Raw genomic sequence first — 72,089 nt, forward strand, 5'->3', positions numbered from 1 at the left:
CATGTATAGCGCTATAGGAGTAACGCACCACCCGTGAACGAGAGGTCATGTTGAATTATATCATTTTGCGTAAACAGAGGGTTGACTTGAAATATTGCATGCCTTGTTTGATGATCTTGTATAAACTAAGTGATGACTGTCGTAAGGGTCATGCAAAAACCTAATTAAACTAAGTAGATAGCTTAAGTAGGGTATCGTATCCACGGGGAATATGTGGTTACTGTTTAGCCAAATTATTTAATAACTACTACTAATCTAGAATTGGGGGTTTTGATTAATATAAAGAAAACTTTAAATTAATTACGAGAAAAGATATCAGATTTATAAAGCGTAACTTCCTCCAAACTTCAGGTTCTAGGTTTCACAAAACTCAGTTTACTCAGTTAAATGGCCACCATATAGACATGATGCTGGGAAGTTGGTTAATTTAATATGGTAATCAAAAATAGGTCTTTGTCATCAGATCTTTTATAATTTGATTAACCCTATTTACTAGTGTGAGTCAACCTACTCTATGTCACCCAACAAGTTACTAGGTTTTGTCCTCAACCGAACAAGTTGTAAAGAAAGGACTCAAAACACAGGCAAATAATTCAAAGAAACCAACACATCAATGTATTCATACAACGTTGTCAAAGTCAAAAATACATCCAAACCTGAGTATAAACTAAATAAAGGAAAAACCTAGCTGAACCGTCCGCCTGGAGGAAGCCACGAAGAGCCTAGCCGCTCATGATTGTCGTAATCGCTTCGGTTGTCATCCCGAGTTGGTTGGACTCCATTGAAGAGCTTCAATGATGATGAATAATGCTAGAACTCGTTCGATATGTTGTTGTGCGACGGCTGATTTTAAGCAAGATTAGCCGACTTCCTTTTTTTTATTTAACTTGCCGTCCAATATATTTCCCACATGGTGTGATAGGTCGGTTCTTTTCAAGTTTGACCCATGACACACTCTTCAGCCCATTTAATTCTTCTAGGGGTGTTTAAAAAACTCGTGGCTCGCAGCTCATTCGAAACTCGCTCGAAGAAAGTTCGAAAAAAGATCGGCTCGAAATTGGCTCGGTTGTAAACGAGCCAGCTCGGCTCGGCTCGGTTTGTAAACGAGCCGAGCTCGAGCTTGGCCTGGCTCGGCTCGTGAGCTCGTGAGCCGGCTCGATAAGGTTTACATCTTTCATTTTTTGTCCCACATCGCTAAGAAGACAAAAATCAAGGGAGTATCTTCCCTATAAAAGAAGGTAAAGACAATGTACAAAGTGAACTAACTATTTATGCTTACATATTTAGCCATTTGGTTAAATTAAATTGCAATTATGACCCTAAGTCTATGAAGAGATTCATTTTTGGGGCTTTTTAAGTAGTAAATTTTGCGGTTTTTGTTAGTTCGAGCTAAATCGATCTGAGCCGAGTCAGCTCGAATTTTAATCAAGTCGAGCTCGAGCCTCAAATGTCAGCTCGATTTGAAATTCGAGCTCGAGCCGAGCTAGCTCGAATGGAGTTCGAGCCGAGCTCGAGCTGGATCAAGCTCGACTCGTTTACAGCCCTACTTCTACCCTCTTGTGTGTGCCTTGGATTATTTACGTGGTGTGATGTCCAATTAATGCACTTGTTTTGTAACCTGCCATATAATTCCACCATCAATTAAACTTGACTATTAAATTCAAAGTAATCAAAATCTCTAGATTCATTTATATTTCTCATGTGATGTTACGTAATTCTTTCCAACTCAAATCAATTAATTCATACATTTTATATGATAACTCTAAATATTATATTGTTAAGTCATTAGAGATTTTATGTATTTCATTGTTTTAGCATGTTTTATTTTGAGACCTACAAAATTTAAAAACTTATTAAACTAATATATTTTGTTACTAATATCGGTGCATTTTTATTGTGAATATTATACTATAACTTGTACCTAAAATGTACCGATCACTAAGTTGCCATGTGAATTCGTTTTAAACTTTTAATCTTATACTTATACTTATTCTTAAACTTGTATACTCGCCTTTGTTTTTGCATTGAACTTTATTTTAAACATGTTACAGGTTGAGGATTGATGATGCTATGAAACGGATTAGCATTAATGCCTAGATACTCACTTAGACGTTTAAGTTAAAGTGTTTGATCAATTTTGTTATTGTTATGTTATGAATATGTTGTTATTTGAATTTTCCTTGTAATGTTTGACAATTTGATTATGAAATGAAAATGGTTGATTTAAATTAGGGGTGTGCATGGGTCGGTTTGGTTCGGTTTTTACTATTAACCATAACCATAACCGCGAGTTCGGTTATGGAGTTTTGGTAACCATAACCATAACCAAACTTCGGTTACGGTTAATCGGTTATGAAGTCGGTTATGGTTCGGTTTTGGTTAATTTCGGTTAAGTAACCAAGCAAGGTTTGAATTAAATAGGGTTGTGCACGATTTGAACTTAGCTTGAGCCTATTTTATAAGATAACGGAGACTAAATTTTTGGTTAAACTACAGATTTAGGGTTTTTTTTAATAAGGTAATTCTCAAACAAAAATAATTATGGCCATAACATCTTAGTTCTTTATCAGAATAAATGACATCTACATCAAGATCATTTTGTTACTAACATACTTTTATCTTAGTAAAAACCCTCTATATGGTTTTGTAAAAGACAAATCAATTATGTAAAGTTAACATCACAAGTTCGGTTCGGTTTCGGTTATATCGGTTAACCAAAGCTTCATAACCATAACCATAACCGATTGAGCGGTTATATAAAGTTTGATAACCATAACCATTGGTTATATTGGTTATCGGTTATTAGTGGTTCGGTTATGTCGGTTATGATTCGGTTATCGGTTATGGTGGTTAATGTGCTCACCCCTAATTTAAATATTGTCACAAATAGCTAGCATTATGAAGTCTCTTGCAATCTCGAACTCGTCCCACTCCGATGATTCCGCCATGCGTTAGGTCTGGTGCCTCATATTTGGCGATACTTCTGGATTATATGGTCTCCTTTACTATACAACCTTATCTCCCATACCATTCTTGACGAAAGATATCCCTGTTGGACGCCCGTTTATATGTTCACCGGACGACATTTTGGTCACATGAACTTCAATTGGATGACCTATTGCATCAAACGTCCTTGACGCCGGACCTTACTAATTTATTTTGTCGAACAAAGTCTCCATAACCAAACCATGCCAACTTGGCTGGATGACTCATACGTCCAGAGCATCACCTTCCGGACAACCTGTCACACCAGGTGATTCTTGCCATGGTTATTTTTCAATGGTTGGGTGGACGGACAACTTGCCAAATGAATTTAATACCGAGCAGCAGTGTTTACCGGATGATGAGTATAAGATGACGTGTCGCTGCAAAGTTTTCAGTCTAATGATGTTGCTCAGTACAAACCGTTTGCCAGACATTTTTTCTGACTGCATCTCTTCTGAAGGACTACACCTGCCGGACCAATGTGTTCAGAATCCGAAACAAATTACAACCAGCCGGCAGATGTCAGACGAATACACGCTCCGATTACCTTCACCACCAGATTGCTCAGAAGAGTCTTGATTGATTCAGTCAGAAGGCCCATCTTCCAAATTTCCCCTGAGGTGCATGCTTACAAATACATAATTGAAAAGCGTTCAAAAGACATTCGACACATAGTGCAGCTACCACAGGCTTGCATCTTTGGCAAAACAACAAGCTACTCTAAGTCTTAAATGCGGAGTTTGGTCCCAAGATTTAGCAAATTTCATCCACACCAGCAGCAGATCGAAGAAGCCTGAAGATCGAGGCAAAACAAAGTGTTAATGCTTACTCCACAGAAATAGATCGTACCATCTCCAAACTTCCGTGCCAACGACAGTTTATTCAACTCCAGATGCATTACAATACCGTACCAAAAGATACCCCGGTAATCATCAACCACTTACCTTAAAAATCATAAAATATGAGACTATAGTAGTTGCGAAAATCATGCTTTTCTCAACTTGTTACGAAATTTGGCCATAGTATTAGTTCGTTTTCAACAATTAACTGTTTAACATTTTTGGAAACTTTCCAATACGGTTAGTTTCAGTTATGACGCGTTTTCAACAGTTAACTATTTCACATCTTTGGAATGTTCCAGTTCGGTTTATATAGCTTCAGTTCAACATAGTATATTTTAATAACATTTTACACCTTTGGATCGTTCAGCTATATATATATATATATATATATATATATATATATATATATATATATATATATATATATATATATATATATATATATATATATATATGGCTTTGGCGCCAATTTCGACAGAGCTTTAACACCAAACCATTTTTGCTTCTTTTCAAATGAAAGTTTCAAAAACAATCTACTTCTTATCTTAACCGAAAGGTTGAGCTAATTTATCTGTACCTGAATCACAAGATAAAAATGTTTTGCTTCATATACGAACCAAAATACAAAAAATGTTTCTTCTCATGTCTTGAGCCGAACTACAGTTACAAATTACTACATTTATAAATTCATGCGGCTCCAAAAGCAGGCTGATCCAGCCCAACTATGCAATTCTTACTCCATATGTGTACGCTTAAAGGTTCTGTCTCGAAAACCACTTCAGCATCATTTACGGCAATGTCATGCATTCACTCTTACTACTTCATCTTCTTTTAGATCACTGTTCTTATTCTCACGCCGGAGGGTGGTCACGGAGAGAACCCCCATTCTCCCCGTGGCGAGGCTAACGGCGTTTCTGTTTTGCAGTGATTTCCGGCGAAGTTATCGGCGAGAGGATTAACTTTTTTATGCAGAAACCCTACCCTCGATTTCGGTCATTTAGATATGGTGTTTCTTCAGGGTGCTATACATAAATTCAAAATTTCAAAAATAGTTCTATACATAAATGATACAAATTCAATCCGTAAAAAATTAGATAAGTTTTGGTTATCTACTATAATTATCTTTTTTTCATTGTTTAAAAATTTAAAGTAGATGCAATAAAAAATTACAAATTAAAATGTTTAATTGTATGTGTTTAAAAACTTCAAGGGGGGAGTGCAATTAGTAAAATTTGAAGAAAGGGGAGTACATTACGTTTAAGCAAATTGAAGATATAATCCTTAAACTTTAGATTATATGCATTTGATCTCAATTGCATTGTTAGCTTTCATTCATTGAAACAGAAGATATAATCCTTAAACTTTAGATACTATGCATTTGATCTCTATTGCATTGTTAGCTTTCTTTCATGGTCCAATAACTCGATGAGAGCTAGTCTTGGGCGTTAATTGACTCACGTAACTACACACTAGGGGTAGTTAGGCCAAGTTAGTTTTTCCCTCTCATTTATATTTCGATTAAACCAAAACCCTCTTTTGCATATCGTCCCAAACCCCTTAACCTCCTAACAAAATCTCTCAACCGAAAAATAAAAAACAATGGGGTTTGAAACAACTTTGATGATTTTAACCCTGTCTTAGATTATGATATGTAATTATTTAGATTATTGTTATGGTTCTTAAATCGTGATAACTTTGATCCTTTGTAGGAAAGCACCCTACCCTCTTCTCCTTACAAATAAATCATGGTGGAATGTTTACAAAGTATCCTAGTAAGAGATATGTTAATGAAAAGATTAGTTATGTTGATATGGTAATTTGATTTTCTATTTACGAGTGAAATGACTTGACCAGGGATTTAGGCTATGTGAAGTCATGAATCATTTACTCTCATTTTGAGATTCCTGATAATGACCTTGATTTTGGACTTTACGCACTTGAAAATACTAACTATTTATATTAAATTGTATTGCAATGCATTGTATTGTATTTCTGAATGGTAAATGAGCAAATCATCATCACCGTGTAAATCCATGCCTAACAAAGGAGAGGAATGGGTCAACTATAAATGCTGGGAGGAAAGAACTTAACTGACCTAATTACTCGTGGTGTAAGGTTCACGTGAGTTAGCTAGCGCCCATGGATTAAAAGTAAACAATGCAATTGGGGATCAAATCCATAAAATTTAAAGTTTAGGAACTAATTCTTAATTTGACCCAAATTATAAGGACCGTGAGTGTACTTTACTCTACTTTTTATAAAGCTTTATGTGAGAAGCTTTTCGAAAGGTTTAAATCAAAATCTAACTTATAATAAAGAATAAATTACAAAAATCATCCTTTATGTTGATACTAGAACTAGATTGGAAAGTGTGTCATTAAGTACAAAAAACGTCACCACCACAGCCACAACCACCTCCGTCTCCAACCACCACCTCCGCACAGCCACCATCCCCACCACTCAAAACAATAACCAAAAAAGCAGCTCAACTCTTCAACACAAATTTCAACCACCAAATTCATCTTCAATTCAAATGTGAATTGCATCAAATTCCAAATGTCTTCATGTTCAGTTGAGAATCAAAACCCTAACAATCCCTCCTCACACTTAAACTGGTCAAACCTCTGGCTCAAAAACAAAAAGGCCCTAGATCATGTCGTCAATTCCCCTATTCGCCGCCGTTCCTTCTACCGACCACCACCACCTCCGTCACCACGACAGCCGGAGAATGCCTCTCCCTTTGAAAACATCCTACCAGATGATCATAAATGTTTAATCATACATACATACATACATTGCAAGTTCATCCCTGTTTTCAACTATCAGCTTATCTTTCTACATTAATTAATGTCTGCTTTCTTCTACAACATCATGAAATAAGAAATGCAACTAATAAAGGCTGCCTGTGATTCGGTCAGTAGCGTGGATTTAGGAATTTTTTTCTATGGGTTCACTGTTTTTAGATATTCCAATTTCATAGGACAGGACATTTTCATATTCAGGTCGATTTGACGGTTCGTTTGTTCGGACATTCGGTCCACAACGACATAACTTATCAAACGGGTCGATAATCTGAATTGTATTCATATACTTACAACCACCAAAATAACTTAACAAACAAAAGCTTATAACTTCTATAATGTAACATGTGTATCATATAATAAACAAAAGCTTATAATTTCTATAATGTAACATGTGTATCATATACTTCAAAAACTAGATAAAAGGTGTGTCATTCGGCCCAACCTAAACCGACCCGTTTGACCAAAGGTCCCTACTTGTTTTCTTAGAGTTTCTTAAGAGGCACACATGGTGTTCACCTCGGGGCCTTCAGGCGGCGCCTCATACACATCTTGGTCAAACTAAAGGTACGTAGGAGGGTGATATGGAAAAGTAACCAAAGGGATGAGGAGATTATGAATGGTTTACTTGTTTAAAAAACTATATTTTAAAACAAATGAGACAGATGCATCTTTTGTGTACATAATGTCACGCTTTGAGTACATGAAGCTCTTACCTCGCACCTTGACTTTTTAGGACCTAAAGGTCTAGGAGCGCCTCATGCTTTTTAAACCTAAATCGCCACACATAAGTACCGAGTTCAAACAAGCAAACAATAAAGTCCGATCAGGCTAAAGTTCAAGAACCTATTTTCCAAGTATGATATTCCAAACCCAACTTGAGAAATCAAAAACGGTAATCATTGGAAAACAAGGTAAGTTCATACAACATTCTTATGAAGAATCTATCATGTTTATGGTGCCTAAAACAAAGATATGAGGTTAGTGAGTTCGTCAAGTACAAATTTAGTACAATATGTGGCAGATTGACAGCAAAAATCAAGACCAAAAAACTTATAATCATCAACACAAGATTGCAGATAGCTTAATACACAAATAGTTTGGCTCAAATTAAAACTAAAAACTGAAAAAGAGTACCTCAAATTTGATCAACCAAAATCACAACGATATCAAGATGATTATACGATCATCTTGATTTGATACTGTCCACAAATCCACTGCTAAGAAGCCTCTCAACATACTTTCCCAATATATCCACTTCCAAATTCACCTTCTGCCCAACTTTCTTCAACGGAATCACAACTTTCTGTTGTGTATACTCAACCAACATGAAATTAAAACAATCCTCTTCATCAAACACTTTAACCACAGTCAAACTAGTCCCATCCACCGCAATAAAACCTTTCGGCACTATAAACTTCAAAATCTCCGGCGACGTTTTCACCTTAATCCATAACGAATCCCCTTCCGGTTCCATCGAAACAATCTCCCCTGTTCCATCCACATGCCCCTGCACAAAATGCCCGCCCATTCGAGTCGACGGTTTCACCGCCCTCTCTAAATTAACAACCGAACCCTTTTCCAATTCGATCAACGACGTTTTTCTTAAAGTCTCCGGGGCTAACCCGACTTTGAACTCCAATCGTTGGATGTCGAACTCTGTGACGGTTAAGCAAGTCCCGTTTACGGCTATGCTGTCGCCGAGATTGACGTCTTGCAGGACGGTTGGGGAATGGATTACCATGTCAAATGACTGGCCGGATTCGTCGTAACCCAGTTGCTTGACTTCTCCCATTTCTTCAACGATTCCTGTGAAGAGGGATTTTATCTGGTTCCGTTGGTAGCTGTTGCAGGTCAGTGATTTTGGTGTGTATGCTTTGAAGATGAAAGCCAGAGGGGGTTTCAGTTTGAGAACCGTTGATCTAAGATGGTTGTGGGTTATGTTGAGGTGATTGTACATTGTTAATCTTGGAACGGAGGTTGATGTTTTCATTAGGGTTTTGGATACCGAGACAGCAGCCAACGAAGAAATGGCCATTGGTGCAGGTGTCAAGTAATTTGAAAATTTTAGCTGAAATGAAAATAAAAGTTAACAGGAAGCAAGTCATTTTATACTAAGAGTAAATGATCACTTTCATTCGTATCAACCTTTAAAATTTCGTTTTGATATTATACTTAAAGGTATTAGATTTATTTTGAACTCGGTTTTATTTCTGATATCGGTCAACACAGCAAATTTCCAAATGTGAAGCTAAACTTGATGAAATCCAAAACTTGTTAGTTAAATAACTTAAAAATGGAACGGTTTTGACCTAAAGTGCGTCTTAGCGTAAACGAACTTCTTAATCTATTTTCAGTTATAAATAACTAATATCATCAATGAAATGTGTCTGAATCAAAAATCTTAATGGCAATACTATACAAGAACACTATAACTTAGTCTTGTCTATTTTTTTGTAAAGTCAAATTTGTGAATTGTTAGTCAAATTGACCAACTAGTTTCCAAATGGGTGTTGAAATGTTTTCAACTAAAGAACAACCTTACATCTGTAAATTTAAATAAATGTCAACTATTTAGGATTAGAATAAATGAATAATTATATCTTAAACTTGATCAATTTGCCCTAAATTTATGTATTGTGACAAAATAACTAATAAGTAAACAGTTTCACAAATTCATACAATCTGGCAATCGAGCATAGTTAACTGAAACAGATTATTAAGTTAACAGAAAATCGAATAACCACTGCACATACCTTGAACGAGTGTTGTCTTCCGATTAAACACTGAACCGAACCGAGTCTTCCGATCAAATCACGAGCCACGGTCTGAAATCGTTGATTGAACAAATGAAAATCAAATTGTGAGGAAGATTGTCGAGCATCGGATTTAAGAGGTTGAACAAATGAAAATCAAATTGTGAGGAAGATTGTCGAGCATCGGATTGAACAAATGATCTGATCCATGATCCAGCATAATGGATCGTGATCCGATCTATATCCAAATAATTTTAAATGGATGGATCACTATCCGGATCGATCCATAATTTAAAAAAAAAAATCAAAAAATCAAAACAAACCATAAAAATTCAAAAAAAATCTAAAAAAATCTAAAATTTTGAAAAATAAAAACCTACATCATTATAAGATCACAATGGTAAGTGACCAATAAAAATCAAGTAGACGGTTCAAACCTAAACAAAAATTAATTAAGATCACAAAGGTTTGTTATAGAAAAAAAGACAAGTATGACGATTTGACAAACAGTAACTCATGTAATCACACATCATTAAATAGTTAAACAAATATTATAGCGACAAAAAGTTTAAATTTCCGTTGCGAAGTCTATATCTATATCAATCACAAAAAAAAAGTTTCAGATATTATAATCTTCATGTCGTTCTCCTAAATATCTTATCATTTCTTCAGCTTTATATACTTTTTTTGTAACACAAAGTAATATTATAAAAATAGTTTCTCCTGGTTACCAAACCAATTTACTACTTAAAATAGTTCAATTTAGGCACTCAATAATAATACCGAGCCTAGTCGAGTTCACTCGTCACATAATCCACAATCTTAAACTTTTATTCGACTATGCCAAGCCGACAAGCAAGCTAACTAGTACCTACAGCTTGTACTCTTCTTAGGTATGTATACAAATCAAATAGCTCGAACAGGATTTAATAAAGTTTTTAATGAGCTGCTGTGAGCAATTTACGAGTCACGAATTAGTTTTTACTCCTGATAACGCTTTGAACTTGAAAGTATTCTTATTAATAAAGTGATTTTTTTATAATACGTGAATAGTTTAAGTGGTTAAAAAATGAGAAACAGAATCAAACATAATCAGTGTTTTTGCAGATCGATTTCAAAATCAAATGTAGAGGTTTTCACATACAGCTTTACAAAGCGTAGAGGATTTCATAAACTATTGAAGCCGATCAAGCCGTCGACCATTTTAAGATCCATAACGGTTTGGTTCATGGTTCAGTTTTGGCGAATTTAAGATCCGTATGATAGTCTTTACAGATAAAAAAAAAAAAAAAAAAAAAAAAAAAAAAAAAAAAAAAAAACTACCTAAAGTTGTTGACGACGAGTGATTTCAAAGAATGAATCAAAACAGAGGAACATGTCCACAATAGGGTATTACATTCAACAATTTTATGTAATGATGAAAATCGTATAAAGTATAAACCTTACCTTAAGTCCTTAATCGCTGACTGGTGTCTGTGTCTGATGGAGGAGAGGACGGCCGGCAATCGGCAATCGGCGGCAGGGGCGATTCGGCGGAGGTGGAGGCTCCTTTCACTTCAATACAGGGGCTGCGATGTTCAAAACTGATTCTCTAGTTCTCACTGCTGTCTGTGTGTCTGTGGAGGCGATGTTTTGTTAAAACCCTAAATGGGTTATACATTAAATTAAAAAAAATAAAAAGAGAAATTAAAAAAAAGGGAACAAAAATTGCCTAATACGAGAGTCGAACCTGGGTATCTTCGGGAGATTAACACGGGTCTAACCAGTGGAAAACCAAAGACTTTTTCTTTATAGGTTATTTTTATATTTTAGTTATGGGTTACTTTTCAGATTGTTATATATATTTACATTAAAAATTAAAAACCGAATGGGTTCCTGAGAACCCGTTCTTTATTAATAGGTCTGCCCTTGATTGACAGGCCTAGAGAAGACCATGACACATGAAAGAGGTAGAGACGAACTAGGGAGAGACAGAGGGACCGTCATGGTAAATACCTTAATTTCCTATCGCTTACTAGTCTAAAAGGTCTTGGGCTAGAACTCATTAAATAAATGAGCTTTATGCGAGGCTCAAGTTGATGATCATTGAAGTTAGGCTTGTTTAGAGCATTTAGTCATTTAGCAAACCAATTATGAGTATCTCGAATCACAACTTGAATCATTTACACCCTTAACTTTTCAAGAAGAATGATAACCGAACGTGTTAATTGGCTAACCCAATCCAACTTGTGCTTACACGCCAAGCCATGACTTAAAAGGTCGCTAACATTCACCCCCTCCCTCATGATTTATGAGTCGTATAAGGGATGTTATTCACATCGAGTAAATCTCGCATCTTTTTAAAATTGATCTTCTTGAGTGCTTTCGTTAATATGTCAGCCCATTGCTCTTTGCTACTTATATGTCCAATCTCTAATTCATCACCTTCTGTGCATTCTCATATGTAATGAAATTTGGATTTGATATGCTTGCTTCGGTTGTGAAAGAACGGATCCTATATCAAAGCGATAGCATATGTATTATCTCCTTTCAATGTTACCTTTTGAGGTTTTCTTCCGATTTTCACTTATCAACTCTCTAAGCCATATCACTTGGCATGTTGATGACCTAGTTGCCATGTATTCTGTTTCAATCAATGATCATTTGGTATGTTGTATTACGACCCCCTAATTGGAAGACTCTTGTCCCATCACTACCTAAATGTAGTAGGTTACAAAAAAAAAAAAAAAAAAAAAAAAAAAAATCTTCGTTGTACGGTAAAAATAAAAATTGGGATACCCCTGAATTTTTCTTCTAGTTTCCGCCGTTGTGTGTGTGTGTCCTATATGTTTTTAGCATCATCTACCCAATATTTAGAGACAGTGAGCCTTAAATATTTTTTAATATGGAAATTACGTAGTACAACAACTTGTTGCACAAAATATGGGAAACACATGAGGCGCGCCCCTCATGGTCTTTTTTTTTTTTTTTGCCAAAAGGTAGCGCGTTTGGTGCTTTTTTGAAAAAAAAGGATGCCTTATGCTACTAAAAGTGTGTGGGCTTGAGCCTTGTTGTGCCTTGCGCCGCGCCTAAGCACGCGTAAGCCACACTTTTTTTAAACAAAGCCCGTAGTACTTCTCCTATCGCCTTGATCACTATTGTGACTACTAACATATGATATAACTCGCTTGCTGCTTTTCACGAGTACCGTATTCTATAGCTTATGGTCCCCTTTACATATCGAATTATTTGTTTAATTGTCGTCGCATGGGACTGCTTTGGGTTTTCATGTCACGGCTCACTGTTCTGACTGAACTGGCAAGATCGGAACGAGTCTGAAGAAAGTATCGAAGACATCTAACCAGTTTTCAGTAGTTGGTAGCTTCAACCTCCATCTCATTTTTTGGTCTTAGAAAGTTTCAGATTCGGATCCATTGGAACTAGAGACGAATTGCAATCATTCACTCCTGATTCCTTTAAGATTTTTAATGCGTATGCTTCGTGTTTTATTTTTATTCAATTCATACTTTGCGAGACCGCCTCTATAACCAAGGTATTATTATATCAAAAAAAAATCTAACTCCACAACTTGATTACAATGATAACACTAACACGTTTATACATGCTAGCTTAAACACCTTAGATTATAACTCGAATAGCTAAACAATAGGATAATTCAAAATCTAAAAAGCCTGAGAACCTAAACTGACTTGTTTAGAAAGTAATCCACTATCCTTATCTGGCTATCCTGATCGGCATCGCCAAGTCAGCACTTAGATTAATATAATCCATTTTGATCATTTTTCAAAAATAAAATAAAATCTTTTTATACAGTTTCAAATATGTAAAATCACAGATTGAAAAACTTTTAATTAGTAACAAAAATTAACTAAAAAATAAATAATAAATTAGTATATTGCCTATCTTTAAATAATCATATGTTCTCTGCCTTGTCTTGTCCATCATTTTGACCAGTATTCACCACGAACGGTTGAGATGTCAACTTAGAGAGTTAATGGGAGCCTTGGAAGATAACGATTTTAGGCCTTGTGTATTCATAAATTCCTTTGTAGGGTGTTATGTGATACGTGATGAAACGCGTAAGGGAGGGGTTTTATGAGGCTTTATTGTTAGGACCAGAACACGATTCCACAAACACTAGAACTATCTGCAGCAAGCACACACACTCACACACTCTAAATCACAAGAACAAGAACACAAGATTTATAGTGGTTCGGTCTAATCTGGCCTACATCCACTCCCACAACTAGTTCTCTTCTTTATTAGGTGCTCAAAAAATTTACAGACATGAATGAGAAAGTATATAGGGGAACAATTAGGGTTGTTGACTTTAAACTATACTAACAGAGAACACTCCTGCTAGCTACATAAGGAGTGTAACACATAACACCCCTGCTAGATGCAGAAGGAGTGTAACAAAGAACACCCCTACTAGTCAAATCCTCCACAACCCAACAATCTCCAACTTGGAGGCTTTGACAACTTCAAACTGCACTCCATGCAACTTCATATTCATAAGTACCTCTGTAAACATTTCATCTTCACTAGTTGTGGGCGGCCTTCTCATCAGTCACTGCTCATGACTCGTTCTCTGTCCCTATCGGCTCCCACTTACATGAACTGCCCGATCCTGGAACATCCTGAGAACAAACACTCTCCGAATAAAGCAGATTATCAACTGGAGAGACTTTGAGAGCTGGAATATTGGTTCTCTTAACCCACTGTCGTCAGGTAACTCTGACCGAAGCACGACCCGTGCTCCCACTGCCACGAATGCCCCTGACTGGTTTTACTGAACCTTTTCTAGCACGTTCAACCTGAATCTGACCTGTGACTCTGGGTTTGCCATCTGCAAAGCAAACCTTCTTCTGCCCACGAGATTCTGTGAACCGGATCTTGGTCTTCTTCTAAACTGGGAGAACCTCTACCTCAGGCGGTACACTGACCATGTACAATGAGCCTCTCTTCTTGCCACGTGCAACTACTAAATTTCCCTTAATTACCTTCCACTACCGAACTTAACCTCGTGACCCTGATCATCCAGCTGCCCGACTGAAATAAGCATTTTCTTCAAGCCTGGAATAACTCTCACGTCTCTTAAAGTCCACGTAGATCCGACTAGAGTAACTAAGTCAATATCACCCATGCCTGTGACATCTAAGACTTCATCATTTGCAAGTCGTACCTTACCAAAATCCCCAATTTTAAGATTCTGTAGTGCTTCACTGCTGTGGGTAGCGTGAAATAAAGCACCCGAGTCCATAACCCAGGAATCCGCACTGCTCTCCGCATTACAGATCAAAACTTCATCATCTGAATCATCTGAATGGTCTACTGCAGCGTTAACTTCTTTCTTGTCGTTTGGACAATGATTCCTGAAATGTCCAACCTCTTTACAGTTCCAACAGGTCACATCATTTCGAGCCCTAGACTGACTCCTCTTTCTGTTCTTGCTGCCACTACATCTGTTATTCTTCCTTACTCTGCCAACATGCATTAAATCACCCGATGATCCACCTGAATTTCTTCTTCTGACATCTTCGCCCAGAATAAGATCTCGCATCTTCACAAACGTAAACTTGCTCGTATCTGAAGAGCTCGTAACAGCAGTTACGGTTCCGGACCAACTATCGGGTAATGAGGACAATAACAATAGGGCTTGAACCTCATCATCAAACTTGATGTTCACAGACACCAACCGAGACAATATCGAGTTTAAGTTATTGATGTGCGCTGTAACTAAATCACTTTCCCTCATCCTAGTATTCACAAGCTCTCGAATAAGATAAACCTTGTTCGCTGCAGAAGGCTTCTCATACATATTCGATAATGCTGCCATCATTCCTCTAGCTGAGGTCTCCTTCTGGATGTTGAATGCAACATTCTCCGATAGAGAAAACGTTATCACTGCTCTGGCTTTCTTATCCATCCTATCCCAATCTGCCTGTGGCATTTTTTCTGGCCTATCATCCTCGAGCACTACATCTAAGTCCTTCTGACAAAGTAATGCTTCAATCTGCATCTTCCACCAACCAAACTTTTTCCCGTCAAACTTTTCGATTTGCACCTTCCCGTCTTCTGACATGATAACACAAGCACGACTAAAACGAAATTGAAATCGAAACAAATAGAAAACCAAAACTGAAACAACTGAAACAAATGACACCTGATCACTGGCGTACGATTCTGTTTCTCTAAGTTCTTGGGTTGATAAGATCATTGCCAAAGGTTGAGGGGTCTTTCTGCAAATAAGGGAAACTTGATTTTCCCTTAAAGAAACAAAAAAAAGAACATGCCTATTTCTTTCTTCTTCCAGCGCTCTGCTCTCTGCACTACACAAAATCAGTCACCAAAGTGCAAAATCAAAAGCCTTAATCTTTGATTTTGGAACCCTAGATGCGATATCTAGCAACAATGGTCTTCAATTTTGTAACCCTAGGCGGCGGCTACTGGTTATCGAAACCCTAGTCGCAATCTGCAGGAGAGTCTTCAATCGGAGCCCTAATCGGAGTTAGGAACTGACGGCGGTGGTGGCGGCTGTGCTAGTGGCAGCTGGTTCAAAAACCCTAGACGCTATGTCTGCGACTGTGACTGAAACCCGAGACTACGGCTTGTTCTTCGACAGGTAAGTGTTCTTCTTCTTCACCTCTTACCTAGTTTGTATGAATCGATCAAGAGCCTGAGCTCTGATACCAGTTGTTAGGACCAGAACACGATTCCACAAACACTAGAACTATCCGCAACAAGCACACACACACACTCTAAATCACAAGAATAAGAACACAAGATTTATAGTGGTTCGGTCTAATCTGACCTACATCCACTCCCACAACTAGTTCTCTTCTTTATTAGGTGCTCAAAAAAATTACAGACATGAATGAGAAGTATATATAGGGGAACAATTAGGGTTGTTGACTTTAAACTATACTAACAGAGAACACTCCTGCTAGCTGCAGAAGAAGTGTAACACATAACACCCCTGCTAGATGCAGAAGGAGTGTAACAAAGAACACCCCTATTAGTCAAATCCTTCACAACTCAACATTTATATAACTTGAGTGTGTAGTGAGGATATATATGTATGTGGCTTTATGTATATGTATGTATGTATAGGTGTGTGAGTGAGGAAGAATGGGCAACGCCGTGAAAATTTTTGCGAGTAGGGATTTTCAGCATATGGCGTCTCCCATAATGATGTGCAAGGACGCCATAGGACGCTATGAGAGGGGTAGGCGTGGTATAAAGTCCCATTACGGATGTTTTAGAGCAGTGGCGGATACAAAATTTTTTTCCTATCTTCACTTTTTTCGGTAGTCAAATTTTCACAACATTCGTTATAATTTTCGGGTCGGACCGGGTCACGGAACAAAATAAAGATATAAATTCCATATCAAATTTCTATTAGCATTATTCCAAAATTTAGGTTTCATAAAAACTTAAATTGCTAAAGAGCCTAAATATTATGCTTGGGCCGGGATTCGAACTCACAAACATTGGCATGGAAAACAAGTTACAAACCAGTGGACTACTTGACATTTTTTGTTATGGTTCACTACATAATTTATTTATGGGTTCACTTTTTATTTTTTATATAGTTTTCTACTAATAATTCGAAACCGAATGGATTCCTGGAAACCCGTAATTTCTATATATGTCCGCCCCTGTTTTAGAGTCCTAAAAAGGATATAAATTATAAACTACAAACGGAGAGTGGGTCACTGGTTGCACCTTCGGCCCATTTCAAACTTGTGAAACTGTAAAATGAAACGTGGACTCATCTTGTCCATCCACGTGTACCACCATTATCTTTGTCCAACTTGCTAACCCAAAGCATTCGGGCCACATTTTAAACGTCTGGTTCTCATACTTTCCAGATTAAATGCTCCATTGTCCCACTCCCAATCAAATTAAAATATCTACGAGGGTTACTTATAACACAAAACAACTACAATTAATTACACGTCGAATATTTCTTAAGTAAATATCATTATTAAACTTATCATATAACATAACATATACATGAAATATCTCTAGACCACTTTCCTTTTAAATACTCATTGATGTGTTTATCAAACAAAGTCATTTGACTTATATATTATGTAACAGAGCTGACCCTGAGAATTCGTGTACCTTGTTCGAACTTGAAAAAATGTGCCCTTAGGCCTTAACGAATTTGGGTATTGGGCTTACTAAAGGTCTAAACCTAATGTACATGGGCTAATAATCAATCTAAACCATAAAAATAGTTTTGTAAATTGGCATATGTTGGTGTTTGTACGGATATACCCTATTAATTTATTTTTTTACATATACATGTCGGATTTTTTTAAATAACTTGTCTTTCGAAATATCGGGTTCTGGCCAGTGGTCCTCTCCACCCACCCTTAAGGTCGGCCATGTTATGTAATATAATGGCATACGACTAAAAAGGTCTTAGACCATACATTGTGGACGTTAACAATTAACCCATCGCTACCTCACTCTTTTTGGGCTCCAAACACCAACACATAGGGTCTCATGCGTTAACATGAGGCACCATGGGCACCTTCGCTAAGCTCATGACAGGAGTGAGAGAGAAAAGAGATGAGACCAATTAAAAATCAATTGTTACGCTTTTTTGTTAATCATATGCGTATAGCCGTATGAAATCAAATTACTATTATACAATTTTATTAAATTATAAACATGTGACGATTAACCTTTTAAAAATACTAAAATTAGTCAACACATATTTTAAAATTTTATTATAATTAAACTAACATATAATTTGCATATAATATTATGATCTTTATGAATTTGTGGGGTTTGAGAATTAATTTCGTCTTGTAAAAGTCACCTCTCATCATACAACTTGTATTCATAAACATAGGTCCCACAAATGACGGACTTTTATTTGCCGCGTATATAAAAGGTTTGTCGTGATAAAAACCAAAGGGAAACAGAGATAAACTGAATTCTATTCTTCACAATATTCAACATTACAATATATAGGGATAAGCATAACTATAAACCCTAAAGCCCATAAATAATGGGTTGGGCCTAAAATGTCTGGTTTATAACACTCCCCCTCAGACATTTAAAATTATACACAGTTTAACAACGTACTTCAGGACCTGAATAAATAAACTGATACTACTGGATCAGCTATGCTGCCTCATTAAAAACCTTACTAAGAAAACCCAGTGGGACAAAACTTAGTTAAGGGAAAAAGAGTACAACGTGTATAATTCTCCCCCTGAGTTCAACAAACATCTTTTAATCTACGAAGACCGATCTTGTGTAATAGCTGCTCGAAACTGCTTCTAGGTAAAGATTTTGTAAACAGGTCTGCTAGAGTTTCACTTGACTTGATCTGACGAACATCGATTTCCCCTTCTTTCTGCGAGTCATATGTTGAGAAGAACTTTGGTGAGATGTGCTTTGTTCGATCACCCTTGATATAACCTTCTCTGATCTGAGCTATGCAAGCAACATTGTCTTCATAAATAATTGTCGGTTCCTTCTTGATCTGTTCTAATCCGCATGCTTCTTGTATGTGATTAATCATTGATCTCAACCACACGCATTCTCGACCAACATCATATCGTGCTATTAATTCGGCATGATTTGATGATGTTGCTGTAAGTGTTTGCTTAGTTGACTTCCAAGAAATTGCTGTGCCGCCGTATGTGAATACCTGTATGAGATTTTGCTTTGTGAGGATCTGATAGATATCCGGCATCAGCATACCCAACAAGCTGGGACTTTTGATCTTTCTGATAGAAAAGACCTAAGTCTTGTGTCCCACAAATATACCGGAATATATGTTTTACGCCATTCCAGTGTCTACGTTTCTAAATATTTAATTATGGACAGGGAGTTAAAACCAATATAGATACCCAGTCTTCTTTGGGGTCCCATTGTAGTACGTTGAGGTGGCGGTATTGGTACATATACCGCACAACCAAAAAATCGAAGGTGGGACAAATTTGGTTCTCGTCCGGAGACCAGTTGCAATGGGGAGTATTCATGATCAGCAGTTGGTCTCAATCTAACCAGTGCAGCGGCATGCAAAATAGCATGACCCCATTAAGAGTGGTCTAGCGATTATTTGTAATCGTTTAATCAGAGATTCAGCTAAACCGTTTTGTGTGTGAACATGAGGTACTGAATGTTCAACATTGATCCCAATTGACATACAATAGTCATTAAAAGCTTGAGATGTGAACTCTCTCGCATTATCCATTCGGATGTTTTTAATTTGATTATCCGGGAAATTTGCTCTCAATTGTATGATTTGAGCTAAAAGTCGGGCAAATGCTACATTTCGAGTAGCTAAAAGGCTCACGTGTGACCACCTTGAGGATGCGTCAATTAAGACCAAGATATAGCGGAATGGTCCACACGGAGGATGAATGGGCCCACAAATATCCCCTTGGATTCTTTCTAAAAATGATGGGGTTTCATGTATTAATTTAATTTGTGAGGGCCGAGTTATAAGTTTGCCCAGAGTGCATGCTGCACATGATAAGTCTTGTGGTAGCAAAACTTTTAAGTTTTTGAGAGGGTGCCCGGTTGCACTTTTGATTATTCGTCTCATCATTATGCTACCAGGGTGACCTAGACGGTCATGCCATATATTGAATGTGTCTTTATCTAATAGCTTTTGGTTACTCACCATGTATGATTCGATAGGATTGATATTAGTACAATATAATCCAGAGGATAAGGCTTCTAATTGTTCAACAATTGTTTCTTGGCCATTTTTGTTTGAAGTAATTTGAAGATATTCAATATTATTTTCAGATATTGTTTTTAGGTAGTAACCATTTTTTCGAATATCTTTAAAGCTAAGTAAATTTCTTCTAGATTTACTTGAATATAATGCATTATCAATAGTTAGTTGGGTACCCGAAGATAATATTATGTGTGCTCTGTCGGAGCCTTCGATAAGGTTACTGAGACCAGATATAGTACTAATCGGTGTCTCTGCCGGAGACAACTCAGTGAAAAATTTCATATCATTGTGAATAGTGTTAGTACTAGCGCTATCTACCAGACATTCATCACCAATAATAGCTCTACTTGAGCTAGTATACATATTTCTTCAGAAAATAAAAATAAATAAAAGTTAATACAAAGAAGTAAAATGAAACATTGCAAGAGTTTCAAAATACAAAGGTCACAGTATGAAAAGTAAAGCATAAAAGGTACATTATCCTCAATCAGAATAGTTTCAATATTCTTTCCATTTTTTTCATTTATGCCTTGAGATGCCTCAATGAGGTGTTTAGGGTTGCGACATGTGCGGGACCAATGATTTGACATCCCACATTTATAACAAATGTTGCTTTGGTTCCCCCCCCCATTTTTCCCTTTTGAAGGTCGCCCCGTATTATGTCGACTCGATTCACCACCGCTATTTTTAGTGTTCTGGGACTCTCGATGCCATGTATATCCTCGACCATAACCACGACCTCTGTTGGAGCCGCGGCCTCTACCTCTACCTCGTCTGCTTTGATAATTGGCCACATTCGCTTCAGGGAATGGGCTTGCACCGGCAGGTCGCGATTGATGATTTTGTAGTAGGAGCTTGTTGTTTTGCTCCGCGACAAGAAGACATGATATCAATTCAGAATACTTAGTAAATTGGCGTTCCCTGTATTGCTGTGACAGTAGCATATTTGAGGCATGGAACGTTGAGAAAGTTTTTTCAAGCATGTCTTCATCGGTAATTTTCTCACCACATAATTTTAAGTTCAGAGGTAATGTGGAACAGAGCAGAATTATACTCACTGACGGTCTTAAAATTATGTAGTCGTAAATGAAGCCATTCATAGCGGGCTTTGGGGAGTAAGACCAACTTCTGGTGGTCAAAATGTTCTTTGATGTTTGTCCATAATTCAATAGGGTCCTCAACAGTTAGATATTCCCGCTTTAGATCTTCGTGAAGATGATGGCGAAGGAATATCATAGCTTTCGCTTTATTTTGAGGTGAGGTCTGATTATCAACATTAATTGTCTCCCCCAAATTATTTGCCGCTAAATGGATTTTAGCATCAAGAGTCCACGGGAGGTAGTTATTGTCCGAGATGTCAAGTACGGTGAATTCAAGCTTTGATAAGTTCGACATATTTTCTACAAATGAAAGAATAAGGCATTTAAAAACAAGTCTTCAAATGGAATGTATATTGTATGAGAACTTCGGGTTCTCTTTTGCTAGAACTGCAGGTTCTAAATTTTACGTCGTTTTAATAATAGAGTAGGAAATTAGAAACTCTTGTATGATTTCTTATTGTAAATATAAATTGTGTTTTGATAATTTAAATAAATATTTGAATAGAATAAAATATATGAAACATTGAATATTGATATATTAAACTCTAATATCTATTAAACAAGATTTGTATAGTTTTGTGGGCAATTATTTTGGTTTAAATATGTCACAGAGAATAATAGTACTAGTCTATTACATTTGCAATAGGCTGTTGTCATAGGAGGCCCAGATCTAAATTCAAAAGTGATGTCCGATCCTACTCACGGACTTGTTCTGGTCCTAAATTCAAAAATGAAACTAATTTTGGCATAATTAATGGTCCCATCCAGGCCCATTCCTTAATATCTTAAAAATTGTTAGTATTTAATTATCGATGGAATACAACTGTCAAGCAAGGAACTTTTAATAATAATAAAAAAATTCTAGGGAATGGGGCTTTGAAACCCATTATCAGAGATGTGGGTTACACTGTATTCTGTCAATAAACTTATTAATAAAAAGTTCAAAAACCCCTTTCATTCTATCTTCTTTGCTTCTATTTAAAACTGCTTTATCTTATATTGTTGATAATATATGGAGGTCGACGGTGGTAATTTGTCGGCGGATGATGGTTGCCAGACACCGAAAACGTAGTGGGTATTTTCAGTCACCAGTTACAAGCTCTACGGGTTTCATCTCCGGATCTGTAAAAATCGGTGCGTCAATGTTCCTGTCCTTCGTGGTTGTCGCCGACAACTACTCTCCGGTTCATCGCTGCTGTGAGTTGAATCGCCGGAGGAAGATGTTCGGATAAGATATTTTATGTATTATGGGTTGTTGATGTGTTTTGTTTCGGTTGCTATTTGCGGCAGTGACCACCGTTGTGCCGGTTGGCGATTGAGGACAGTCGCCGGAGTGTACTAAAGTTGACATAAAGAAAAATCCTATTTCTATTGATCCAAAGAATGAGATTTATAAATTGATTTGATTTAAAAAAAATAGGATAAAAATTTGCATGTTTTCTTTGATAGCAGATGAAAAAAAAACGTTTTCTAAGTTGCAATTTGTAAATTTGAAACTTTTGATTCATTCTTTGGAAATACATATACTATATTGCAATGAAGAAAAGAAAAAAAAACAGTTGGAGATTTGGATGATGTGTACCCGATTGGTGATGATCGATAGTTATCAAAATTGCAAAAAAGTTTCCAAAGCTCTGGTCAGGGATATGGAACAACTGCTTGAGATGATTTGTTGCAGATGCCCGGGGTGTGCGGCTGATTGTAATTTACGGTTTTACACGGAGTACGTCATGCTGATAACGTGATAAAAGCAAAGGAAAATAGAGATAAACTGAATTCTATTCTTCACAATATTCAACATTACAATATATAGGGATAAACATAACTATAAACCCTAAAGCCCATAAGTAATGGGTTGGGCCTAAAATGTCTGGTTTATAATAGCTCGGAGAGTTTTTTTTTTTTTTTTTTTTTTTTTGAATTGAAAACTTCATTAACCAAAAGAACCAACTCGAAACCGAGCGGCCAACCCCTAAAAACAAACCAGACTACATAATTACAAATTTACACCAGTCTACCCATGATATACCTCTATCCTTTGATCTATTTTTGTTCAAAACAAACCCCAATGACCTAATATCACTGAAAACTTCATTAATTTTAAAAGGCTTCCCCGAAAAAACCAGATTATTCCTCGCTTTCCAAATAGCCCAACAAGTTAGAATGGCTATCCCGTGAAACACAACCTTCTTTTGACCGTCAAAGCCGACCCACTTATGCACCTCTAAAATGTCCCGGAACGAAAAGATGAACAAATTGGAAGAATTGCACCAAGCCTGTATCTTCTGCCACATAACCCTCTTAACCCCACACGAAGTAAATAGGTGATCAACCGATTCGACTCCCATATTACAAAGCGGGCATCTAACATCATCAATAAATATACCTCTCCTTTGCAAAGCCTCCCTAGTCGGAATCTGATCTTGTTCGGCACGCCACGCAAAAATATTACACTTCTTCGGCAACCATTTACTCCAATCCCAAACAAATCGAGAGCTGCAATCCGAATTCAAATTGAACAACCCCTTGACCGCTCCAACCGAGAAGCCACTAGCACCGGCCCTTGCCACGACCACCTGTCTAAACTATCCGAAAGACTAACCGAGTTCAGCAAAAAACACAACCGACTCCATTCAGCTAGCTCTACATAGAGTTAAAAACTGCCAAAGCAAACGATCTTAAGCAAAAATCAAGGGGCAAGTGGGCAATAGGTGGTGATGAAAACTCATCATTTTTCCATGGGATTATTAATTATAATAATCTGGATAGAAGATTGGGTGACGGATCCTAATAAAATAAAATTTGAGGCCCGTAAGTTCTTCGCTTTCAAATTTAGAGAAGCTATGCCACATAGACCGTCGTTCTCATGTCCGAACTTGAAGCAATTAAAGGGTGACGAAGCATATGGCTTGGTAGTTCCATTTTCTTTAATTGAAATAAAAGATGCGATTTGGGAGTGTGATAGCGATCGACTGTTTCAATTTTGGCTTCTTGGAGTTGGTGAAAGTAGACTTATGTAATATAATGGAAAACTAGCGATTTTCCCCGCGTTTTGCGGTGGGAATTCAGTTGGTATATGTTCGGTTCGTTACGCTACCGACACTCGCTATAGTAATTGAAAGAGAAAACCTTACATCGATCGAAAACAATAATAAAGAATATCAATATCAATACCGGTACCGATGTTGTTCTGTCGATATCGCTTCGGTTGGTTTGCATTATGTTTATTTGTTTAGACATTTCCATATAAACTTTATTGAAAACAACTATTGTGTCGCTATCGTACGAATCCGAACCAAAATTAACTGAACAACATTTGTATCGGTAGCGATATTTATTTTTATTGTTTTTCTTTTCGATAAAATAAGATACTATCTCTACCATACCTTACCAAACTGAATATCGATAGCGGTATGTATTAATTTTTTTAGTTTTGTTGACAATTTGAACCAGTCGATACCGTTCGAGCAACATCCGTGTTGATATCTAAACCGAGTGCATGAATTCTACCGGTACTATAACGAACCGAATCGATACCGATACAATGCCCACGGTAACGTATCGTCACAATGCACGAACAAATAACTTGGAATGTTAAAAAAATATAGACACAAATTTAGAATTTTTTTAAAGTTAATGAACGTAAGTTTATATAAAAAATCAAAATAAATGCTAAATAAAATACTACAAATAAAAATACGAAACAAATACCTAAGAATGATCAATTACCATTTATTACTAAAAGATTAACTTAATAATAGATAAAATATTACAAAAAAGTTAATTATTAAAAAAAGTAATCACTATTCATTGGCAATTTCTATTCATATGTATAATGTATAATGTATAATATTCATATACACATTTATTGTCAATCTTTACAACATTACAAAAATTGTAAATGTTAAACAACATAGTAAATATGAACACAACTTTTGTTTTTAATTAAAAAATATCATTGTAAATTTATTATACAAAAACTTCATAAAAAATTGTTTTGATAAGGTTTAAATAAAAAAATAACATTATAATAATAATAATTGTCATTATCATTATAAATTATAAACATATTGAATTTCACAAAAAAAAAAAATGTTTTGATAAGGTTCAAATAAAAATATGATTATAAATTATAAACATATTGAATTAATCCAAACATAGATAAATTCACGTATTGAAGTAAATAGTATTATGGTTAATTAAATAATCTCAAATATGATAATATAAATATGATAATATAAATCTGAAGAACATTATTATGAGATTTTATTAAAATAATGAAAAAGATTATTAAGCATGATAAATATTAGATGAGAAGTTTTAGGGAGGAGATGTTGCCATGTAGCATTAATAGAAGTCTTTTATTAATATTTAGATTTCCACTCAAATGGGTAAATTAGTAGAGGATGCGGCTCATCCTTTTTGGCGTTAATACCAAAAAGTATAGATCCTACCTCTTTTAATGACTTTCGCCCGATTAGTCTTATAGGTTGCATCTCTAAGATCATCTCGAAAGTCCTCGCAAATAGAATAAAAAAAGTGGTTGTGTTGGTGGTCTCCGAGAACCAATTCGGCTTCTTGGCCAATAGAAACATTCTCGATGGTCCTTTGATTATCAATGAAATGTTTTTTTTTTGGGTGAAAAAGGTGAAAAAACAAGCTTTCATTCTCAAAATTAATTGACATCGAAAAACATTATGATACAATAAATTGGAATTTCATTGATTCCATTTCAATGCAAATGGGCTTTCCGGAGTTATGGAGAATGTGGGTACAGGGCATTCTTACATCTTCACGGGCATCGGTGCTTATAAATGGGTCACCCACCCTTGAGTTTCAATGCTACCGGGGGTTCGTCAAGGTGATCCACTTTCACCATTCATATTTATCATTGCTAAGGAAGCTCTAACAGGTTTTATGAAAAAAGCGACCACGATGGGGTGTATTAAAGGAATAAAGTTACCGAATAACGGGCCAAATTTGACACACTTGATGTATGCCGATGATGTGATATTTATGGGTGAATGGGATGAAGGTAACATAAAGAATATCATTAGACTCATGCGGTGTTTCCACATTTCGGGGCTGAAGTTAAGCCCTAAAAATTCAAGCCTTTTCGGGATTGGGGTTGACACTAATTTGCTTCTGAATGTAGCAAATGGCATAAGATGTGATGTAGGAAAATTTCCTTGTAAATACCTTGGCTTATTGGTCGGTGCGAATATGAACCAAGTGAAACATTGGAAAGGTGTAATCAATTGCGTCAAAAGTAGGCTTTCTAAATGGAAATCTAAAGTTTTATTCGTAGGGGGTAGGTCGACTTTGTTAAAATCCGTCCTAGATAGCCTTCCGCTCTACTATTTCTCCCTATACAAAGCCCCTAAAGGTGTCTTGGATTCTCTCGAGGCACTTCGACGATGCTTTTTTTGGGAGGTGATGATGAAAAAAAAGAAAATGGCGTGGGTTTGTTGGGAACGGGTGCTTGGTCCAGTCGAAAAGGGTGGGCTTGGGTTTGGATCGTTACGAACTATGAATATAAGCCTTCTTTTGAAATGGTGGTGGAGGTACAAGACGGAAAGTGGCAGCCTTTGGAAACGAACGGTAGAAGCAATTCATAATAATCCTAGTTCATGGTCATATCTTCTGATTAAAGTAGGCATTGCCGGGGTGTGGAACGGAATAATCAAGGAGGAACGGGACTTGGTAGAATGGGATGTGCAAGTATCTCAGCTTCTTTTTGTAGCAGGAATAAAAGATGGTTCTAGTGTGCGGTTCTGGCTTGATAAATGGAATGATGTGGAAAAAAAAAAACATCGGTAGCGGAAAGACTTATCGGATGGGAGTGGATGCGCGAACCGACCACTACTGTGGAACATAGTCAACTGGTACAGGTCAATGGGGTAATCAGTTCGGTTATTGCATCTGCAGGTGCCGATCAATGGAAACTGAGTCCGGACAAAGATGGTTCATTTTTTGAGATCGCATAACAATCTGATATGGTATCAAATTTCACGAAAAAGTTAATCCAATTAATTTTATTGACAGTATGTTGGGAAATATGGAAGGCAAGAAACAAATTAATATTTTCCGGAAAGCGAGTGGTTATCGAGAGAATCTTTGCTGAGGTTCAGGCTTTGTCTTTCCTATGGGTGAAGAACCGGGCGAAGCGAATTAGCATAGATTGGCAAAGTTGGGTGAATTTTAACATCAGTGAATAGGTTGGTGTGAGTATAGTTTTTTGGCGATGTTTTTTGGGTGATAATATGTAATGTTTCGGTCTAGTGTGTTACTGGTGATGAATGATATGTTGTTTGCTGTTAAAAAAAATATATTCATTGGATGCCAAAGTAATTTAAGTGTAGATTAATTAATGGGCATTTATGGGATTGCGATTAAGGCCATCCGTAGTCATAAAGCCCCTTTGTGGGCGTTATGCGTCACGTGTGTCGTACCACGTCACACAGGGGCTTTATGGAGCGTTATGTCACTAGAGCCCGTAGTCATAAAGCCCCTACCTCATCATTACTCAATTAATTAATTTTTAATTTTTTAATTAATTTCTCACTTTTTTAAATTAAAATTAAATAAAAAATTGCCAGATTTTTAATGTTAAAAATAAGGGAAAAACAAGTTTAAAACCAATTTTAAATATTTGAGAAAATGCAGGGACCAAATGTGTAAAACTTTAAAACTAAAATAGGCGCCCTCCTTCTTCTTCTCTGTCTTCTTCTCCGGCCGATTTTCTGGCTGAAATTCCGGCTTCTTCTCGGTCTTCTTCTCCGATTTGCAGGACCAATATTGCTTCCTCTCCGATTTGCAGGGACCAAAAATGTATTAACCAAAAACTTTAAACAATCAAAACGCCGCTATAATCCTCGCGCCCCACCTCAATTTGGCATTCATACCGCCCTTCGTGGCGGTGTGCCGAGGCGTTTTCCGACGCTATGGGGGGCCATAGCGCCCCACTACGTTTGATCTAATGAGTAAAAACAAACAAAAATCACATATTTGTTGTATTTGCATTATAGGTACTTCGAAGGCATGAATCATGAAGGGATCTTAGGCATGAATCATGAAGGAATCTAAGGCATGAATTGAGAACACTATAACTTATTAGTCTTTTTTTTTGGTAAAGTCAAAGCTGTGAATTGTTATTCATATTAACCAACTAGTGTTCTAGTAGTAACTCAAATGGATGTTGAAATTACTAGGTTCGAACATTGATGTGTTGAAAAAACAACGTCATTTACCCGTGTATTTTGTATATTATTTTAATAGTTTAGAGTCGTTTTTATAATATTTAGACATATATTTTATTGTTTATTATTATTACAGGTCCTGATGCAAATGAAGCGAAAATGAGTAAGAAGTAAATAATCAGCCAGTTTGGCAGAGTAGAACGCCAGTGATTGAATCAAAATCGCAGCCATTTTCTTTGAGTAGATAAAGCCCACTATCTCTATTTTATATATTATTTTGGGCTTCATGTATTAATTAATGGAAAAGATTAAAAAAAAAAGTGGTATTATTTTATGAGTTTTGATGGCAGCTAAAGGAAAAAAAAACCTATTGGAGGTACTAAAAGTATTTAACGAACAAAAAAAAAAGATAAAAGAGTATATATGATGGAAAACATTAGACGACAAAAGTAAAAGAAAAAAAAAATTGTTGATTGAACAATTCTCAAAGTTGACTGCCATATTGTGATTTGTGGTTAGAACTAGGGATAAAGCTCGGTATCGAATCAGTACTGATACAATAAATCTTAAAAAATACTGATATTGAAAATACCTGATATGTTTGGTACCGGTATTTAAAGGTAAAAACCGATAATTACCAGTACTGAAAACGTAAAATGTCATTAAAGAAAATCGAATTGCTTCGAAAAATTCGATACAAGTACCGATTCCGAAACATTACCCAATACCATTTGTTCTTGTAGCACACCTTAACATTCTATCACCCGTATCCTAACCTCTCAATTTTAATATTTAGTTTTTTTAATTTGTTTTTTCTTTTGGCCTGTCACCTCCAATATTGGAATTTGGATGACTAATTCGTTTAATTTTTTTACCATTTTATTATTCACTAAAAATAGTATTTTAGTTTTTAATTAATATATATTTTTCTTAACATATGTGCCGATAGGGTCGGCTCAACCATTTTGATGGCCTAAGGCGAAGTAAAATCTTGAAAGTTAAACTTGAAGGGGCCAAGTGTAATTATTTGAAAGATTGTGTTAAAATTTAAAAATAAGAAAAAAAAATGGTGAACCAGGGATTCGAACCCGGGTCTCACCAACATACATACATACATACATACATACATACAAAAAACCACTATACTACCAACCATCAATCTGTTGATATCCTACACCCTAAATCTTTTATAAATGCACTGTGGTTTCATCAAATTGTGGAGGCCCTATACTTTTAGTGGCCCAAGGCCCAAGCCTCATTTGGCTTACCCTTAAACCGACCCTGTGTGTCTACAACGATACGACGTATCTTTTCGTGTTTTCTGAATGTATCACTATTAAATGCGTTTTTTTCTACGTTAAGATTTAAAAAATAAACTGTCTCAATGCGTTCGCTTTTTTAATCTCACCCCATTCAACCTTTAAAAATGATACTTACACCTTTCAGCTTTTAAAAATTTGTAAAATATCAGTTTGATCCTCTTGAGTTTTACATGATTATTTTTAGGGTGTACCTATTGGCACACCAATGTGCCTATATGCACACCCTAAAAGTGTTTTTTGTTCTATATGCACACCCTGCAGTGTCGAGCTGTGGCCAAAGCGGCGTTTTGGTCCAGTCAACAAGACAAAGACTGACGTGTGTCTGACGGGTCTGTTGACCGGACCAAAACGCCGAGCTTTGGCTGCGTTTTGGTCCGGTCAACCAGACAAAAGACTAACGGGTGTAGTACAAAAAAATCCAGCACAAATAATTAAGAAAAAAAATTAAGACAAAAATTCAGCATAAAAATATAATACAAAAATTCAGCACAAAAAAAATGTTATACAACATAGAAATACAACATATTTTAGCGGGTTTTTTTAGTCTTCATATTTTATATAACAATATGGTACTCAAATTGAAGATAAAATGACGCTCGATTTTATGGTGAAATTTTTATGAGAAAATAATATCATATAAAAAAGTTATGTGCGTTTAAAAAATGGGGGTGAAATATGCATGTGCCTTGCATGTTGGGAGAGAAAGTCCATAAATAAGATTTTCCCAAGATACCCACTCCTCCTTTCTCCTAAGACCATGTGTAGTGGTAAGTTTGTATAATGCCCCTACCATGGGGCATTATCCGACACGTGGCATCCTAGTCAGCGTTGGGGCATTATAGCAAAAGTGGCGTAGTGGGGCATTATGCCAATAACCCCCATTCAATCATTTGAAAAAAAAAATAAAAAAAATAAATAAAGCAAAGAGGCTAGTCAAACAATGGAGACATCCCATTGGCCACATGCCCCTTCAAGTCAAACATGGCAGAGTTTTGAGCGTTTTATATAAAACGCCCTTCACCATTTTTTTCAAAATTTTTTAAATATAACGCCCCATGTAATGGTGCGTTGTAGGGATGGGATTGGTATAGTACCCGTACCCATACCCGTACCGTTACCGAAAATACCGGTACCGAATTTGAACAAAACTGGGTACCATATACCGTACCAAATATATAGGTACGAGTACGGGTATTTTCGGTACAGTACCCGCTTTGGTACCAATTTGTTTTTATTTAGTTTTTGAGCATTTGTACGAGTACTAGACAGGTAAAATTGACATGAGTACCAATATAGTACGAGTACCAAATAGGTAAAATTGGTACGAGTACCAATACGATACGGGTACCTTATTGGTAAAATCAATACGAGTACCATAAATACCACAATACAAAATAAAACATAATAGAAAAAAAACTTTTAAAAGTCTACATAAAATTCGGTACCAGTACCCTTTTTTACCCGTACCTGTACCCGTACCAATACCGAAAGTACCGAATACCAAAATCAGTAAAACTGGGTACCGATACATGTACCGAATACCTAAAATCTGTACGGGTACAGGTACGGGTATGGGTACGGTACGGGTATTTGGGAAAAAAAGCCCATCCCTAGTGCGTTGGGCGTTTTCGGACGTTTTTTTTTTTTTGAATTTTTTTTTAAAAAAACGCCCCAGTACACATGGTCTAAATAAAGTTAAGATTCGTTCTCATCTTATAAACTTTTTATTTGATCTTTACCATATCTTTCTAATATCATTCACAAATCAAATGCAATCTAAAACTTCATAAAAAAATGGTAGTAAATTTTCTCGTGCTGTATTATAATTGAGTATATTAAAACTTAAAAGTTTCTAGCGAAAGTTATTTGTATATCTTAAAAAAAAATATCCATGTACGCTCAACAAGACTCATATAAATAAACCATTCACTAAAAATGAGTTTGTTGAGCATGACCTCAGAAGGATCTATATACACAACACGAATTACATCGATAATATATTTTTGTGTTATATTGTATTTGACACTTTTTTGTTTCATGTGTCATCTACGTATCCAACTAGTTGATGCCCCGCTCGCGTTGCGGGGCGATGGCCGAATAGTTGTCAATCAATTAAAAAAAACACTGCTATAATTTTGCTAGGAAAAAACAAAAACGATGATAAGACTGTAATTTTGGGCTCAGGGCAAAACTGTAAATTTTCAGGACTAATAAGCGCGTGTTAGGCAGCTCCTTTAGACGAAAAAAAAAAAATTAAATCGAGTCAACCAATTAAAACAAAAAACTTTTATAGTTTTGCTAGAAAAATTAAAATGATGGGGAAAACGTAACTTTGAACTGAGGGGGAAATCATAATTTTGTTTCAGGGATAAAATCGTAAATTAAATGGACCAATGGGGTTGAGGGCAAAATCGTAACTTGTCTGTGTGAGGATACAAACTAATGGCAAAACTGTAAATTTAAACGGGGCAAAATCGTAATTTTGAATCGCGGGCAAAATTGAATTTTTTAACTGGGAACAAAAACGTAAATTTATTTTAAAATGGGAGTAAAAACATAATTTTGAACAGATGACAAAATCGTTATTATAAGGGAAAAAACCTAATGACAAAACTGTAAATTTAAACGAGGCAAAATCATAATGTTGAACCGAGGGAAAAATTAAATTTTTTTAGCTGGGATCAAAAACGTAAATTTATTTTTAAATGAGGGTAAAAGCATAATTTTTAACTGATGGTAAAATCATAATTTTAAAACGGGATAAAATCGTAAATTTGTTGGGCCAATAGGGAAGTGCCATGCATAACTATAAATATAAACGGGAAAAAATCGTAATTTAAAAAAAAAAAAAATTTGGGCGGCAGGCCACCCAACTGAACCAATGAAATAAAATCACTATTGCCGCAGTTTGTTTTTGTTATAGTAGATAACTAGAAGTGATTCCCCCGCGTTGCGGGGGGCGGTTTTTCTAACGTGATTTGAGCAAACAACACAAATCAAAAACCAAAAGCAAAATACTGGTCAAAACAAATTATATACCGAAATGTTAGAAAACTTACGCGTTAAAGAGTTGCAAGGTATGCGAAAGAAATTATAAAAAGTAAATAGTACATGGTATGAGTGGCATCAACATTGTTGTTGTTTTTTGTTTGATTGAGTCGACTCGCCTTTTGACTCAAGTTCTGCCTTGATAACCAAGTATGATCATCGCACCCAAACAGGACCTGTATCTTGCTCATATGCGCAAATGGTCCTTTGTTGCGCACAGTTATTTTGGCCCCCTATTGATCCCTCACTGCCATATTCTGCCATCATCAAGACGTTACTGAATCTGAGCAGTTCCAATCACGAACATCATCATTGAAGGTTCCTCATCCATAAACAGATTCACAATATCAATTAATGAATATCAATATATTCAATTGGAAGTATATCATACTTCACCTGAACTGTTAATCGGCACCCTCATCTAAGCCGGCAGCCACCTGTTGACCAAAGTTCCTTCTATGACAACAGGATCATATTGGTAGCCGGATTCTTCACCGGAGTCAACTTAGCTCAGAATGTTTTTAAGACAGATTACCCAAATTTGGTCCACTGGACTTTACCTTCGGAAAACTTAACTTTTTAAAATTATTAAATCTGGAAAGCATATCGGTTGGCGTAGCCTTTTGCATGGATCATGGATGAGTTGATGCTGTATCAATTTCTACATAATTATAATTTGCAAAGTCATTAGATTGCTCTTTTAAACTCATAAAAATTTATAACAAAGTTAATGAATGGGTTGCAACATGTACATATAATAAACCCTACCAAAAACCCACTTCAAAAAAAAAAAAAAAAAACAAAAAAAACAAAACAAAACAAAAATTGTGACCAAAATTAGCAATAACAATTAAGCATCAGCAGAAATAAATCATAGTCTACATCTTAATTCCTATTTCTTGAAAGAAAGCCACTCAAAAAAATGTAAACAAAACTGGAAGCAAAACATATACTCAAAAATGAGAAACGATTGAAAAAAAAAACTCATACCTTGGAGAATAATATAGGACGAATGCGATTCAGCAGATATCATGAAACATAAACCCAATTGTATACACATTTTTCTTATCATATTCATGCTGAACTATGACAATCTAAACCAATTCCTACAAATATATTTATAGATGTCCGTAACCTCAAATACATTTCTAAGTAACTACTTTACGTAACAACAAATGTATACAATTTTACATAACAATTTGATGCTACACAAATGTAGATAACAACAGGTAACAACCACAAATCTATACAATCCTTCCTAAGAATTTCATGCTATGCAAATTGAATATACTTTAACAGAAAGCATTACTTATATTTTTCTTCTTTTGAATGTTTAAAATGAGTACAGATAAGTGAAGTCATAACCTAGTTTCCCTTTTGAACCTGCTCCTACAAATCTACAGTAGGTTCTTGCTTACATTTAACATAGATTCTTTTATTAGTATTATTATTTTGTATTCTAAGTTCTATATTAATATGAAGGTTTGTTGAATTTGTGGTTTTATATTCTCACACATGTACATAAGCTTCTAATTCTTCTTGAGACATTTCATCGAACATTTGGTGTGCAACATTGTAAATAAAAACTCATTGCTATAAAAGTACCCAAAAGCAACATCAAAATCCATAGAATGTCTTTTATATGAAAATCCAAGGTCAAAGCGCAATCTAATTCCTTATCTCACAAACGGCGGGGAAATCATAAAGCCATACCAGCTGGCTGCTTTCTACGAGCGGAGTAGAAAAATACCCAGCGAAGGTTCACTCCTTCAACCATAATCAGAAAGGGCCAACGGAAAACCTAAACTCGCCGCCATCAGCTGATTCCGTTGCCGGTAGGAGGTGGCGTCGGAAACAGCAACCACCGTCGTCTCTCTTTCTTTCTCTCTCTCTCTCTCTCTCTCTCTCTGTTGTTGTCTTCTTCCTCTCTCTGTTGTTGATTTTCATGTTTTTCTGAGTAGAAATACAGTGGAAATGTTTTGTCGCCTGACGTGGATTTGGGGCAAGTCGGTGGTTATCGGTGGAAGAAGCGGGAAGCTGGTAAAACCTGAACTGTGGCAATTATGTAATTAATTTGAATACTGGGGCTTCTTTGGCTACTGTAGCCAAGAAGCTACCCTAAATGTTATTATGTATAATATGAGAATAGGCCCACCAGGCTGGCTTTAGAAACACTACAAAAAGCCCAGACCGTGAAACTTATTTAGAGTTCAACTGTGATACCATGTATTTAAAGAGGAGGGCATGATTCAAAAGGGGATATTGATTCGACGGCTAAAAAAAGGTGACAGAAGCTACAGGAGGGACGATTTCAAGTAGGAAAAAAACTTAGTTCAAGATTCAAGGCTAAGGAACGGGATCCCAGTTTAGTTTGTAAACGTGTTAGTTCGGTTTAATTTACTTTGTACTGTTAGACTCTATGAACATGTTTTCATTACTATTTAAGACCTATTTATGGTTCTTGACTATGATTATTGGCTAGTTATTTTTCTACTCGGGTTTGTGATGATTATTCGTTTTTAACCAGTAATTTCTCGGCTTTTGGTAATTTCGTGATGGATAAATACTAAAGTAAGAGACCTAAATATTTTTGACTAGATGTGTGTGCATACTTTATTCTAATCTATTATCTTATAAACGTTCCTCGTGTGTCTTTGTGAATGTCTTTCATGTATAGATGCATGTTTGGTTACCTACTTTGTGCTCGTAACTAGTTTATGGTTTATGGTGCACGTATCCCATAGGAACTTTGTTTGGTGATTTAGAGGAGTTTAGTGTTCTACCTATTGTTGAGACCGGAAGGAGATAGATAGTTAGGTTTGTCTTTGATGCTGGGTATTTAGGTGCAATGAGACCGGGAGGAGATCTATCTAAGTGGCCTAGTATTATTTGTTTTCCTAAGTCTTGTCAAGTGTTTTCTAGGTTACCCCGTGCACTCTAGGGTGTATTGTGATTAGTGAGACCGAGAGGAGATCTAGTCTTTGGGTACTTTAGTATTGTTGGAGAGACCGGGTGGTGATCCAACCCATACCAGTGAGCTTTATTTGACCTTTAGACCTTAGGAGAAATTGGTGAGACCGGTAGGAGATTCAACCTGTATTTAGTCTTAGAATGTCATATTATTAGAACCTGGTTCCATCATAGTTACCATTGTCGAGAGAAAACCGATAGTCACGAATATGATTCCAAATCTGGGTAGTACTTTCTTGTCACGGCCCCCGACCCGGTCTGACCCATTTCAGGAGCCGCGGGACAGAAATCCCGTGGTATTTAATTTAGGCTACAGCGGAAGTCTTTTAAAACAGGATCTTTCAATATTTAAAACTGCCCGTTTACATAATTTAGGGATAAAACCCCGGTAATTTACAATCATTTGATTTCACTGGGAAATCATTTATTTTACAAAACATGTTTCTTTATTTTATCATGAGCCACTTTCTTAAGCTTGTAGTGCTTCACGGCACTTTTCTTGGATCATAACAGATCACCTGAAACATGTTTGAAAAAGGTTTTGTCAGCGGGAAATACTGAGTGAGTTCATTCAGGTTTTATAAAATGACCCTTAGTTATAAAATTACAGCATAAGAGCGATTACAATGGGTTATATCTTATTTTTATCCGGCGCCGTGTCACAATGGTGACATGTCACAATGGTGACGATGGTCATACCACTATTAGGTCAATGAACCCAAATAGTGATGATTATCCCTAGTAGGTCAATGAACCTAACTGGGAGAAAATTAGTAATGTGCACAATACCCCACTAGCCAGTGATTTAAGATATCCACGACTTAGTCCCTGTAATTATAACTTTTGAAAATAATTTGGAGTATTGTAAAACAGTTGATAAAAAGAGAATGACTCACATTGCAGATTTAACGAGCAGTGTATAAGCCTACTGATTTAGCCTTGGTTAACCTAATTTAAATAATAATGCACACAAACTGGGTTAGTAACTAATACAGCAGTTACGACAATTCACGAGATTAAATCCTCACAACGATTAACAAAGTGCAATACTTAAATATTCAGCGGATTCACAACGAATAACAGAGCATAGTCCGGATTTGGATAATACTCAAATATTCAAGTTGAAATCACGATGAATGATAAGGTATAAACCCAATTTGGGCAGCACTTAAACAATCGTTGGATAGTTTTAATCGATCGAACGTTGAATCGTAATAGCGATCGAGTTATTACCCTGATTGCGGCAGCGGTTTGTGAATCGTGTGTGTTAATTGTGGTAAACAGAACGTAACTCAGTGCCTAAAACGAATTTCTTCGTCGAACGTACACAGAATATCAAGTGCCAATGTCTGCTATTTATACACTGATTTTGACATGCTTACGGACCGTAAGACTTTTTTTCCTTACGGTCCGTAAAGGACACCTAATGGTCATAGGGTTGCCACGTGTGGGACTAGGGATGGGATTGGTATAGTCCCCGTACCCATACCCGTACCGGTACCGAAAATACCGGTACCGAATTTGAACAAAACTGGGTACCATATACCGTACCAAATATATAGGTACGGTACGGGTACGAGTACGGGTACTGGTATGGGTATTTTCGGTACAGTACCCGCTTTGGTACCAATTTGTTTTTATTTAGTTTTTGAGCATTTGTACGAGTACTAGACAGGTAAAATTGACATGAGTACCAATATAGTACGAGTACCAAATAGGTAAAATTGGTATGAGTACCAATACGATACGGGTACCTTATTGGTAAAATCAATACGAGTACTATAAATACCACAATACAAAATAAAACATAATAGAAAGAAAACTTTTAAAGGTCTACATAAAATTCGGTACCAGTACCCTTTTTTACCCGTACCAATACCGAAAGTACCGAATACCAAAATCAGTAAAACTGGGTACCGATACATGTACCAAATACCTAAAATCGGTACGGGTACAGGTACGGGTATGGGTACAGTACAGGTACGAGTACGGGTATTTGGGAAAAAAAGCCCATCCCTATGTGGGACTAGGCCTGCTGAGTTGATGATTTCTCCAAATTCGAATTCGACAACAAGTTATTTAGATAATCGTCCACTAGGGTTTCCCCCCCCCCCCGGGTTTTAGGGGCCCTGATCCTGATTCTGATTGTTCTGAAAATTTAGGGTTTGTGCAGAATCACTTGGGTGTCTTAATTAGGGTTTCCTATTGGATAATTAAAATAATAATTAAGACTTTTTTATAGGAATTGTTACATTTCTCATCCTTGATTTCACCTTAGTAGCTTTCAGCCTGCGTGTAGATAGTCTAGTTCGTCTTAGTTAATTCCTTTAGTTTAATTAGTTAAAACCCCAAAATCCAATCAAATCAAATAAACCAGTTAAGTAATTAGTTGAGTCAAAGTCTAGTGTAGCGTCGCTAGTGTCTCGTGGGTTCGATACTCGGACTTCATTAGGCTTTACTACGTACGATATGTACACTTGCCTGTCAGTGGTCTAGCATTTAGAAAGTCTTAGTTTATAAATTTAAAACTAGGGTGTCTAGATTAGATTAGTTTTTATTAGACCATAATTTGCACACCAAACATGTATTAAATTCAAAGAGAAGTCAACTACTTAGAATTAGAAGAATTTATCCTAAACTTGATTAATTTGGTATGTTTGACCTAAATAACTAATTAGCATAAGTATGCAGTTCAACAAATTCACATAATCTGGAAATCGAGCATAGTTGACTGAAACCGATTAATAAGTTAACAGAAAATCGAATAACCATGGCACATAACTTGAATGATTGCCGTCTTCCTATTAAACGCCAAACTGAACCGAACCGGGTCTTCCCATCAAATCATGAGCCGCGGTCTCAAATCGTCGATCGAACAAAGAAGATTGTTGTTTGGCTGCAACTCCCGGTGCTGGTATCCTGCGACTCTGTTATCCAAATGCTGCAACACTGCAAAAGTCAGCCTATGTCCCCTAGGAAAAGCAAGGTAGTTCAGGCCGTATTAGTGAAGACCCTTTGGAGGATTTGGTTAAATCGAAAGGAGAAGGTATTCAATAGGAAAAACAAGCTGATGAACATGATTGTAGAAGAGATAAAACATGGGTCTTATTGGTGGATGGACTTCGGTTAGATTTTCGGAGCTGCAGTCTGTTGTATCTTGAAATTTCCAAGAAGCTGGTCAAGCTTTGTATACAAATACAACAAAAATTCAGCTTCGTATAATAACATTAAAAACTCTTTCAACCCAGCAGTCGAAAATCTTAAATCTTCTTAACATTGTTTCAATTTCTTTGAATCGGATCCTGTTCGTGTGAAAAAAATGGTGATTATATTAAGTTTCTTTGGTTGTTTCTCAGGTTCAAGCAAAGTAATAGACGATGAAAATGAAAGAACGGGTGCTTCAATGAAAACTCATAAAGTTGATGACGTTAAAGGAAAGCGCAGACAAAATGCACCAATTCCGGTTGCTTGCTTCCCTATCGGCTCAAACTTTACATGCTTGTAAATAAAATGCTCAGACATCAAGTATTGTGGGTTTCCTATCGTTCATGAGCATTGTCAATTATATATGCATTCAGATATACAAGTATCGTGAATATAAATAGAACTGAAATAAGAAATGCAACTAATAAAGGCTGCATGTGATTTGGTCAGTAGCGCGGTTCTAGGAAATTTTTCCTGTGGCTTCACTATTTTTAGATATTCCAATTTAATAGGACCGGACATTTTCATGTTCAGGTCGGTTTGACGGTTCGTTCGTTTGGACATTCGGTCCACAACGACATAACTTATCAAACGGGTCGATAATCTGAATTGTATTCATATACTTACAACCACCAAAATAACTTACTAAACAAAAGCTTATAACCTGTATAATGTAACATGTGTATCATATAATAAACAAAAGCTTATAATTTCTATAATGTAACATGTGTATCATATACTTCAAAAACTAGATAAAAGGTGTTTGTCATTCGGCCCAACCCAAACCGACCCGTTTGACCAAAGGTCCCTACTTGTTCTCTTAGAGTTTCTTAAGAGGTACACATGGTGGTCACCTCGGGGCCTTCAGGCGGCACCTCATACACATCTTGTTCAAACTAAAGGTACGTAGGAGGGTGATATGGAAAAGTAACCAAAGGGATGAGGAGATTATGAATGGTTTACTTGTTAAAAAAAACTATATTTTAAAACAAATGAGACGGATGCATCTTTTGTGTACATAATGCTACGCTTTGAGTACGTGAAGCTCTTACCTCGCGCCTTGACTTTTTAGGACCTAAAGGTCTAGGAGCGCCTCATGCTTTTTAAACCTAAATCGCCACACATAAGTACCGAGTTCAAACAAGCAAACAATAAAGTCCGATCAGGCTAAAGTTCAAGAAGCTATTTTCCAGTAGCAAGTTTAGGTCCGGACAAAAAATAACCGAGAACCGAACCGAAAATATACCCAACCCGACCCGAACCCAAGTACCTAGGTATTTAGATCGGTTCCAATTTTTCATATAAAATAGGGTCGGGCCGGGTCGGTTCTCGGTTCTTTTCATGGTGAAACCCGACTTGGACCTATGGACCGGAACTGACCCTATATTTAGGGTAGTGAATCGGTTCTGTATTTTATGTTTGATCGATTCTCGGGTCGGGTCGGGTAATGATCGGGCAGGGTCCGGTTTTTCCTTTTGCTCACCCCTAATATTCCAAACCCAACTTGAGAAATCAAAAACAGTAATCATTGGAAAACAAGGTAAATTCATACAACATTCTTTTGAAGAATCTATGATGTTTATGGTGCCTAAAACAAAGATATGAAGTTAGTGAGTTAGTTAAGTACAAATTTTGTACAATATGTGGCAGATTGACAGCAAAAATTAAGACCAAAAAATTTATAATCATCAACACAAGATTGCAGATAGCTTATAACAAATATTTTGGCTCAAATTAAAACTAAAAACAGAAAAAGAGAACCTCAAATTTGAACAACCAAAATCACAACGATATCAAGATGATTATACGATTATCTTGATTTGATACTGTCCATAAATCCACTGCTAAGAAGCCTCTCAACATACTTTCCCAATATATCCACTTCCAAATTCACCTTCTGCCCAACTTTCTTCAACGGAATAACAGCTTTCTGCTGCGTATAGTCAACCAACATAAAATTAAAACACTCCTCTTCATCAAACACTTTAACCACAGTCAAACTAGTCCCATCCACCGCAATAAAACCTTTCGGCACTATAAACTTCAAAATCTTCGGCGACGTTTTCACCTTAATCCATAACGAATCCCCCTCCGGTTCCATCGAAACAATCTCCCCTGTTCCATCGATTCTCCGACTGGAAACTATTTTTCTCCGACTGGCAAACTATGTTTTCTCCTATCTTGAAAGTTTTTTTTGAACGGTGCAGACTTAAAGTCAAAACACTGGTTTGTTTATGTTAAAGGCATGCTACACCATCATTTAATTCATTTAATGTGTGCAACTTTTTTGGTTCCCTAGGCCTAGTCACAAATATTAAATATATATATTTTTGGTTTCAAAATCACTTCTTTTATCATAAATATTTTTATATATATGTATATATGTATACATATCCGGTCTTAAATTCGGTCGAACCGGTTGGACCGGTCCGACCTTTGACCCCGTAAGGCGACCGGGTCGACCTCGGGTCCGGTCCTGAAAATATTGTCGTTTACGGATATGCTGTCGCCGAGATTGACGTCTTGCAGGACGGTTGGGGAATGGATTACCATGTCAAATGACTGGCCGGATTCGTCGTAACCCAGTTGCTTGACTTCTCCCATTTCTTCAACGATTCCTGTGATGAGGGATTTTATCTGGTTCCGTTGGTAGCTGTTGCAGGTCAGTGATTTTGGTGTGTGTGCTTTGAAGTTGAAAGCCAGAGGGGGTTTCGGTTTGAGAACCGTTGATCTAAGAGGGTTGTGGGTTATGTTGAGGTGATTGTACATTGTTAATCTTGGAACAGAGGTTGATGTTTTCATTAGGGTTTTGGATACCGAGACAACAGCCAACGAAGAAATCGCCATTGGTGCAGGTGTCAAGTAATTTGAAAATTTTAGCTAAAATGAAAAATAAAAGTTAACAGGAAGTAAGTCATTTTATACTAAGAGTAAATGATCACTTTCATTCGTATCAACATTTAAAATTTTGTTTTGATATTATACTTAATGATATTAGATTTATTTTGAACTTGGTTTTATTTATGATATTGGTCAACATAACAAATTTCCAAACGCGAAGCTAAACTTGATGAAATCCAAAACTTGTTTGTTGAATAACTTAAAAATGAAACGGTTTTGACTTAAAGTGCGTCTTAGCGTAAACGGACTTCTTAATCTATTTTCACTTCTAAATAACTAATATCACCAATGAAATGTGTCTGAATCAAAATCCTAATGGCAATACTATACAAGAACACTATAACTTAGTCTTGTTTATTTTTTTTAAGTCAAATATGTGAATTGTTAGTCAAATTGACCAACTAGTTTCCAAATGGATGTTGAAATGTTTTCAACTAAAGAACACCCTTACATTTGTAAATTTAAATAAATGTCAACTACTTAGGATTAGAATAAATAAATAATTATATCTTAAACTTGATCATTTTGCCCTAAATTTGTGTAATGTGACAAAATAACTAATAAGTAAACAGTTTCACAAATTCAAACAATCTGGCAATCGTGCATAGTTAACTGAAACCGATTATTAAGTTAACAGAAAATGGAATAACCACTGCACATACCTTGAACAAGTGTTGTCTTCCGATTAAACACTGAACCGAACCGAACCGGACCGATCAAATCACGAGCCGCAGTCTGAAATCGTTGATTGAACAAATGAAAATGAAATTGTTTGAATTGTGAGGAAGATTGTCGAGAGGTTTCTTCTGTTAGGTTAGATAATGTTTTGCGATTGTGTATGCGCCACAGGGTACTTTTGGGATTGGCCTTTGGATATGAAAAGATCAAGCCCATGACAAGTTGTATGATTTTATTCTGAACTTTCTAGAGGCCCAAAGCAAAAGCCTAATTTATTTTTGAAAGACAGCAATATATTAATACGAGTTAACTGTCATTTTCGACCCCGTGGTTTGTCCAATTATGACAGTTCAGACCAAATTTTAAATTCGTATCATTTTCGTCCCTGGCCTTCTTAAAAGATGCAAGTTCCATCCAAAAAACTAAGGTTGAATCGAATAATTGAACAAACCACAGGGACGAAAATAGCAGTTAACTCATGCTTTTTTGGACGGGACTGGTATGTTTTAAGAATGTCAGGGGCGGAATTGGTACAAATTTGAAATTTGGTCTGAACTGGCATAATTAGACAAGCTAAAGGGATGAAAATGGCAGTTAACTCTATTAATACGAAATAAACAAGCTAGGAGCAAGAAATACAAACAAGAACCAGAAACAACAACGTAAGAAGAATAAAAAAAATGAGTTGCTTAGATGATCTACCATAGTCACATGGCGGGCCATTGATTAATTGGGTTGGGTACTTGGGTTAAAGTATGGACTACTTATACCATATGTCATGAAGGTCTTGATATGTAATGTAAGTCTTGATGTTGATCATGAATGCTAGGCATAAAGGCTTGAAATTTGATTCTTGAAACTTGTTGAAAGTTGATAATGAATTAGATAAAAGTAGTATAAAAATCTTGCCCGCAAGGTGTTTGTTAAAATGTCTAAATGAATGTTCATATGTCAAAACTATGAAGGAAATTAATTAATTAACCAATTGAGAAGGTTTAGAGAGAGAATTAAAAATAAGGATTTTTATAAGGGTAGAACTTGACATCTTCAAAACTATTTTTTTAGAAAGGAAGTGAAACACCCGATTTCCACATTCAAAAATAAAGTAATAAAATACAAGTTTTAATGAAATCTGGGCATGACCCGTTCGTAAAATAGGCGATTCCCTGCTTTTAGCAATTAAAAACATTTGCAAGACTTTAATTTTCTAACACAATATAAGTCATATTAAACAACATTTAGGTACAAGGTCTACTAATCATAACTGTCACACCCCCAAAATCCACATGCGGAGTATCACCGCTTGGAGGCGTAACTGACCAGGATCAAGCCACCAATCATATTGAACAAGCATGTAAGTAATTTATAAAATCCAACACAATACAATTGGTGTCCAAACAAAACATTGTTTAAGTTGCAAGCGGAAGCATAATGTTTAAAACCAAAACATAAGTTTAAACGTTTCAAATGTTTAACATGGCACACAGCTGTCCATGTCCCACAACGAATCTTCCCCCATGCAAGCTCCAACTAAGTACCTAATGACCTGCAAAGCATGTAGTAACGAGTCAACAACAAAGTTGAGCGAGTTCACAGTTGGGTGTTTGTTTTAAGTTGTTCCAAAAACAGTTTCCTTTAACTGGCATCCTTGCCATGGGGGTTACCCCATGGTTGAAAACGTGATGTGTTTTATTCCATTTACTCTGGCAATCCAGCCGTGGGGGCCACCCTTACTAGACTCGTTACCATATCGACTACTGACTTTAGTCATGTTTATGTGCCCTTGCGTCAATGTCTATCATCATTGACGTGTCCAGATCCATTAGTTCACGCCCGTCTTCTGCGGCACGGTGTGAGGCTTGTCAAACCTAAATAGCGCTAGCTAACTAATGACCCGCTCGCCATTGGCCCGACGATTAAGTCAATATAAAATGAGGGACTTCGTGATAGAGTTTTGGTCTAGTGAACTTTAAACTGTCCAAAAGGACGAGGAATTACATTCCTTAACCCGTACTGTCCTACCCAAGAAGGATGAGGAATCCATATTCCTTAACCCATTCCCAACCCACCGGGAATTACCATGCTTTGGAGAAAGTGTGAACTCACCTTAGGTTAGCTCGGCAGATAAACGAAAGGTCAATCAAGCTGCTAGGGGTCAACCACGTCCTAACATGGTTACCATACAAGTCAGGTCTAGGTTCAGGTAATGCACGTAGGTTTACACATAAACTAACAGGTTATGAACTCGTATTGATCATGGCAAACACGTAGAACATGTTAACAGTCAGGTACTCATAATGTCCAGCTTGTGCGACTCGGATGGTTGGGCTCGCACAAGCTCATTAGCCCAATAGTCTTGTGCGATATAACAAATGAAACCCAACACCCACTCCGGCCTAACATGTTGTGCGATCAGCACAGCCTTGTGCGATCCACGACATGTTGTGCGATTCACTATATACCCGGTCCAAACAATTAAAAGCCCAACATATAAATATACATATATACGGCCCAATTTAATAAACAGATAATCGATCTTGTGCGGTCCGAATGGACTTGTGCGACTGGGTTTGGGCTTTGAGGCTCAACAGCATAGTAATGTTCAACAGATGTGTGGCCCAAGCCTTGTGCGATTGGCACTGTCTTGTGCGATCCATAAGTCTTGTGCGATCATGCAATCCTAGGTTGTACAATGTGCTTTGAACAGTTGTACCCTATCTTGTGCGATGTACCTTGTGCGATCAATCCTTTACACGAAACAGGTTTTGTGTGGCTCATGCAAACTTGTGAATCATGTTTCGTGTGACTATATTATGCGACCAGACACTTGTGCGATTGAGCTCTGGTGTGATTCAAGAGACTTGTGTGATCAGTTACATGTTTCCTAAAATTATGCGATCAGTTAACTTGTTTCCTTTTATCTTGCAAGATTAACTCTAACAGTTACCAACCATATCATATTCGATCAAACTAGAGTTTTAACATCAAATCCTTATGAACCCTAATCATAATCAAAACATAAATAATAACTCATACATGAGACTATCAATCTTTGATTTCAAATCATCATACAACACCTCATGTTCGATCATATCATTGGTCCGAATACACATACATACAGCCGATTATGTTACATCCATTCGGTTCCTAATTATCTATATCAACATTACAACATTCATCAATCCTTATAATGATCTAAACCGATTGTTCATCAAGTATTTTACTAACATAACACTTTAATCATAAAACAACACATAGTCACTCGATCAACAAACATAAATCATATCAAAATCAAACAATGATATAACACTAACCGGTTAGAAGGTAAAACAAGGATGATCCGAACAAGAAAGCTTCGAGAGATGGGGATGTTTGCCGTTGGCTTCGAGAGGAGAGAAAAAGATAGTAGGGTTTGTGTGTGTTATGAGATTTGCAAATAATGAGGAGTATACACTCTCCTCATGGGTTATGTGTGTAATGGGAGTGGGCCGAACCCATCATGGGCTGCCCTTGGTTCAAGTGCAAAGAGTGTGGCCCAAAGGGCTTATGCGATCGGGCTAGTGTTGTGCGACTACATTATATCAACATATAACATATATTCCATTAAAATCACGTATCATATAATCACATAGAGTTCACATACGTTACATTAAACACAAGGATAGGTTCTGAAATACGAGTTGTCACATTATCCCCAAGTTGAAAGAAATTTCGTCCTGAAATTTAGCACGTACTCACTGAGGAAGCTAATTAAGTTGCATGGTTTCCTGGTTTTCCTGGGGTGTCACAATAACTAAGTTAAAGTTCATACGAACACCAAAAGACTCACGTATTTGGTTTTATAAACAAAATCATAATTTTAGACCCATATTCGTAGATAACTCCGGAAGCGCGAGGTGGGTATAACATGTGTGTTCGTTCCAAGTTCGCCATAACGTCTAAACTGTGGATTTACCTACGTCAAGCATCAAAATTAAATTCGTCGGTTATGATACTTCTAATCAAGTAAATCAAAATTAACCCATTTTATACATTCATCTCATACATGCATTTTCTTACTCGATAAAACGGGTCAAAACACACTATCTCATAATTGAAATATAACATACCATTCTTATCCCGTTGAAACGGGCATTCACATTCGTACATAAACATTCATTCGGTTCGTTTATAACGAACTAATACATTCCTTTCATTCATACGCATACACTCCAACCCATGAGTGACGGATCAAGTAAATTTCATTCATTCATCACTTATCCCTTAATAACGGATAATAACATTCGTAACATAACTTTCATTCGGTTCGTTTATGATGAATGAATTCATTCCTTTCATACTTAACTATCACAAACTATCATAATTGTGGTTTTAGCACAAACGAAAATTTACAATAGAATTTTGTAAGCATAGAACAACATACATGGATTTGTAACAAAAGTTTACTAGTATCAACATTACGTAAAATTGTAAGTAAATGAACTTACCTCGTTCTTGAGCCTTTTATTGTGAACCGCAACTAGCTCCTTCTTGTTTTAATCCTACACATAGTTCATTCTTATTTAGATTATATCACTTGTTCCCATAACACTTACATTCAAGTACCATTCGTATTTTATATCACAATTGACAATATATCAATTTCCGTAATTCCCTTATGAAAAGCATTTGTTCATATTTCATTCAAAACTACTCAGATTGTCATTGAGGCATTTCATCAAACACATAGTGTGCGTACAACATTTTATGCATTATGTACATGTATCCTATGCATAATTTCACTAGATATCTTCACAATTCACACAATCAACCACTCTTGCATAAATCACTCATCCTACACATAATAATCTATCAATGTTCTAGTACACATACATTTATTCATAGAAATTACTCTACTTATTCAACTTACGAAATCATCATCCTACTATAACACATATAAGTCAGAATCTGATCCAGAGCTCTTATCAATGTCGTTTTCATTTTATAATGGTAGTTCCTAGCATACATCATCACTAGCGCTTCGTTCATTGAAATTTATTCTAAATGTATACTATTGGTCGTACAAGCCTATGTTTACGGCTTTTTCTATCTTTCTAATTAAGCGTAACATATTCATACATTTGCTAATAGAAATAAATCGATTTATTTCATTCCACTCACGTATCATACACGATATAATTCATTATTGTAACCATGAGCAAGCCCCATCATCCCATTACTAACGTTCTTCTAATTACTTTCTTATTCATATGAGGGCTTAGCATATCATTATACGCATACTATAAACATTTAATGACTTAGTGGTACTAAAACAAAGCGACCCTCTTCCTAATTACTTTTTCATACTTAATACGAGTATAAAGCATCATTCTACTGTTACTACCGTTACTTGAACTAATTGCAACTTTGAGTTTAACCTCAAATTTAATCCTTCGCAACACTTTATTATTAGCTCTTTGCATGCACTACTTATTATACCAACCAGGTATGTTGTGCACGAGCATCATACGAGCGCTTAACCAAATCAGTTCAAATTTTCATTTAAGGTCTTTAGATCTTCCTCTTAATGACATACATACCTTCTTACGCTGACCATTACAAGTCGATTATTGCATACCATACCATAATTATCCTACGATTCATTTTGTTCATACTTACAGATAAATCTACAGATTATTAATCATCAATCAAGAATTAAACATTTTACTAACCTCGCCTTCATTGCATAAATCAGTTATCCGTGTGTCGGATCGATCTGCTTCTTTATATGTACCTTCTGTACCAGAATTGGTCTCATTTATTCATGAAATATGCTCCCACTCGTGAGCATCCTTCCACCAGCTTTATTATTATCATCTCACTAAGAATTTCATCATTCTTATCTATAAATAAATGGTTAGCACATAACCTTTCATAATTACGTCCTACATGGTGTTTGTTCGCCTATGTCTCTTTCACAAATTTCTTACGTACATGCTAAAACATATCATACATTCCATTTCTTACATACAATCCTTTCATTTTGTTGGTCAATTCGCCAACTTTCGCAGTTTCACCTTTCAAGGTCAGACTGACACCTCTTACTTATCGTGGACGTATGATGTGTGTAAAATGCAACATATAAATTACATCAAATAAGGCATAAAACTAACCCTTTTTAAGTACTAATGTTGGAAAAAGAGTGTTTTTGTCTTCCTTTTGTATTTTCAGGATTAAATGAGTTCAAATTAACAAAAGAAGCAAAAAGACAGCTGAATCTAACATAAATACAAGAAAAGGAACATAAGTGGAATGCCCGACCCCTCGACAGCATCCTCCCAAGCAAAACAGAGAAGGCAGAAGACTGAACACGCCCCATGCTCAGCCAGCACGGGGCCGTGCCCAAGAAGCAACAGAAAAGACAAACCTATAGAAGCTTCTATTGCCCACCACGGGGCCGTGCCCAGTGAACACAGGGGCGTGGCGAAAGTACTGCAGGCGCATTAATTGTAATTGCGAATTACAATTAATGAGGAGAGAGATTGTCAGACGGGCACGGGGCCGTGCCCAGGCTTCTGTTCAGCCTATAAATAGGAGTGCTTGGTTTCATTGCAACTCATCCCTTGGCACACCACCCCTCTCACACTTCATCCACCACCCACCACCACCATAACACCATCATCCACCACCATCATCCATTGTCCATCATAGAGTGTGTGAGTCGTCTCGGGATCCAAGATTGATCGTAAGAGTTCTTGACAATCAAGGCCATGTTTGCCTAAGTCTCTTACATCACTTGGTGAAGACAAGTGTTTAGTATAATACTTTTTATTTTTAATCTTTTGCACTTTTTATTTGGTTTTGTATTAATGACTTTAATAACTAGTTACTTATGTTGAAGGTGATTCTTTCTTATCGTTTGTCCGTGGTGTCTTGGCATTATTTTACTGTCTATATAAAATAAAAGATTTTCACCATTCATATCTCCACGGTCTATATGGAGGTATGTTGGCTACCTGGTCGGGGGTTAAGGGAACGGTTTGGTAAGGGTCTTGCCCTTGTTCAGCGTTTAGAGGTCATGTGTCACACCCCGAATTTCCACGTGTCACCGGTGGGCCCGGTGGGGGAGTATCGTGACGTAGTTGATATCATCATTGTCAAACAACACAAATTATAATGCACAGCGGAAGCAATAAAAATAGATTTACTTCAACCAACAAATGTAATATCAAAGTATCACAAGTAGTCGAAATAGATCCACAGGCGGATCGGAATAAAAAGGAGAAAATTGTTCAACAGATAAATGCATCCCAAAGTTTGCGAGACTCTATGATGCTAAGGAGAAGCCAGCCTATTTCGTGTAGCACCTGCACTTAATCTTTTTGGGGAAAATACGTCAGTTTACACTGGTAAATACAATTTAACTGACTCATTTTGAAAACATTTAGAAAATTGATTTAAATGCACATGGCACAAAACTTTTTATAACTTGGGAATAATTAATCAAAGTAAACTTGTAAAAGAATTACATGTTCGTTATGCGTTCAGTCGCCCGGGTCGTGCCGGGTTTAAGGTTAATTGACACACCACTCAGTATAAGTCCGCGGCGGGAAGCCAACGTTTATACCTTAATAAAAATGGACACATACCGGGTGTACGCCTACACCCGGGTGTCAAGGTCGTGGCCATTTCTGAAAATGATGCCAAGGATATCCGGGACATGGTCATTAAGCTCCCAAAGTCGTAAAACAAACAAACCAGTTTTCAAACGGGTCATATTGATAATACCCAACTACTAATGAGTTAGGGTCAATTGCCCGACCAAGCGGTATTTTATATACCGTACCCCCAAGCCCGTATAACGGAAAATAAGTTAAAAGTATTTACCTGAGCAAGTATAAACCACAAAAGCAAAATGCAAGTGTCTTTTACTGGGCTCCTATTCTGGAACGAAGGTTTATAATAACCTATTAGAATCCTAACGGGTCTTTTAACATAGCCTAAGCTTAGACCGGTTAGTTTCGAAGGATAAACATGGTCTAATCGCGAGGAAAGCGAAAACCGAAAAGGAATGTGACTTAGACCCGACAAGTTTGAAGACTTGTATATTATGGGTAAACTAACACATTCTGAATTTAGAGACTAAGATGATACGGTTTGACCCGCTTCGGCTAATGTGCATAAACTAGTCACATATGCCGATCCGAACGCGAAAGTGCATAACGGGTAACCATATAAATCATATACAAGTTTCCTGAGATTATATGCACCAAATATGTTGTAATATCAGTAAGATATGTCCTATTATGCCCCAAATGATTTTGAACTCCAATTACGCCCCATAAGGGCATTTTGGTAATTTTACATAAGCTTAAAAGGTTAAAACCGGAAATCTGAGTTCTCAACTTTAGTTTACTGTTATAATATGAAATTTTACAAAATATATCAGTAGGTATTAGACCTTATGTATAAAAACTAGTTTTGACATATACTATGTCGTAAAAATGCCTAAAAAGGCGATTCGGAGCCATTTCCGGGTTTTAAAAGAAAAGCTGATATTTTTATAATTCCAGAAGGCTCAAAATATTATATTTAACATAATAAATCAGTAGGAAAAGGTTTGGGGTCAAAAGGTTTTGTAAAACTCATTTTATAGCCAAAAAGGGCAAAACCGGCATAAGCCGAATTAAGCTTAAAACCTTAAGTTATGCTCAGCCTAAAAATAAATAAAAATCTTTAAAATTCCCAAAATATTATTATATAACAGTGGGTATAAAGTTTTGACATAAAATCTAAGTTTAAATAGGCTATGCGCTAAATACGCTAATTATTTACTAAGAAAGCTTCTAATTACGCTAATGAGCATAACTCTTAATCTAGACTTCAAACTGATGTCAAATTTTGGGGACAAGTCTATAATTTAGTAACTAAGATGTCTACCCTTTTATATTTTCATAAATCATGATTTATGGACATTTGGGCATAATGGTCAACATATGGGCATTTAACGGAAACATGCATACGATCAAGATATCTAATGAACCAAGTTGTATAATCACAGGAGGATATACTAACATGTTACTAGGTCCAAAAGAAGCTTTAAGGCAATCTTATCTAGACTAAAACGGGTCAGAACTGAAAGTCAAAGCGAAAGTCAAACTATGCGACTTTCGGTTCCAAACCGGGTCTAAGCAGAAAATTGTCGAGTGGAACATGTTCTTACATTATTTACCAAGTTATATTAATGATAAAACAGGTTGCATGCATCCTACATTGCTAATTATAAGTTAATTTGGATTTAAGCATTCTGTTGACTTTTTATAGTTAGCTTTGACTCGACAATTGACATGTTTAGAGTGGGAATCTGGAAGTACCCTTTTAAGGGTTTGTTACCCACATAATTACCTACTTAAAGGTATTTTTAATTCGTGATATGACAGAGCACATTTTAATTAATCACGAAGTCAAACCTTAATTACGACGGTTTGACTTTTGGCTAATTAACTAAGCTAGAATGGATTAAAGGAGGTTAGGGTCACTTACAAGAGTCCTAAGAAGGATTAGAGACTTAATGAGCACTGGTTGCTGTCCAAGGAAGTTCCAGAGAAAAGCTCCAAGTGAGTGACACAATGAATGATCAAAGTTCACCACTTCACTTCCTTATATAGGGACCAAGATGCTCTAGGATCAAGACATGGAAGTCTAGGATAGTTACAAGATTACCCCAGGTGTCCCTAATAGGCTAAATACTGCCTAGTCCCTTGTTTCGAAAACCACCTCAATAAGGCGGTGCAACAGGCTGAACAGGCAGCTGTCCATTTTCTGCTGCCAGCGACAGTCTTACGGACCGTAAGCTTAAGGCCTTGCGGTCTGTAAGCACCTCTTGCGGACCGTATGCTGTAATGGCTACGGTCCATAACCGACCCTTGCTAAAAACGCCCAGGTACCCTCCTTACGGACCGTAAGCCTAGGGCCTTGCGGTCCGTAACCGTTGGTCAGAGGACAAAAATTTGTAAATTTTTAAGTCTTGCCCATGCAATCAAACAATTCCGAATTCAGTCCATCTTTTTCAGTAGTGGGGCCATTTGCTCAGCCATTGCATGCTTAGATAGGTCTTACATGTTTCCTCCTTCATGTGACCTTTTATGTCACTTGTAAAGTGACGGAAACACCAAGAACAAGTCTTGGATTCCCATTATAGTTAACAAGCTTCATAATTATTCTTGATTCTTTCTTATAAGAATTTTATTCAGCATTATTAGTAGTAACAATCCTGCCAAATCCCAAGTTCACATAAAAGATGGAACTTTATTTATTTGGAAACAACCGGTTATCATATAAGATGATTATATGATGATTTAAGGATCTTGGGATTTATAAAACTCGGGTCGCTCAGAGGTGATTTAATAACATGTCGCCCTTGGGTCGTTCAGAGGTATTTTAAATAACATGACGCCCTTTTTATTAAAATCCTACCAAATATCTTTTTATTTAATCCGGTTTTTCTGACACGTCTGTCTCACATGACACGTGTCTTTATTTTAATGGACAGGAATTTTCGAGGTGTTACATCCTCACCCCCTTAAAAGAAATCTCGACCTCGAGATTTACGGAAACAAATGAGGGTATTTCTCTTTCATTAAGGATTCCAACTCCCATGTATAGTCAGGACCTCTGCGGCCCTCCCATTTGACCTTGACAATGGGTATATGCTTCCTTCGAAGCTTCTTTACCTGTCGGTCCTCAATCGACACAGGTTTTTCTACAAATTTCAGGCTCTCATTTATATGCACATCTGTGTGTGGAATGACTAGTGATTCATCAGCTAGGCACTTCTTCAGATTGCAGATGTGGAACACATTGTGAATTCCATCGAGCTCTTCAGGTAAGTTCAACTTATAAGCCACTGATCCTACACATTCGATGATTTCGAATGGTCCTATATACCTTGGGCTTAACTTACCTTTCTTGCCAAATCGCATCACCCCTTTCCAAGGTGATACTTTGAGCAAAACTTTATCGCCAACCTCAAACTTGAGAGGCTTTCGTCTTTCATCCGCATAGCTTTTCTGCCTGTCTCGAGCAGCTTTCAGGCGATCGCGAATTTGAACAATCTTGTCTGTTGTCTCGAAGACTAAGTCAGGACCTGATAATTGGGTATCCCCTACTTCTGCCCAGCAGATGGGCGTTCGGCACTTTCTACCATATAGTGCCTCAAAAGGCGCAGCCTTAATGCTAGTATGGTAGCTATTATTGTAGGAGAACTCGACTAACGGTAAATGCCTGTCCCAACTTCCTCCTAGATCAATCACACATGCACGCAGCATGTCTTCCAATGTTTGTATAGTACACTCACTTTGCCCATCCGTCTGAGGATGGTAAGCCGTACTGAAATTCAATTGAGTGCCCAGAGACTGTTGGAAAATCTTCCAGAAATGTGATGTGTATCTAGTATCCCGATCTGAGATAATAGATACTGGTACGCCATGCAAGGCCACAATCTTATCCACGTACAGTTGGGCTAGCATGTCAGAGCTGAAGGTTTCTTTAATGGGCAGGAAATGTGCTGACTTAGTTAGTCTATCAACTATGACCCATATAGTATCATTTCCCTTCGGTGTCTTAGGCAATTTGGTGATAAAGTCCATCGTCACCATTTCCCATTTCCACATGGGAATTTCAGGCTGTTGCAGTAAACCTGACGGCTTCTGATGTTCAGCTTTGACTTTAGCACACGTCAAGCATTTAGCTACATAAGCAGCTATAGACTTTTTCAAGCCTATCCACCAATAATTCGCCTTTAAATCCTGGTACATCTTATGCTCCTGGATGGACGGAATATTTGGAACTGTGGGCTTCCTTGAAGATAATATCTCGAAGTCCTCCATATACAGGAACCCATATTCGTCCATTTAATCTCAACATTCCGTTCTTATCGTAGGACAACTGTTCTTCAGTTACTCCTAGTTTTTCCTCAGGATAGTTGGCTTCCAACACAGCTTCCTTTTGTGCAGCCAACAACCTTTCATTCAAACTATTCTTAATTTCAATGCTTTTGGCATTGATCCTTATTGGTTTCACTCTTTCCTTCCTGCTCAAGGCATCTGCGACTACATTGGCCTTGCCTGGATGGTACCTTATTTCACAATCATAATCGTTCAAGGTTTCCATCCATCGTCGCTGCCTCATGTTCAAATCCTTCTGATTGAACAGGTGTTGGAGGCTCTTGTGATCAGAGTAGATTACACATTTCGTCCCATACAGATAATGCCTCCAAAGCTTAAGTGCAAATACAACGGCACCCAATTCCAAGTCATGGGTGGTGTAATTCTTTTCGTGCACCTTTAATTGTCGTGAAGCATAGGCTATGACCTTGCCCTTTTGCATTAACACACAACCCATTCCGGTGTGTGATGCATCACAATACACCACAAATTCTTCAATGCCTTCAGGTAGGGCTAGCACTGGTGCGTTACTCAACTTCTGCTTCAAGATATCAAAAGATTCTTGCTGTTTAGGTCCCCAATTAAACTTAATGTTCTTACGTGTTAATGACGTTAAGGGTGCAGCAATTCTTGAGAAGTTTTCAATAAAACGCCTATAGTATCCAGCCAAACCTAGAAAGCTACGAATCTCTGAGGGTGTCTTTGGCTCCTGCCAGTTCATGATAGCTTCTATCTTCGCGGGATCCACTTGAATTCCACGCTCACTCACAACGTGTCCAAGGAACTGGACTTCGCGAAGCCAAAATTCACACTTTGAAAACTTGGCATAGAGCTTTTCTTGATGGAGCAGCTTAAGAATGCATCGAAGATGCCTCTCATGGTCAGCTCGGTTCTTTGAGTAGATGAGGATGTCGTCAATGAAGACGATGACAAATTTATCCAGATAAGGCTTGCATACGCGATTCATGAGATCCATGAATGCGGCAGGTGCGTTAGTGAGCCCAAAAGGCATCACCAGGAACTCGTAGTGACCATAACGAGTCCTAAACGTGGTCTTATGTACATCCTCTTCCTTAACCTTCAATTGATGATAGCCTGACCTGAGATCTATTTTAGAGAAATAACTCGCTCCCTGTAGCTGGTCGAATAGGTCATCGATTCTAGGCAAAGGATACCTGTTCTTGATAGTAACCTTGTTTAGCTCACGGTAATCAATGCATAGACGCATTGATCCATCCTTCTTCTTAACAAACAAAATTGGCGCTCCCCATGGAGATGAACTAGGTCTAATAAAACCTTTAGCCAGTAAATCATCTAGCTGTGTCCTTAATTCCTTCATCTCCGTTGGTGCTAATCTATATGGTGCTCTGGCTACTAGTGCAGCTCCGGGAATGATGTCAATCTTGAATTCCACCTGCCTGTCCGGTGGCAAACCAGGTAGTTCCTCTGGAAAAACCTCGGGATAGTCAGAAATGACCAGTATGTCTTCGATCCTGGGCTTCTTCTCGCCAATAGTTACTTGTGCCTTATAAATGACACAACCTCTACTCGTGCATCCGGATGTCTTAAGCATGGCCATTTGTTTTGACAATCACTGTTGAGTATCTCCCTGAATAGTGAGTGGCTCACCAGATGGGGTCTTAATTACTACCTGCTTCTTGTTGCACACTATCTGGGCTTGGTTACGCGATAACCAATCCATTCCTTTTACTACATCAAAGCCTGCTAATTTGAACGGGAGGAGGGACAGAGGAAAAGAGTGGTTCCTAATGGATATGGCACATCCATCTAGCACAGTCGAGACGGTTTCTAAAGTCCCATCTGCTAACTCTACCTCATAATTTACTTTCAAGGCTTTAATAGGCAATCTTAATAATTCACAGAATTTATCATCTACAAAGGATTTATCTGCTCCAGAATCAAACAATACTCTTGCGTAAACGTCATTAATGAGAAACGTACCAGTTATGACGTTATCATTCTGGATGGCCTCCTGCACATTCATCTGGAAGACCCTAGCGTTGGTCTTCTTCCCCTCCTCAGCCTTCTTTACTATCTTTGGGCAATTGGTCTTGATGTGCCCTTTCTCATTGCAACTGTAACAAGTTGCATCCTTTAACTTTTTGCACTCAAGAGTTCGGTGCTCAGTGGACTTGCATATCCCACATGCCTTAGGTTGGGATTTCTGCTCATACCTGCACCTCCCGAAGTGGTGCTTCTTGCAAACCTTGCACTTGGGCCTATCGCCCGACTGTTGATCGTTCCTCCTGACTTCAGACCCCTTTTTACTGTCACGGTTCCCCTTTTGCTTCTTGCCTGACCGACGTGAATTTTCATCTTCACGTTTCCTCTTTTCAGAGTCCGCATTTCTTAATGATCTCTGTCTCACTGCATCTTGAGTGAGGGACAGAGACAAATCGGTTACAGATCTAAATATGGCAGGTCGGGAGGCTTTCACGCTGGCCTTGATTTCTGGGGCCAAACCCCCAATGAAGCGCGCGATTCTCTTGGGTTCCGGGGTTACTAGGTAAGGAACCATTCTGGACAAAGTGTTGAAACTGGTGAGGTATGCCTGGCAGTCTAGGTTTTTCATAACCAGAGATAGGAAATCAGATTCTATTCGTTCAACCTCATGCTGAGGGCAGTAGTTATCCTTGACAAGAGCAACAAATTGCTTTCATGACATATTGTACAAGGCAACCTTTCCAGAAGCCTGGATCAACGCCCCCCACCAAGCTAGAGCCTCACCCTTGAAAGACTGGGATGCAAACTTAACCATATCCCTTTCAGCACAACCACTGATGTTGACAACTGTCTCTATTTCATCAAGCCATGTCATACAGTCTACTGCTCCTTTTTCCCCAGTAAAATCCCGGGGTTTACAAGACACAAAATATTTATACGTGCAACCTTTAGCACGCAGAGCATCGTCAAACACAATCTTCTTGGGGTGAACACTGTTTTCATTTGAGGAAAGTCGGTCATCATCTTTCTTAGATTTGGGTGGAGTAGGTGGTGGTTTGTTGTGAGCCTCAGAATGATTCTTTGGTTTAGCATGCGGTGTAGGTAGGGTTCTACTACGGGTCTCACTGTACTCACTGTACTGTCGTTCCAAGGCTTTCGCAACCGCATCATTCACAATTGCTTTCAGTTCAGCACCCGTTACTAAGAATTTAGCATCATCACGGTTTCCTACCGGATGGCTATTGACTTCCTCCGATCCAGCCATGTAGCTTCAATTGCTACATATAAATAATGGACAAGGTTTTTACTTAAAGGCTCTTACAGTATTTTATGTTTTATTAACCAAGGTTTTAAATTGCCATTTCAGGTTAATTTGTTAGAATCTTAGGATTTTATCATCCTATGATATTCTATTATTAGCACATAAGGCCTAGTCACAGGGACAGTTTTTAATAAACCAGGATTTTATAGTATCTAGGTGTTTTAGGTTTGAACCATAGTTCATCACCATTTATTAATAGGGAATTATAAGCTACCACTATCCTTAGTCACGGAGGACATTCAATTATTGCCCACAGGCACTTCGCCTCGAAGAAGCGGTTAAATAATTAAGGGAATTTAAAATTAACCCTTTAATAAGGATGGCCTGTGTGACTTTACTGATTCACAGTTTGCCTAAAAGGTTAACATACTAACAGATGTTAACAATAATTGGAATCTATTATGTGGGTTATACCATCTTGGCCATGTTTGCAACAATGCTAAGGCTAGGTCTTACCCTTAAGATTCTCTTAATAATTAACGCAGAATAGTCCTAAATTGAGATGTTAATTATGGATCTTAACCTAATTATGGAACTACCATTTTGGCCTTGTTTTATTAATCAAAAGGCTAGGTCTCTGTTCTCTTTAGATTTTACCATTTCAATATAACGGTAGATCTTTTTAAATTTTCACTTATTTTTAGGTTTTATGCATATAATTATCAATAATAAATAAAGATGAAAATTTAACTAAAACATCTCATAATTGTTTCAAACAAGTACAACATTTGCCCAAAACGGGACTTCTACGAAAATAAATGCCCACGCAGGGGCGGGGAAAGAAACAAACCCACGCAGGGGTTAACTAACCAAACATGCTCACGCAGGAGCAGAGTACAAAATGACAAGCTCACGCAGGAGCTGAATACTGAAGCAAAAAGTCCACGCAGGGACTGAATTACAACTAAATAAAAATAACAAGGATCTTCAATAGTCCCTTCTTTTGGACTTTCCCTTGATCAGATCTGATAGTCCCTTGAAGAATCCTCTGTTGTGTCTGCGCTCAGTCTGAATCTCCCGTTCACAACGGTCTAATCTCTCAAGGACTTCCTGCTGGCGCTCTGGTGGAATTATCTATGGCTGCGGCGGCTGGTACACCGGTGGAGGAGGCGGCGGATGCTGGTACCCATAAGTCGGGTAGCCGGTGGTCCATAGACCACCATAAGGCGCCTCTGGGTGACTAGCGTTGTAATCCCATGCTTCTTGATACGGATCCACACTAGCATAGTTGTAGTTGTAGTGGGTATGCACCGGCTGCTCAAAGGGATTATACACCGCTGAACCGGCGTAGGCAGGGATTGGGTTATCGAAACCCAACGGTGGTGCCGCAGGTACTGAGTTGATTTCTGGAATGGGGCTGGATGGACCTCCCATCTGTGGGACTTCTTCTTCCTCCTGGAGTGGCGGATAATGACTACCACTTGAGGGCTGGGGAGTGCTGATTCGGACTCCTCCTCGCACGGACATCCGTGCGTTCGACCTTCTCCGCCTCGGTGGCTCCGGAGGCGGCTGCTGTTCCACTGGTGGTGGTGGTGGCGGAGTGACTGCCACAAATTGTTGATCCTCAGAAGGATCTTGCTGCCGCTGTTGCTGCTGTTGCTGATACGGGGACGAGTGCTCAGAGGGCGTGAAGTACCAGTCCCACTGCTTGAACCTCTCTTGATAACTATCCGGACCGCGGTACGGAGATCCGTGGAAAGATGACCCATCCGAGATTTCGATGGGGTGGTTCGGCGTTCCTATAGCAGGCTCCATTGGATCAGTATCCTCGTCCATGTCATTTTCCCCAGAGAAGTGGTCTTCCGGTCCGAGTGGGTTAAAACCCATGGGTTCTGGAAGCATGTTGGCCGAGTTGAATCGGCTTTGGAAAACTTGGGTTGGGTCACCAAAGGAGTGGTGAGAGTTGGATCTCTGCAAAGGCATGAAAGAGGGTGGTTGTTCGTTGGGCTCGTTTTCCGATTGGGGCCCAAAGGAGTGCTGGTAAGAAGGTGAAGAGCTGAGGGAAACTGACCGTCTCCCGGGTTCAACATAGAGCCTCCACGGCTTTTGTGGACTAGTGCTCATGGTGATGGACGGGGTACGCCGGTGCGAAGTCCCGGCTTCATGATCGTGACCCGTGACTGGTCCCTTGCCTCGTCCGTGAAGAAATCTTGGTGGCATGTTGACCTGCATACAAGTTTTAGATAACAACAACAACATATATAAAATAAACCCAAAATAAAATAAAAAGAAACAGAGTTTGTCCTATGTTCTTTGTCTAGACTCGGAACTCGAAGAATGTGCAATTTGTGCACTGAGATTAAACACAAAAGGCTAGTGTTTAAGTCACTCAGTGTTGGCTCTGATACCAACCTGTCACACCCCGAATTTCCACGTGTGACCGGTGGGCCCGGTGGGGGAGTATCGTGACGTAGTTGATATCATCATTGTCAAACAACACAAATTATAATGCACAGCGGAAGCAATAAAAATAGATTTACTTCAACCAAAAAATGTAATATCAAAGTATCACAAGTAGTCGAAATAGATCCACAGGCGGATCGGAATAAAAAAGGAGAAAATTGTTCAACAGATAAATGCATCCCAAAGATTGCGAGACTCTATGATGCTAAGGAGAAGCCAGCCTATTTCGTGTAGCACCTGCACTTAATCTTTTTGGGGAAAATACGTCAGTTTACACTGGTAAATACAATTTAACTGACTCATTTTGAAAACATTTAGAAAATTGATTTAAATGCACATGGCACAAAACTTTTTATAACTTGGGAATAATTAATCAAAGTAAGCTTGTAAAAGAATTACATGTTCGTTATGCGTTCAGTCGCCCGGGTCGTGCCGGGTTTAAGGTTAATTGACACACCACTCAGTATAAGTCCGCGGCGGGAAGCCAACGTTTATACCTTAATAAAAATGGACACATACCGGGTGTACGCCTACACCCGGGTGTCAAGGTCGTGGCCATTTCTGAAAATGATGCCAAGGATATCCGGGACATGGTCATTAAGCTCCCAAAGGCATAAAACAAACAAACCAGTTTTCAAACGGGTCATATTGATAATACCCAACTACTAATGAGTTAGGGTCAATTGCCCGACCAAGCGGTATTTTATATACCGTACCCCCAAGCCCGTATAACGGAAAATAAGTTAAAAGTATTTACCTGAGCAAGTATAAACCACAAAAGCAAAATGCAAGTGTCTTTTACTGGGCTCCTATTCTGGAACGAAGGTTTATAATAACCTATTAGAATCCTAACGGGTCTTTTAACATAGCCTAAGCTTAGACCGGTTAGTTTCGAAGGATAAACATGGTCTAATCGCGAGGAAAGCGAAAACCAAAAAGGAATGTGACTTAGACCCGACAAGTTTGAATACTTGTATATTATGGGTAAACTAACACATTCTGAATTTAGAGACTAAGATGATACGGTTTGACCCGTTTCGGCTAATGTGCATAAACTAGTCACATATGCCGATCCGAACGCGAAAGTGCGTAACGGGTAACCATATAAATCATATACAAGTTTCCTGAGATTATATGCACCAAATATGTTGTAATATCAGTAAGATATGTCCTATTATGCCCCAAATGATTTTGAACTCCAATTACGCCCCATAAGGGCATTTTGGTAATTTTACATAAGCTTAAAAGGTTAAAACCGGAAATCTGAGTTCTCAACTTTAGTTTACTATTATAATATGAAATTTTACAAAATATATCAGTAGGTATTAGACCTTATGTATAAAAACTAGTTTTGACATATACTATGTCGTAAAAATGCCTAAAAAGGCGATTCGGAGCCATTTCCGGGTTTTAAAAGAAAAGCTGATATTTTTATAATTCCAGAAGGCTCAAAATATTATATTTAACATAATAAATCAGTAGGAAAAGGTTTGGGGTCAAAAGGTTTTGTAAAACTCATTTTATAGCCAAAAAGGGCAAAACCGGCATAAGCCGAATTAAGCTTAAAACCTTAAGTTATGCTCAGCCTAAAAATAAATAAAAATCTTTAAAATTCCCAAAATATTATTATATAACAGTGGGTATAAAGTTTTGACATAAAATCTAAGTTTAAATAGGCTATGCGCTAAATACGCTAATTATTTACTAAGAAAGCTTCTAATTACGCTAGTGAGCATAACTCTTAATCTAGACTTCAAACTGATGTCAATTTTGGGGACAAGTCTATAATTTAGTAACTAAGATGTCTACCCTTTTATATTTTCATAAATCATGATTTATGGACATTTGGGCATAATGGTCAACATATGGGCATTTAACGGAAACATGCATACGATCAAGATATCTAATGAACCAAGTTGTATAATCACAGGAGGATATACTAACATGTTACTAGGTCCAAAAGAAGCTTTAAGGCAATCTTAATCTAGACTAAAACGGGTCAGAACTGAAAGTCAAAGCGAAAGTCAAACTATGCGACTTTCGGTTCCAAACCGGGTCTAAGCAGAAAATTGTCGAGTGGAACATGTTGGAACATGTTCTTACATTATTTACCAAGTTATATGAATGATAAAACAGGTTGCATGCATCCTACATTGCTAATTATAAGTTAATTTGGATTTAAGCATTCTGTTGACTTTTTATAGTTAGCTTTGACTCGACAATTGACATGTTTAGAGTGGGAATCTGGAAGTACCCTTTTAAGGGTTTGTTACCCACATAATTACCTACTTAAAGGTATTTTTAATTCGTGATTTGACAGAGCACATTTTAATTAATCACGAAGTCAAACCTTAATTACGACGGTTTGACTTTTGGCTAATTAACTAAGCTAGAATGGATTAAAGGAGGTTAGGGTCACTTACAAGAGTCCTAAGAAGGATTAGAGACTTAATGAGCACTTGTTGCTGTCCAAGGAAGTTCCAGAGAAAAGCTCCAAGTGAGTGACACAATGAATGATCAAAGTTCACCACTTCACTTCCTTATATAGGGACCAAGATGCTCTAGGATCAAGACATGGAAGTCTAGGATAGTTACAAGATTACCCCAGGTGTCCCTAATAGGCTAAATACTGCCTAGAGAGTCCCTTGTTTCGAAAACCACCTCAATAAGGCGGTGCAACAGGCTGAACAGGCAGCTGTCCATTTTCTGCTGCCAGCGACAGTCTTACGGACCGTAAGCTTAAGGCCTTGCGGTCCGTAAGCACCTCTTGCGGACCGTATGCTGTAATGGCTACGGTCCATAACCGACCCTTGCTGAAAACGCCCAGGTACCCTCCTTACGGACCGTAAGCCTAGGGCCTTGCGGTCCGTAACCGTTGGTCAGAGGACAAAAATTTGTAAACTTTTAAGTCTTGCCCATACAATCAAACAATTCCGAATTCAGTCCATCTTTTTCAGTAGTGGGGCCATTTGCTCAGCCATTGCATGCTTAGATAGGTCTTACATGTTTCCTCCTTCATGTGACCTTTTATGGAACTTGTAAAGTAACGGAAACACCAAGAACAAGTCTTGGATTCCCATTATAGTTAACAAGCTTCATAATTATTCTTGATTCTTTCTTATAAGAATTTTATTCAGCATTATTAGTAGTAACAATCCTGCCAAATCCCGAGTTCACATAAAAGATGGAACTTTATTTATTTGGAAACAACCGGTTATCATATAAGATGATTATATGATGATTTAAGGATCTTGGGATTTATAAAACTCGGGTCGCTCAGAGGTGATTTAATAACATGTCGCCCTTGGGTCGTTCAGAGGTATTTTAAATAACATGACGCCCTTTTTATTAAAATCCTACCAAATATCTTTTTATTTAATCCGCTTTTTCTGACACGTCTGTCTCACATGACACGTGTCTTTATTTTAATGGACAGGAATTTTCGAGGTGTTACATCATGCAAGGGACCTGGGTCAAATTTAGTAGAATCTCCTTCAATACCCAAAGGTATTGGATGGCGGGGATCCAAACTCTTTGACCCCCTCATAAGTTAACTTCTATTAATACTATAACCCGGCTATTTAGGACTGTATCCCTGCTGACTCAGACTACTTAGTCGAGGGTAACGTCACCTCCAAAAGAGGGGCCTACCATAATTTGCATTAATAACTTGATTCATTATCTTTCAATAATCCGACCCTTTAGGATTGTATCCTTGCTGACTCAAACTACTGGGTTGAGGCTAACGTCGCCTTCAAAAGAGGGGCCTACTACAATAACTAAGATAATCTCTTAAACAAGTGCAAAAGTGCGAAAATAATCAAAGGTTATACTAATACACGAGTCGGATCCAAGTGATTCATCTTGTCTATCTGTTTTTATTTTTATTTTATTTTTCAGCATTTAGTTAGTTTTTATTTTCTTAGTTTAAAAATCTTTTCTAACATATTGATTTGGTTAGACGTTGAGGATAAACCGGTACTAAAAGCTCTTGTGTCCTTGGACGACCTCGGTATCTTACCAACACTATACTACGTCCACGATGGGTGCACTTGCCCATATATGTGTTTAGTGTTAGTAAATATCGTGTTTTATAAATTTAAAACTTGGCTAAAAATGTAAAAAGGGCTTAAAATATACATCTAAAATAATAACACACTTCACGCACATCAAGTTTTTGGCGCCGTTGCCGGGGACACAAGGATTTTAAGAAAGTTAGGAATCAACGGCCTAATCATATTTTTATTTTTCTTTTTTATTTTTTAGGAATTTCTTAGTTTTTCAGCTTTTGCAGAGCTCAGCACGGGCCGTGCCTGGTCGGACACGGGCCTTGCCCAGCATTGTTACTGGCAGTTTTTAGTTTTCCAAGTTATAGAAGGCTGAGCACGGGGCCGTGTCGGTGCAACACGGGGCCGTGTCCAACTCTCCAGTAACTGGGATCTGGAAAACAATCACTGTAACTCCGACCACGGGCCGTGTTCACTGAGCACGGGGCCGTGGTGAACCTTCTGACCAGCATTCTTTTCTGTTTTTATTGCAGGACTTGGAACCAGACGCCACCCCTACGTAGTGTATGAGCTCCAGTTCTAATAAGGACATAAAAGAACCTCTAGAAGAACCCGAACGCTTTCTCAGAAAAAGACTAAAAGCCAAAAACCAAGAGAAAGTTTCAGGGAATCCACTTCCAATGGCGGACCAACGTACCCTCATGGATTATCTACGACCCACTGTAGGTAATCTCGGCGCCGCTATCAACGCACCGAATGTTGAAGCCAATAACTTCGAACTTCGGCCGCATTTGATACAGATGCTTCAAAATTCCGCAACCTTTCATGGGCTTGCGGACGAGGATCCCCATCTACATATTACTAATTTCTTAGAAATATGTGATACTTTTCGAATCAATGGAGCATCAAATGACGCCATACGCCTTCGAATGTTTCCTTTCTCACAAAAAGACCGAGCAAAAGCTTGGCTTAACGCCCTCCCAGCTGGATCGGTAAACACCTGGGATGAACTAGCCCAAAAATTTCTATATAAGTATTTCCCTCCCACTAAAACGGCTAAATTAATGACTGAAATTAATACATATTCACAAGAGGACGGGGAATCCTTATATGAAACTTGGGAAAGGTTCAAGGAGCTATTGCGAAAGTGTCCACATCACGGCCTTGCGATATGGCAACAAGTATCCACTTTCTATAATGGGTTGTTGCCACACACAAGGCAGACACTTGACTCTAGCTCCGGGGGACTTTTAGGTAATCGCCGCCCGCATGAAATATATAATCAAATTGAGGAAATTGCTCAAACCAATTTTCAGTGGCACACTCCCCAAGGCTATAAATCTATTGCCCCGGGCGCCCATAAGGTTGATGAAAGCACTTCTTTACAAGCCCAAATCGAGGCCCTTTCTTCGAAATTAAAAAAATTGGAAATGACAAAAACAGTCTCGGTTATGACTTGTGAAGGGTGTGGTGGGCCACATGAAAATTGGAGTTGTATGAAAGAAACAGACGATCAACAAGAGTCGGTAAACTACATTGATAATAGACCTAGGCCGCCGGGTCCTCCAACGGGCACCTACAACCAAGGATGGCGAAATCACCCTAACCTTGGTTGGAGAGAACCCGACAATAGTAGTAACCAACAAAACCAACGAACAAACTTTCAACAACCAAGAAATGAGTCACAAAATTTCCCTCAACAACAAGGTGGACGAGAAAGGCTTGAAGATACTATATCTCGCCTCATCTCCGACACTGAAAAGAAAAACTCGGAAAGGTTTCTACAATTAGAATCAAATTTTAGAAATCAACAAGCTAGTATTCAAAACATAGAAAAACAATTAAGTCAACTAGCCCAAAATTTTTCCGAGAGACCACAAGGCGCATTACCAAGCAATACCGAAACAAACCCAAAAGCGCAAGTTCATCTCATCACATTACGAAGCCGCGCCGTGGGGCCTACGGAAGTGCCACCGCCTACAGAGGAGACTATACCGCCGCCTCTACAAGAGAAGGGTTCCCCTCCATCACCAGAACCTACCAAGGCTCCTCGAGTTCCGTACCCCGGTAGGTTAATCCGTCAAAAGACCAATGAGCAATTCGCAAAATTCGAAAGTCTACTAAAACAATTGCATGTCAATATTCCTTTTATTGATGTCCTAACCCAAATGCCCAAATACTCTAAGTTCATGAGGGACTTCCTCACTCATAAAAGGAAACTTTGCAATTAGTTAACTTAGGCGAAGAATGCTCTGCCCTCGTACTCAACAAACTCCCCCAAAAGAAAATCGATCCCGGAAGCTTCACGATTCCTTGCTCGATCGGGGACTCCCCCGTTCGCAATGCACTAGCCGACCTTGGGGCTAGCATTAACCTCATGCCCTCATCAATGTTCAAAAGACTCGGCCTAGGAACAACGAGTCCTACAAAAATGAGCATACAACTTGCTGATCGATCCGTCAAATTCCCGCAAGGTGTCATCGAAAATATCCTAGTAAAGGTAAACAAATTTGTCTAACCGGCCGACTTTGTCATACTCGATATGGAAGAAGACACTGAAGTCCCCCTCATACTAGGGAGACCATTTCTCGCCACCGCTCAAGCAGTGGTAGACATGAATGACGGAACGCTCACCTTAAGGTACGGGGATGATGAAGTAAAGTTCGGGGTTGGGAAGAGAATAGAGGACGATGACCCGGTCAACTACATGAAGGTTATTGATTCGTGTTTGGATGCTGCTCTCCGACGGTGCAACATGGGATGCCAAACATCCCACTCAGAAAATATATAACCTCACATTGGGTCTAGCCAAGGACCCTTATAAATGTGGCGCACCACGGAGGCATTCCGCGAAACTATCCTTAGTTTAGTTTAATCTTTTAGTTTTAATTTGCAGGAATAAAACACACTCATGGTAGTAAGGGATGATAAGGGAAACGAGAAACATGGCCCCATGCACAAGAACAAGGCCACCCGACAACAATTTCTCCATTATAGTAGGTTCAGCACAGGCCGTGCCCAGCCCACACGGCCCCGTGCTGAACACCCTGCAGAAAAATGCCTAGTTCAGGTAACTGGACACGGGCCGTGTTCACCAGACACGCCCCCGTGTCCAGGCTTCTGTTTCTTTTCTTTAATTATCGTTACTGGCACCTGAACACGGGGCCGTGCCCGGTCACCACGGGGCCGTGTCCAGACTGCCAGTAACATAAATTTTTGCTTTTAACACCATGTTACACATTGAATCAACCTAAAAATTTATTTTTGGGACACATTGAGGACAATGTGTAATTTAAGTGGGGGGGGGGGGGAGGGAGGGATACTAAAACCTTGAATTTTGCAAGTCCTAGTAACAAGCCTTACACAAAACTCTATTGGAACCGCTAATCACCCCAATTTTTTTTTCAAAAATTTTCAATTTTTTTACTTGTCAAAAGTTTAAGTTGGGAATTCTAAGACTAACAAGGTTATATTTTTACAAATTTACAACCAATAGCGTCGTGATAAAAAGAACCAACATAAGAAAAAGGATGAAACGGCATGACAAGCTTAGTTAAAATTCGATTATATATACTTGATCACATATAAAAACCCATTCCCACAAAAAGTGAGTTTTGAGCCTTTATTGAGCATACAAATATACATCTTCACGCTAAATGCTCATTTTTCGTTTCTTGTGTGAATAGCCGTTTGGTTCTTACGACTCTAGAACTTGCCACGACAATTGATTCCCGGTCCTTACCAACTTAAACTCAAGTAAGTAAATGATGGAGGCATTAGGACTAACCCTTTTTCTTTCAAAACCATTATTTTTATTTTTTCCTTTCACCTACCCAAAAATTCCCCCTAGTTAACCCCTTTGAGCCTAAACCTTTTCATTTCTTACCCCCAAAACCCATTTTACCCACCAAAAACCCTTTTTATTTTTACCCTTTATTTTAGTAACAAGCTCGGTTTTCGTGTGACTGAAAAAAATGAAGTTAGAAATAAACAAATAAAGCTCTTAAAACAAAAGCTTGTTTGAAGAAATACTTCATTAAAAATAAAAAGTCACTGAAACAAAATGTTTTACGAAAACCGACGCTTTTTACGATTTTCGCCCTTTTCTACTAACCACTAACCCAATTACCCACCTTTAGCCCAAGCCTTTACCCAAAAAAGTCCTCTTGATATTACAAAGGTAAAAAGTCCTTATGGTAGGAATAAGTTCCATGCCGCTCTCGAGTGATTCACTAAAAAAAATACACCTTCGGCCGAGTGTGAGTGATTTCTCCCGTGAGATATGTGAACTTGTATATAAATGGAATTTTAAAAAGACATGCTATGCCCAAATAAGTAATTTCTCTTATGAAACGTTCTAAATAAATCATAACGAATAGGATTGTAAATAAATAAAAATAAAACCCAATAAAGATCTTGGATTCCCGACACTCTATGACAAGCCAAAACCTTCTCTTCTACCCATTCCATTTGGGAGTGTAAGCCACATATTAAAGAATTTTGCTTGAGGATAAGCAAAAATTCAAGTGTGGGGATATTTGAGGTGTGTAAATGCAACATATAAATTACATCAAATAAGGCATAAAACTAACCCCTTTTAAGTACTAATGTTGGAAAAAGAGTGTTTTTGTCTTCCTTTTGTATTTTCAGGATTAAATGAGCTCAAATTAACAAAAGAAGCAAAAAGACAGCTGAATCTAACATAAATACAAGAAAAGGAACATAAGTGGAATGCCCGACCCCTCGACAGCATCCTCCCAAGCAAAACAGAGAAGGCAGAAGACTGAACACGCCCAGTGCTCAGCCAGCACGGGGCCGTGCCCAAGAAGCAGCAGAAAAGACAAACCTATAGAAGCTTCTATTGCCCACCACAGGGCCGTGCCCAGTGAACACGGGGGCGTGGCGAAAGTACTGCAGGCGCATTAATTGTAATTGCGAATTACAATTAATGAGGAGAGAGATTGTCAGACGGGCACGGGGCCGTGTGCAGCGGACACGGGGCCGTGCCCAGGCTTCTGTTCAGCCTATAAATAGGAGTGCTTGGTTTCATTGCAACTCATCCCTTGGCACACCACCTCTCTCACACTTCATCCACCACCCACCACCACCATAACACCATCATCCACCACCATCATCCATTGTCCATCATAGAGTATGTGAGTCTTCTCGGGATCCAAGATTGATCGTAAGAGTTCTTGACAATCAAGGCCATGTTTGCCTAAGTCTCTTACATCACTTGGTGAAGACAAGTGTTTTGTATAATACTTTTTATTTTTAATCTTTTGCACTTTTTATTTGGTTTTGTATTAATGACTTTAATAACTAGTTACTTATGTTGAAGGTGATTCTTCCTTATCGTTTGTCCGTGGTGTCTTGGCATTATTTTACTGTCTATATAAAATAAAAGATTTTCACTATTCATATCTCCACGGTCTATATGGAGGTATGTTGGCTACCTGGTCGGGGGTTAAGGGAACGGTTTGGTAAGGGTCTTGCCCTTGTTCAGCATTTAGAGGTCATGCAAGGGACCTGGGTCAAATTTAGTAGGATCTCCTTCAATACCCAAAGGTATTGGATGGCGGGGATCCAAAATCTTTGACCCCCTCATAAGTTAACTACTATTAATACTATAACGCGGCTATTTAGGACTGTATCCCTGCTGACTCAGACTACTTAGTCGAGGGTAACGTCACCTCCAAAAGTGGGGCCTACCATAATTTGCATTAATAACTTAATTCATTATCTTTCAATAATCCGACCCTTTAGGATTGTATCCTTGCTGACTCAAACTACTGGGTTGAGGGTAACGTCGCCTTCAAAAGAGGGGCCTACTATAATAACTAAGATAATCTCTTAAACAAGTGCAAAAGTGCGAAAATAATCAAAGGTTATACTAATACACGAGTCGGATCCAAGTGATTCATCTTGTCTATCTGTTTTTATTTTTATTTTATTTTTCAGCATTTAGTTAGTTTTTATTTTCTTAGTTTAAAAATCTTTTCTAACATTTTGATTTGGTTAGACGTTGAGGATAAACCGGTACTAAAAGCTCTTGTGTCCTTGGACGACCTCGGTATCTTACCAACACTATACTACGTCCACGATGGGTGCACTTGCCCATATGTGTGTTTAGTGTTAGTAAATATCGTGTTTTATAAATTTAAAACTTGGCTAAAAGTGTAAAAAGGGCTTCAAATATACATCTAAAATAATAACACACTTCACGCACATCAACGTATCGAGGTACACGTTCGTACTTTTTTTATTATTATTTTTTATTTTTATACTTGCATACTTGCAAGGACTTAATTTTACGTCGTTTGACTTTTCGGAAGTCTAATTGTAATTACATTCTTACATATGTGTATCAGTTATCCTATTCTGACACATCCCTCTCTAGTCGAGCCCTAAGCTCCTATTAAAAATATAGCCTTTTTATACATACCTGGCGCGGGTCAAATCCCTTGACTCGTTATTCATACTTTGCGACGGTTATTTCTTTCCAATCTGTGACAATGCATGCCCATACATTATGTTCACCTATAAGTATAAAATTTGAGAAATCGAACATTAAATACCGGGTTCAAATGGCGATCGCTTTTTTGTCTTACTGGTTTGGCCGCATATAGTAGAAACTCTATAAAATAATACACTTGGGACCACCAAAATTTATTAATTAAAAGAGTTATTAATTTATAGTAGAATACTTAGTTTACAAACACCTTTCAAGCTTCCACTTAATTATTGTATACAATGCATGTATATCAAATGAACGGCCCAATTTGAAAGAAATCTTCAATCTCCCACCTTATTATGCTTCTTGTGTTCAAGATCAAAATAGGTTAACACAAACAAATCATACACACAACATGGCTTCCCATCTTAAAGGTGTGAAAAAACAACAATGACAGACGAGATTCGAAGAGCATTATGCACGCACAACAAGGATAATCCAAGTCTCACTCAAAATCAATTGCAAGAATGGGTTCATAGTAACTATGGTTTGCAGGTGAGTCAAGCGACAATATCGAATACAGTTAAGCGGTCTTTAGAGTATCTCTCACTTGCTCCCGAAAGAGGCGATGTTAAGCGACACAAACCGGCAAAATTTCCTGACCTAGAAAAATCTCTCTATGAATGGATTCTTCAATATCAAGAACATGTGAATATGACAGGTGAACTAATCATCGAGAAGGCGAAAAAGTTCATGAAAGATATGTATCCAATGGATACTCCAGACTTTACTTTTTCTATTGGTTGGCTTGGAAAGTTCAAAGCAAGATATGGAATTAAAAATTTCCGGCGTTTTGGAGAGAGTGGATCTGTTGAAATGGAGGGCATGGAGGACAAATTAAAATCCATAAGAGACAAAGTTGATCAGTTTGAAATGAAAGACATCTTTAATATGGATAAAACAGGTTTGTTTTTTTTATTATTTTATTTTATATTTTGTACTTTAGTGATGTAATTATTTATATGTTTTGATCTTAAACAGGTTTGTTTTTTAGACTTCAACCGGATCATTCCCTTGCAACAATGCAGCTTGAAGGGAAAAAACAAGACAAGGAAAGACTAACTGTTGCTATTTGTTGTAATGAGGACGGTTCGTAAAAACTTCCTTTATGGATTATTGGGAAATATGCTAAACCAAGGTGCTTCAAGAATGTAAACTTGAACAGTCTGAACTGTGAGTACCGTGCTAACAAACGAGCTTGGATGACTGGTGTGTTATTTGAAGAATATGTTCGCCAACTTGATAAAAAAATGGTTGGAAGAAAAATTCTCTTGATTGTGGATAACTGCCTTGCTCATCCAAAAATTATTGAAGGATTACGAAATGTTGAATTATTTTTTTTGCCACCAAACACAACTTCAAAAATTCAACCTTGTGACGCGGGGATCATACGAGCTTTTAAGATGCATCATCGTCGTCGATTTTATAGAAG

The 72,089-nt window shown here is 37.7% G+C and overlaps 2 protein-coding genes, 1 long non-coding RNA gene, 1 other non-coding gene and 1 pseudogene across 4 annotated transcripts; 1 reads left to right on the forward strand and 4 right to left on the reverse strand.

Moving 5' to 3' along the window:
- Positions 1-6,113: 6,113 nt before the first annotated feature.
- LOC110864753 (riboflavin synthase) lies at positions 6,114-22,800 on the reverse strand. The gene is made up of 5 exons (XM_022113886.2): positions 22,784-22,800; positions 10,831-11,000; positions 9,385-9,456; positions 7,766-8,699; positions 6,114-6,578 (listed from the first exon to the last, which is right to left on the reverse strand). Exon 4 carries the CDS (start codon positions 8,664-8,666, stop codon positions 7,815-7,817), a length of 852 nt encoding a protein of 283 aa, XP_021969578.1. The 5' UTR covers positions 8,667-8,699; positions 9,385-9,456; positions 10,831-11,000; positions 22,784-22,800; the 3' UTR covers positions 6,114-6,578; positions 7,766-7,814.
- A 9,937-nt stretch (positions 22,801-32,737) lies between these two features.
- On the reverse strand, positions 32,738-35,250 carry LOC110864755. The gene is made up of 2 exons (XR_002550057.2): positions 34,484-35,250; positions 32,738-33,431 (listed from the first exon to the last, which is right to left on the reverse strand). It is a non-coding gene; the product is annotated as an uncharacterized LOC110864755 (long non-coding RNA).
- Positions 35,251-40,729: 5,479 nt separating this feature from the next.
- Positions 40,730-41,088, reverse strand: LOC118479702 (riboflavin synthase-like). Its single transcript, XM_035974401.1, has one exon. It carries the CDS (start codon positions 41,043-41,045, stop codon positions 40,755-40,757), a length of 291 nt encoding a protein of 96 aa, XP_035830294.1. The 5' UTR covers positions 41,046-41,088; the 3' UTR covers positions 40,730-40,754.
- Positions 41,089-65,201: 24,113 nt separating this feature from the next.
- Positions 65,202-65,308, reverse strand: LOC118480000. Its single transcript, XR_004861640.1, has one exon. It is a non-coding gene; the product is annotated as a small nucleolar RNA R71 (small nucleolar RNA).
- A 5,704-nt stretch (positions 65,309-71,012) lies between these two features.
- Positions 71,013-72,089, forward strand: part of LOC110864756 — a 1,690-nt pseudogene continuing 613 nt past the window's right edge.

Source organism: Helianthus annuus, chromosome 6 (assembly GCF_002127325.2).
Source record: "Helianthus annuus cultivar XRQ/B chromosome 6, HanXRQr2.0-SUNRISE, whole genome shotgun sequence".
Taxonomy (NCBI): Eukaryota; Viridiplantae; Streptophyta; class Magnoliopsida; order Asterales; family Asteraceae; genus Helianthus; species Helianthus annuus.

What these genes read in the sequence shown, in the direction of transcription:
- LOC110864753 (XM_022113886.2), bottom strand. Translation starts at nt 8,666, where the DNA reads ATGGCCATTTCTTCGTTGGCTGCTGTCTCGGTATCCAAAACCCTAATG.
- LOC118479702 (XM_035974401.1), bottom strand. Translation starts at nt 41,045, where the DNA reads ATGGAACCGGAGGGGGATTCGTTATGGATTAAGGTGAAAACGTCGCCG.